This window comes from Pseudophryne corroboree, unplaced genomic scaffold (genome assembly GCF_028390025.1).
Source record: "Pseudophryne corroboree isolate aPseCor3 unplaced genomic scaffold, aPseCor3.hap2 scaffold_1593, whole genome shotgun sequence".
NCBI classification, from domain to species: domain Eukaryota; kingdom Metazoa; phylum Chordata; class Amphibia; order Anura; family Myobatrachidae; genus Pseudophryne; species Pseudophryne corroboree.
Window position 1 is genome coordinate 9,799 of NW_026968226.1, and position 72,089 is coordinate 81,887.

At 46.1% G+C, this 72,089-nt stretch overlaps 1 protein-coding gene across 1 annotated transcript; it reads left to right on the forward strand.

Moving 5' to 3' along the window:
- The first annotated feature begins 2,717 nt into the window (after window positions 1-2,717).
- LOC135000994 (gastrula zinc finger protein XlCGF26.1-like) lies at window positions 2,718-31,249 on the forward strand. The gene is made up of 4 exons (XM_063951546.1): window positions 2,718-2,881; window positions 3,000-3,097; window positions 21,162-21,366; window positions 22,770-31,249. Exons 1-4 carry the CDS (start codon window positions 2,719-2,721, stop codon window positions 24,254-24,256), a joined length of 1,953 nt encoding a protein of 650 aa, XP_063807616.1. The 5' UTR covers window position 2,718; the 3' UTR covers window positions 24,257-31,249.
- Window positions 31,250-72,089: the final 40,840 nt, after the last annotated feature.

Sequence of the window (72,089 nt, forward strand, 5' to 3'; positions counted from 1 at the left end):
CAGTAATGGCGGCGCCGGCCACCGGAGACAGGAGACGCCAGGCTGACAGGTGCACATCCAACCACGCGGACACAGCGGAGGCCGCGGCTGACGTAATCGCCACTCAGACACTCTGCATGCAGAAGCTCAGGGACGGCGGCGGAGGCCGCGGGAGACCCCATGCCAGATGTAATATGGCGTTTACTGTGACAGTGTCTCAGAGTGACAGGAGAGGATACTGGAATGTAAACATCAGGATAACAGATGGGATCCGGTCCTGGAGCGCTGAGCCAGCCTTAGGAGACATCTGATGGGTAAGAAATGGCGTCCAGATACCCGGATCGTGACAGGTAACAAGTCGTGGGGAATTCCTCAGATAGACCTGATTGCCTCCCGCCTCAACAAAAAGCTTCGGAGGTACTGTTCCAGGTCGAGAGACCCACAAGCAGTGGCGGTGGATGCCTTGGTAACTCGTGTATGTGTTCCCTCCACTTCCACTTATTCCAAATGTTCTCAAACTAATAAAGAGAACAAGAGTTTAGGCAATCCTCATTGCTCTGAACTGGCGAAGACGGGCTTGGTATGTGGATCTCCTGGAATTACTGCTGGAGGATCCGAGGCCTCTTCCTCTTTGCGAGGACCTTCTCCTACAGGGGCCGTTCGCCTATTGAGACTTAACACGGCTACGTTTGATGGCATGGAGGTTGAACGCCTGATTTTAGCTCGGAAGGGTATTCCGAAGAAGGTCATCCCTACCCTGATCCAGGCTAGGAAGGGAGTAACGTCTAAACATTACCATTGGATTTTGAAGAAGTATGTGTCTTGGTGTGAATCCAAGAGGTTTCCTATGGTGGAGTTTCAACGGGACGGTTTCACCTCTTTCTGCAAGCGGGTGTGGATGTAGGCCTACGCTTGGGCTCCATTAAGGTCCAGATTTCGGTCTTATCCATTTTCTTCCAGAAACAATTGGGTGCTCTCCCTGAGGTTCAGACTAGGGGTTCTGCACATCCAGCCACCCTTTGTGCCTCCTACGGCATCTGGGATCTTAATGTGGTGTCGCAGTTCTTACAGTTGGATTGGTATTTGCCTTTGCAGTAGGTGGAAGTCAAGTTTCTTACTTGGAAGGTGGTCACACTGTCGGCTCTAGCATCTGCTAGACGTGTGTCGGAATTGGGGGCTTTGTCCTGCAAGAGCCCCTACTTGATTTTTCATGATGATAGAGCTGAGCTCAGAACGCGTCAGCAGTTTCTTAAGGTTGTATCAATTTTTCATATCAACCAACCTATTGTGGTGCCAGTGGCTACTGACTCCTCAATTTCCTCCAAGTCCTTGGATGTTGTGAGGGCTTTGAAGATTTATGTGAAGAGGACTTCTCGTCACAGGAAATCGGACTCTCTCTTTGATCCCAACAAAGTTGGGTGTCCTGCTTCTAAGCAGACGATTTCTCGCTGGATCAGGTTCACTATCCAGCATGCTATTTCTACGGCAGGCTTGCCATGTCCAAAATCTGTCAAGGCCCACTCTACTCATAAGGTGGGTTCCTCCTGGGCGGCTGCCCGGGGTGTCTCGGCTTACAGCTTGGCCGAGCAGCTATTTGGTCAGGGTCGAACATGTTTGCTAAGTTCTACAAGTTTGATACTTTGGCCTCTGAGGACCTCATGTTAGTCAGTCTGTTCTGCAGGAGTCTCAGCACTCTCCCTCCCATACTTGGAGCTTTGGTACATCCCCTTGGTATTAAAATGGACCCCAACATCCTCTAGGATGTAAGAGAAAATAGGATTTTAATTACCTACCGGTAAATCATTTTCTCGTAGTCCGTAGAGGATGCTGGGCGCCCGCCCAGTGCTTCGAAAATGCACAGCAGCGATCAGATCTGCATTGGGCCCAATGTGTCTGGCCTCTTTACTCGTTAAGTAGGACCTTCTTGGGCAGCCTACCATGGCGCCTCAGCTGATCAAATTTGTAAGGCAGCTACATGGTCATCCATTAAAACATCCATTAACACATTCATTAGACATTATGCCTTTGACACATTTGCCTCTCAGGATGCTGCATTTGAGGCGAAGGATTCTCCTTTGCAATCAGGAGAATTCCCTCCACTAGTAGCTACTTTGGGACGTCCCAAGGTAGATCCTGTGGATCACTGTGGACCCTGATAGAGAAAGCAGAGGTTATGGTAGACTTACCTAGACAACCCTCTTTCTCTGAAGTCCACAGAGAATCCCACCCAGAGGCACCTGATTTGAAAATCTGTTAGCTTACTAACCTCTTCCTGTCCTTTGGTATAGAAGTGTGTGTATGTTCTTATCACCTGAATAGGTCTTCTCTTGAACTGCTCCTGCCTTGAGCTTTGGAATAAACTGAATTGCCTGAATCGGGAGGCAGGGATATAGGGGGCTGGCCCATTGCATCCTGGGAGTCTGAAAAGCTTAACTGTTTGGTGCCCGTTCCGCTGTCGCTACTATATATCCCAAGGTAGTACCTGTGGACTTCAGAGAAAGGGTGATATAGGTAAGTCTACCATAACCTCTGCGTTTGTTATTTTATGGGCTGTTTTGTGAGGAGTTCTATTATTTTAATATTTTTTAATAAAAGCTTGTGTTTTATATATGAGAAGTGACCGGCGCCCATTCAGCTGCAGATTTCTGCTCTTTGTGTATACACTGTGGTAGTAGGTAGCATCTCCTTAAATTCACATTGACTAACATAACACTAAGAATGTCAGGATAACCTGTGACGATGTTCATTTTCTATAGTGTGTATCATTGGGTGTGTCAGGTGCCTATAAGGTGTCAGGATGTCACTGTCCATCTCTCCATGCAGGAGGGGGAATATATAGAGGAACACAGGGGTCTGTACAAGGACGTGATGATGGAGAATCACCGGCCCCTCACATCACTGGGTAAGAGGAGACTGTCATGTATTGTACAGGGGAGAGCAGGTATGGGGGGCCCTATATACACACATCATCTGATAATCACATATATACACTGTACTCAGTCACTGTGTGTCTCCTACAGATGGGCCCAGTAACAGAGCTACCCCAGAGAGATGTCCCCATCCTCTGTATTCCCAGGACTGTACAAAGGAGAATCACAGGATCCCACAGGAGGATAAGGTAGGTGGGATTTAGGGTCTCACCAATAAACCAAAGTGACTATCTGTGACCGGACACCTGCGACAGCACTCACCACCTCGCGTCCCAATGTCACAGAATGGAGTCCAGGTCACACGGGACCTGTCCATTTATGGGATTCCCGCTTACCGCCAGTAACCGCGTGTTACTGACTCCACCCACTGCGCAGTGGGCGGGTACTATGCTGCCACCACCAGACTTCTTCCTGTGGCGTCTGTGATATCGTTGCTGTCTAGGTAGCCTGTGGATCCCTTCAAGTATCATGTCACCTCTGGATATCAGGTCATAATGTATTGCTGAGAGAACTCAATAAGACACACAGCCGTATGTCTCATAAGTAATCTGTTTACTGTGTTGTCTTCAGAGCATATATAAGGCACATTGTACATATTAGTCATGGTGGTCAGCTCACATTACTGTCCCCGAAGGTGGGGACACACTCAATATAACATATGTTCTTTCCATCTTTGGTAATCAGCAAATGTGCAGTGTACAGTTCATTTTACAGCATTGGTTACATCATACACTTTCTATAGATGTTTCTCCCTACCAACAGAGTATATTCTTAACTCTGTACTTATACTGCTGTCTCCAGCTGTCCTTTACTTCATATAGATAAATATAGTACAGATAAGTTTGCTGACTGTCTCTAAGCTCAATACAGTTCATTAAATCTGCTTCATATAGTGAGGCTTATAACATATTCAGCCCTTACTTGGAACTCACTTCTTTATTTAACACAAAAACCTCCTATATGTGTATTTATCCATTTGATTATTATAACACAATATAGTAATAAAACATTAAGCTAACATTTCCCTCCTTTTTATAATAAATCAAAGATTACAGGTTTATCTAGCACATTCCTAACAAGTCTATGCAATAACAGTCTACTCTAATGATACTGATGGCTACCTATCTCCCTACAGGTAGGAAGCTACACCCTATTTGTCACAGAATTGGTGTCTTTGTCTTGGCTTTGGTTGGTAGACCTTTGATTCATATCCATTAGGGCAGACTGTTGTTGGACCTGCTTCGCTAGACGCTTCTGTATTGACTTATATTTGAAGGTGTCCAAAGCATCCTTTACTCGTTTCTGGCAAACTGAAAAAAAAACAAAGCAGCATCTTAAAACACAAATCTAATAAAATTGCAATTCCAACTGCTTTCAACAAAAACATTAGGATTCCTACAATCCATCCTTTAATTCCACTGAACCATGGCCCTCATTCCGAGTTGTTCGCTCGCAAGGCGATTATAGCAGAGTTACACACGCTAAGCCGCCGCCTACTGGGAGTGAATCTAAACATCTTAAATGTGCGACCGATGTATTCGCAATATTGCGATCAAAACCGAGTTAGCAGTTTCTGAGTAACTCCAGACTTACTCTGCCTGTGCGATCAATTCAGTGCTTTTCGGTCCCGGCTGACGTCATAAACACACCCAGCGTTCGCCCAAGCACTCCCACCGTTTCTCCAGACACGCCTGCGTTTTTTCCGGAAACGGTAGCGTTTCCTGCCACACGCCCCTAAAACGCCGTACATCCGCCCAGTAACACCCATTTCCTGTCAATCACAATGCGTTCTCCGGAGCGACGAAAAAGCCGTGAGTAAAATTACTTTCTTCTTAGTAAAGTTACTTGACGCATGCGCAGTGCGAACATTACGCATGCGCACTAAGAGAATTCTCACTGCGATGCGATGAAAAATACCGAGCGAACAACTCGGAATGAGGGCCCATGTAACTGGATTCAGCCATGACAGCCAACCCCATTCACCCTCTAGAGTGTCAGGGATGTTATGTTTGTTGGCATAGGTCAGCTTTGCATCTTCTATCTCTTGTACATGTTTTTCCACTATTTCTTGAGCATTATCTGTTTCATTGGTAATAAATGTACAACACAACTTTCCTGTCTGTGTATACAAGGTCATGCAATAACCTCCTGTCTGAGCTGTTAAATAATCCAACAAAAGCCTGTGTTGTAACTGTTCTTTCTCTATCGTCCTAGTGGATGCTGGGGTTCCTGAAAGGACCATGGGGAATAGCGGCTCCGCAGGAGACAGGGCACAAAAGTTAAGCTTTAGGATCAGGTGGTGTGCACTGGCTCCTCCCCCTATGACCCTCCTCCAAGCCCCAGTTAGGTTTTTGTGCCCGGCCGAGAAGGGTGTAATCTAGGTGGCTCTCCTAAAGAGCTGCTTAGAAAAGTTTAGTTTTAGGTTTTTTATTTTACAGTGAGTCCTGCTGGCAACAGGATCACTGCATCGAGGGACTTAGGGGAGAAGAAGTGAACTCACCTGCGTGCAGGATGGATTGGCTTCTTAGGCTACTGGACATTAGCTCCAGAGGGACGATCACAGGTACAGCCTGGATGGGTCACCGGAGCCGCGCCGCCGGCCCCCTTGCAGATGCCGAAAAGAGAAGAGGTCCAGAAATCGGCGGCAGAAGACTCTTCAGTCTTCTTAAGGTAGCGCACAGCACTGCAGCTGTGCGCCATTGCTCTCAGCACACTTCACACGGCAGTCACTGAGGGTGCAGGGCGCTGGGGGGGGGCGCCCTGGGCAGCAATGGAAACCTGTTATTTGGCAAAAAATGCCTCACATATAGCCTCCGGGGGCTATATGGAGATATTTAACCCCTGCCAGAATCCGTTGAAGAGCGGGAGACGAGCCCGCCGAAATAGGGGGCGGGGCCTATCTCCTCAGCACACAGCGCCATTTTCCCTCACAGAAAGGCTGGAGGGAAGGCTCCCAGGCTCTCCCCTGCACTGCACTACAGAAACAGGGTTAAAACAGAGAGGGGGGGCACTAATTTGGCGTTAGAAATATATATAAAGATGCTATAAGGGAAAACACTTATATAAGGTTGTCCCTATATAATTATTGCGTTTTTGGTGTGTGCTGGCAAACTCTCCCTCTGTCTCTCCAAAGGGCTAGTGGGTCCTGTCCTCTATCAGAGCATTCCCTGTGTGTGTGCTGGTGTGTCGGTACGTGTGTGTCGACATGTATGAGGACGATGTTGGTGAGGAGGCGGAGCAATTGCCTGTAATGGTGATGTCACTCTCTAGGGAGTCGACACCGGAATGGATGGCTTATTTAGGGAATTACGTGATAATGTCAACACGCTGCAAGGTCGGTTGACGACATGAGACGGCCGACAAACAATTAGTACCGGTCCAGACGTCTCAAAAACACCGTCAGGGGTTTAAAACGACCGTTTAAGGCCTTAGTCGGTCGACACGGACACTGAATCCAGTGTCGACGGTGAATAAACAAACGTATTCCTCATTAGGGCCACACGTTAAGGGCAATGAAGGAGGTGTTACATATTTCTGATACTACAAGTACCACAAAGATGGGTATTATGTGGGAGTGAAAAAACTACTGTAGTTTTTCCTGAATCAGATAAAATAAAATGAAGTGTGTGATGAGGCGTGGGTTTACCCCGATATCAAATATTGGCGTTATACCTTTTCCCGCCAGAAGTTAGGGCGCGTTGGGAAACACCCCTTAGGGTGGATAAGGCGCTCACGCGCTTATCATGTGGCGTTACCGTCTCCAGATACAGCCGCCCTCAAGGAGCCAGCTGATATGAAGCTGGAGTAATATCCTAAAAAGTATATACACACATACGGTGGTTATACTGCGACCAGCGATCGCCTCAGCCTGGAAATGCAGTGCTGGGTTGGCTTGGTCGGATTCCCTGACTGAAAATATTTTAGTGATATAGAGCATTTAATAGGATGCAGTCTATATATATATATATATATATATGCGAGATGCACAGAGGGATATTTGCACTCTGGCATCAAGATAAGTGCGTTGTCCATATCTGCCAGAAGATGTTATGGACACGACAGTGGTCAGGTGATGCAGATCCCATACGGCACATGAAAGTATGGTCGTATAAAGGAGAGGAGGTACTTGGGGTCGGTCCATCGGACCTGGGGGCCACGGCAACAGCTGGGAAATCCAACCTTTTTACCCCAAGTCACATCTCAGCAGAAAAAGACACTGTCTTTTCAGCCTCAATCCTTCCGTTCCCATAAGGGCATGCGGGCAAAAGGCCAGTCATATCTGCCCAGACATAGAGGAAAGGGAAGTAGACTGCAGAAGGCAGCCCCTTTCCAGGAACAGAAGCCCTCCACCGAGTCTGCCAAGTCCTCAGCAGGACGCTGGGGCCGTGCAAGCTGACTCAGGTGAGGTGGGGGGTCGTCTCAAGAGTCTCAGCGTGCAGTGGGATCACTCGCAAGTTGACCCCTAGATCGTACAAAGTATTATCCCAGGGGTACAGTTTGGAGATTCGAGACATCTTTTCCTCGCAGGTTCCTGAAGTCTGCTTTACCAAAGGCTCCCTCCGACAGGGAGGCAGTATTGAAAAAAATTCACAAGCTGTATTTCCAGCAGGTGATAATCAAAGTACCCCTCCTACAGTCAAGGAAAAGGGTATTAGTCTTCCACACTATATTGTGTTACTGAAGCCAGACGGCTTGGTGAGACATATTCTAAATCTGAAATCTTTGAACACTTACATACAAAGGTTCAAATCAAGATGGAGTCACTCAGAACAGTGATAGCGAACCGGAAAAAAGGGGACTATATGGTGTCCCTGGACATCAAGGATTACCTCCATGTCCAAATTTGCCCTTCTCAACAAGGGTACCTATGGTTCGTGGTACAGAACTGTCAATATCAGTTTCTGACGCTGCCGTTGAATTATCCACGGCACCTCGGGCCTTTACCAAGGTAATGGCCGAAAAGATGATTATCTTCAAAGAAAAGGGCATCTTAATTATCCCTTACTTGGACGATATCCTGAAAAGGGAAAGGTCCAGAGAACAGTTGGAGGTCGGAATAGCACTATCTAAAGTAGTTCTACGACAGCACGAGTGGATTCTAAATATTCCAAAAGTCGCAGCGTTTTTCCGACGATACGTCTGCTGTTCCTAGGAATGATTCTGGGCATAGTCCAGAAAAAGGTGTTTCTCCTGGAGGAGAAAGCCAGGGAGCTATCCGAACTAGTTTGAAACCTCCTAAAACCAGGCCAAGTATCAGTGCATCAATGCACAGGAGTCCTGGGAAAAATGGTGGCTTCTTACGAAGCAATTCCATTCGGCAGATCTCACGCAAAAAATTTTCAGGGGGATTTGCTGGACGAATGGTCCGGATCGCATCTTCAGATGCATCAGCAGATAATCCTGTCTCCAAGGACAAGGGTGTCTCTTCTGTGGGGGCTGCAGAGTGCTCATCTTCTAGAGGACAGCACATTCAGCATTCAGGACTGTGTTCTGGTGACCACGGATGCCAGCCTGAGAGGCTGGGAAGCAGTCACACAGGGAAGAAATTTCCAAGGAGTGTGGTCAAGTCTGGAGACTTTTCTCCACATGAATATACTGGAGCTAAGAGAAATTTACAATACTCTGAGCCTAGGAAGACCTCTGCTTCAAAGTCAGTCGGTGCTGATCTGGTCGGACATCATCATGGCAGTCGCCCACGTAAACAGACGGGGCGGCACAAGAAGCAGGAGGGCAATGACAGCAAGAACTTTTCGCTGAGCGAAAAATCATGTGATAACACTGTCAGCAGTGTTCATTCCGGGAGTGGAAAACTGAATTTCCTCAGCAGGAATGAATTCCACTCGGAAAAGTGGGAACTTCATCTGGAAGTTTCCACATGATTGTAAACCGTTGGGAAAGACCAAAGGTGGTCATAAGATGGCGTCCCACCTGAAGCACCAGGTCAAGAGACCCTCAGGCAATAGCTGGGTCGCTCTGGTGACACCGTGGGTGTACCAGTTGGGTATGTGTTCCCTCCTCTGCCTCTCATACCCAGGGTATTGAGAATTATAGGAAGGAGAGGAGTAAGAATTATACTCGTGGCTCCGGTTTGGCCAAGAAGGACTTGGTAACCGGAACTTCAAGAGATAAGAAGGGTCTTGATTCAGCAAGAATCATGTCTGTTCCAAGACTTACCGCAGCTGCGTTGACGCAGGGGCGGGTGAACGCCGGATCCTAAGGGAAAAAGGCATTCCGGAAGAGGTCATCCCTACCCTGGTCAGAGCCAGGAAGGAGGTGACCGCACAACATTATCACAGTTTAGGTGAAAATATGTTCCATGGTGTGAGGCCAGGAAGGCTTCACGGAAGAATTTCAACTAGGTTAATTCCTATATTTCCTGCAAACAGGAGTGTCTATGGGCCTCAAATTGGGGTCCATTAAGGTTCAAATTTCGGCCTGTCGATTTTCTTCCAGAAAGAATTGGCTTCAGTTCCTGAAGTCCAGAAGTTTGTCAAGGGAGTACTGCATATACAACCCCTTTTGATGTCTCCAGTGGCACTGGGGGATCTCAACGTAGTTTTGGGGATTCCAAAAATCACATTGGTTTAAACCACTCAAATCTGTGGATTTGATATATCTCACATGGAAAGTGAACATGCGGTTGGTCCTGGCCTCGGCCAGGCGAGTGTCAAAATTGGCGGTTTTGTCTCACAAAGCCATATCTGATTGTCCATTCGGACAGAGCAAAGCTGCGGACTCGTCCCCAGTTTATCCCTAAGGTGGTGTCAGCGTTTCACCTGAACCAGCTTATTGTGGTACCTGCGGCTACTAGGGACTTGGAGGACTCCAAGTTGCTGGATGTTGTCAGGGCCCTGAAAATATAGTTTTCCAGGTCGGCTGGAGTCAGGAAATCTGACTTGCTGTTTTATCCTGTATGCACCCAACAAGCTGGGTGCCCCTGCTTCTAAGCAGACTATTGCTCGTTGGATTTGTAGTACAATTCAGCTTGCACATTCTGTGGCAGGCTTGCCACAGCCAAAAATCTGTAAATGCCCATTCCACAAGGAAGGTGGGCTCATCTTGGGCAGTTGCCCGAGGGGTCTCGGCTTTACAACTTTGCCGAGCGGCTACGTGGTTGGGGGAGAACACGTTTGTAAAATCCTACAAATTTGATACCCTGGCTAAGGAGGACCTGGAGTTCTCTCATTCGGTGCTGCAGAGTCATCCGCACTCTCCCGCCCGTTTGGGAGCTTTGGTATAATCCCCATGGTCCTTTCAGGAACCCCAGCATCCACTAGGACGATAGAGAAAATAAGAATTTACTTACCGATAATTCTATTTCTCGGAGTCCGTAGTGGATGCTGGGAGCCCATCCCAAGTGCGGATTATCTGCAATACTTGTACATAGTTATTGTTAACTAAATCGGGTTATTGTTGTAGTGAGCCATCTTTCAGAGGCTCCTCTGTTCTCATACTGTTAACTGGGTTCAGATCACAGGTTGTACAGTGTGATTGGTGTGGCTGGTATGAGTCTTACCCGGGATTCAAAATCCTTCCTTATTGTGTGCTCGTCCGGGCACAGTATCCTAACTGAGGCTTGGAGGAGGGTCATAGGGGGAGGAGCCAGTGCACACCACCTGATCCTAAAGCTTAACTTTTGTGCCCTGTCTCCTGCGGAGCCGCTATTCCCCATGGTCCTTTCAGGAACCCCAGCATCCACTACGGACTCCGAGAAATAGAATTATCGGTAAGTAAATTCTTATTTTTTTTATTTCTTGAATTTCTTTACCTACATATCTGAAGGTACTATCATAAATTTCAGTAATGTCATCCAAGAGTCCTGCAGGAGATTCAACTCTATAATATGAGTTTGACCCAAAGAGATCCAAAAATCACATTCTCTCATGCCAGGGTGCATAGATTAGTTTCTTTGCATTTCTCCCTGCTTGCTTTACCTCTCCTACCTCTGTGCATAGGGCTATACTTGTTCACTTGCCCTTTTTGGTTTTTAATCATTTCTTTCAGCTCCTCATGATCTATTGCTCTTGCTAATGGTACTATGCATCCTAAGGTGCAATTCCCATAATCACCATAGTTGAGCCACTTATAGGCATATTTTCCACATAGAAAATACAGATCTCTTGGAAGCTAAGGGGCTATATAGTCCCACATTCTTTTTATGTTCTCTAGTCCTACTCTGGTATCTCCATGTACCATTAACTGAGAAGGGGTGCTTCCCGTCTCATTCATCCAGTTAGGGAAATCTGGTCCTGGCCATACTCCAATGTTGATCATTGATCTCCCTTCAAGTGGTGTCCCTCTATAGGTTGTTAGGGTTATGGGGTATGGAGCTTCTCCTGGCTTTGTCTCCCCCTTTACACCACCTACTCTGAATGGGGCTATAGTACAAGGGTAAAATGTTCCTAAGTAGACATTTGATGAATACTGTTGAACCTGTCTGTGGTCAACCGCACTTTCCCTTTCTTCAAATTCAATGCAAAAGAATACCTCTGGGGTAACTAGATGTGCTAGCAACTTAGGTGGTTTCTGGTTAAAATATCTATCTGATCTTGCCTTAAATAATACTTCATCAGTGTAGTCTTCTTGAAATTCCTCCCATTCCTCAAATGTGATGGGAAGGAATGTCCACTCTCCCCCTCCTGCTGAAGTGGGACCATGAGAGCAGACCCAACAATTTGTTGTATCAAGGGCATTCCCTACTAACTGTAGCAACATGTTTTGGTCTGATCCACTAGGGGCCTTACACCATTCTGTACATGACTCCTCTGGTGGATGTCCACAGTGCTCACAAATACATTTTGGGGTGAGTGACAGATTTCTGCATTCATGGATAGGGTTTTTTACTTCCCTTTCCTGGCGTGTGACGTTCACTTCACTGCCTCCTCCTTTCTCCAAAATGTCATGTAACTCTCTTTTGTGTTGCCTTATTTCATCACTTATGTTTTTCTTGTATGTGTGGTTTTGACCTGTCAGTTTCTTGTTACACATACAATCTTTTTCCCCAACTACAACGTATATGGCAAGAATAGTGCCTACTGTTACCAGTGGGACACCCAATATTATTCCCCAAAGTGCTTTATCTGGCCTGGGGCCTAGTAATTTGTACATTTTTTTTGTTTCTTCTTATCCAAACTTAACTTTCAAAAGTTTGCAGTGTGATGCATGCACCCAAGCCTCTCTGTCCTTCAATTTCACAGATGTTGGTGTAGTTAGTAACACCTGGAATGGGCCATCATATCTGGGCTCCAGAGATTTCCTCACGTGTCTCTTCAGGTACACCCAATCTCCTGGCTGGAGATGATGTGGATTCTGATCTGCAGTAGAATCTGGAAGGGAATCATGTGCTACAACATGAAGATGGGTTAGTCTCTCAGTTAGACTTTTCACATAAGCAGTTAAATCACCATGTTTATGCTGCAATTCCTGTGGATAATAAAATCCTATCTTAGGTATACAGGTTGAGTGAGAGTGAGATCGTGAAACCTTTGTTTTTTGATGGCTTAATGTGCACAAACTTTGTTTAATACACAAAGTTATTAATAATATTGTATTACATGACCTTTAGGCTGTGTGTATAAGGTGTATATGAAACATAAATGAATTGTGTGAATGTTCACACACTTTGTTTAATGCACAATGTTATAAAAAATATTGGCTAAAATTACCTTCAAGCTGTGTGTATAAGGTGTATATGTAACATAAATGCATTCTGTGCTTAGATTTAGGTCCCATAACCATGGTATCTCATTATGGTATGCAATTATTCCAAAATACGGAAAAATCCCATATCCAAAATACCTCTGGTCCCAAGCATTTTGGATAAGGGAGACTCAACCTGTACTACCAAACAAGATTTTATATGGTGAATAACCTAACTTTTTGTTAGGTGCAGTTCTAAGACTAAATAGTGCCAAAGGCAAACAGTCAACCCATCCCTTCCCTGTGTCTTGCATAGCCTTCATGAGCTTTGCCTTGATGCTATAGTTCGTTCTCTCCACTAATCCACTTGCCTGTGGACGGTAGGCCGTGTGGAAGGCCTGTCGTATGCCCATGTCCTCCATGATATGAGTCATGACTGCTCCTGTGAAGTGACTTCCTCTATCTGATTCAATCACTTCTGGTACTCCGTACCTGCATACTATTTCAGTCAATATTTTCTTTGCTGTATTCTTTGCTGTGGCTTTGGCTACTGGGAAGACCTCTACCCATTTGGAGAAGGTATCGACACAAACCAGTACAAACTGGAACGGGCCTTGAGTTGGCATCTGAATATAGTCTATCTGTAGTCTCTGAAATGGCATATTGGCTTTTGGAATGGCTCCTGCTGGAGTCTTGGTTCTACTTCCTGGATTTGAAATTCCACATATCCAACATGCTTGTGTGTGCTTTTCTGCTGCACCTTGGAATCCTAGGGCTATCCATTTTTGGTTGACTTGTCTCGTCATTTGATCTTTTCCTGCATGGGTAATTCCATGGCTTACTTGGCACATAGCTGAATATAGCACTCTTGGCAAACATGTCTTATCTTCTGTTTTCCAGAGTCCTGTATCTTGGTCTTGTATGGCTCCCTTCTTTTGCCATGTGGCTTTTTCTAAGGGACCTGCTTGATTCTGGAAAATGATGAGTTGCTGTAGATCAGCCATGTGTGCTGGGTTCTGAGTTTCATCTTCAGCTAGCATTATTTGTACTTCTGATTTGTCAGAGCTTTTGGCTGCTCTCTTTGCTTCGGCATCCGCCAAGTTATTTCCTCTTGTTTCTTTAGTTTGGTTCTTGGTGTGTGCTTGGATTTTTATGATGGCTACTTTGGTTGGCTTGTCCAGAGCTTCAAATAGTTTCTTTATCAGATCTGCATGCTGTATCTGTTTTCCTGTAACTTTCTTGAAGTCTCTGCTTTTCCAAATCTGGCCATAATCTTGCATAATTCCCCAAGCATATCTGGAGTCTGTGTATATATTAGCTGTTGTGTTTTCTGCATACTCCAGAGCTTTAGTGAGAGCTATTTGCTCTGCAGCTTGTGCTGATAACTGTGCTGGTAAACTTCCTGATTCAATGATATCAGTCTCTGTTGTAACAGCATACCCTGTATATGGGGTTCCATTATCATAGTATCTTGATCCATCCACATAGAGGTTGTGCTGGGCATCAGGAAGGGCTGTGTCTGTGACATGAGGTAACAGTTGAGTCTCTTGTTCCATCAGAGCCATGCAGTCATGGGAAAAATTTGTATTGTGTATATTTTTATCACTTTCTGTATTCCCATAGTTCATGTGGTCCACATCATCCTGGTTATTCTGGGTACCATTGCTAGAGATATTATATGTCTCTCTTCTCCCTCCTTTTGAATCTAGAGATTCATACTCTGCTCCTTTTTCCTGCAATAGGGCCGGTAGTAGAGTTGCTGGGTTGAGGGTGGTGCATCTTTTAATGGTGACATTTGTGGCACTTAGTAGAGCTACTTCATACTTGGTGAGTCTTGCAGCTGATAAGTGCTTGGTTCTGGCTTGCTGTAGTATTTCAGTCACCGCATGTGGTACCTGAATGATCAGTTCATGATTAAGCACAATGTCTATGCATTTCTGTTTGAGAACTGCTGTTGCTGCAACTGCTCTGATGCAGGTGGGTGCTCCTTGGATAATGTTGTCCAGTTTGCTTGAAAGATAAGCCACTGGGCATTGCTTGCTTCCATGCGTCTGTGTAATGACTCCAAGTGCATGACCTCTTTCCTCATGGCAATAAAGAGTAAATGGCTTGGTGTAGTCTGGCAGACCCAAAGCCGGTGAAGATGCTATGGCAGCCTTAAGGTTCTGAACTGCTTCTTCAACTTGTTCTGTGGTGTAGATTGGAGCATCTTTCTTTGTGCTGTCATACAAAACTGGCATGTAGATAGAAGCATGTGGTATCCATTCTCTGCAGTACCCAACAAGACCTAGGAATGATCTGGTCTGTTTAATAGTCTTTGGTACTTTGGTTTGTAGAATAAGCCGTTTCCTTTCTTCTGTAAGGTGTCTGGCTCCTTGTGAGATACAGTGACCAAGGAAGATGACCTTCTTCTGGCATAGTTGAAGCTTTGCTTTGGAAGCTCTGCAGTTTTGTTCTTCCAAAAATTTCAACAGTGATACAGTCTCTTGTTTACATTGGTCTTCTGTGCTTGTGGATAGCAGTAGATCATCTACATACTGTATGAGCTGGGTGTTTTCTGGAAACACTGGTCTCCAAGCTTGTAAGATGAGTGACATTGCTTCGGTGTAGTCTGATGGACTGGTTGCTCCTCCTTGTGGAAGTCTGGTCCAACAGTACTGTCTTCCATCATGGGTGAAGGCTAGCATTGCCTGTGATTCTTCAGTGATCGGTACAGAAAAATATGCGTTGGCCAAATCAATTACCGTAAACCAGGCCCCTGAAGGTGGGATCTGGTTCAGCAAGGTATGAGGATTTGGCACAATAGGAGAATTGATCACCAGTCTCTTGTTGACTTCTCTTAGATCATGAACAAGTCTATATTGTACTTCTTGTGCTTCATTTTGACCTTGACCTTGACTTTGACCACCTTTCTTTTTTACAGGAAACAATGGAGTATTCCATGGGGATCTACACTGGACAATGATCCCATTTTCTTGAAAGGCTTGGATTTGCTTTGTAATAGCTTCAGTTTGTGCTGGGGTGAGAGGATACTGCCTGATTGAGACAGGTATGGTTCCAGGCTTGAGCTGTAGGTGGACAGGTTGAACTCGTAGTAGTCCAGTATCCATCTTTCCTTTTGACCATAGTCTGTCTGGAACTTGAGAAGTAACCCATTCTGGGAGGGTTAGTTCTGAGCTGGACTTGGCAGTTTCTTGCAGTAGGTAAACTTCAATTGCTGCTTCAATGTTAGGCTTCATGATAGCTGGAATATTGCTGGTGTACTTGATTCCTTGTGGAGTATACTGAATAGTAGCTTGCATGACGTTAAGGATATCAGCTCCCAACAAATTCACTGGGCATGTAGGTGAAGTCAGAAATTCAATGGGTACAGGTGTAAGTTCGTCATTTATAAGGAGAGAAGTTGGCTTACTTCTTTGAAGAGGGAGGGGCTGTCCTCCCAGTCCTGTCCCATTAACATAGTGATTGGTTAAAAGTTCTTTTGGGACATCAGTTTTCTTAAGTACAGTGACTGCTGTTCCAGTGTCCAAAAGGCATTCCAGGGTGTTTCTTGTAGGTAGAGTAAGCATAACAGTAACTTTAATGGGGTCAGTGTAGGTGTTGCTTGAGCAGGTGGATCCCGGAGCAGGAATCTGTAATTCCCGTTCTACCGTGAAAGCTGGAACACCATCCTTAGACTTCAGCCACGCAAGGTATTTTCTGCATTCCTTCTTTTGATGACCTGTAACCTTGCACCAAAAACATTTACCAGTCATGTCTTCACCTTGTGCATCCCTTGTAGTGTAGGGTCTGGAGTTATTAACACCTCTACCTTGGTTTTGGACCTTTTGTGTCTTGGTGTTAGACTGGGCAGCCTGTACCACATGTATAGTAACAGCTGGTGCTTTGGATGTTTTTTTATTCTGTTTTCCCTGTTCATGATCCTCAATTCCTTCTAGGACTTCTACTAATGAGGTAATGTTCATCAAATTTGCTTCTGGTCTGACAGCATACAACTGCTGCCTGTATTCATGTCTAAGTCCATTAAGGAATGTAGTCTTTAACAGTCTGGCATTATTAGGCTGTGCAATGGGAAAACCTTCATTTTCTTGTTTGATAGACAGTCTGTCATAATATTCCCTTATGCTGAGGTTTTCTGTATCAGATCAGGCTCAGCTGGTGCAGTGTCTCTGATTTGCTGACATCTGACTTGTACTCTATACAACAGTTGTGAGCCTGAAGCCATAGTATAGCGGTTGGCTTCAAGGGGAGCATTCTCAATTTTCCCTCTATCACCATCTGCCTCCTGAGCAGCTATGGCAAGAAGCATATTATATTCACCTATTCCTATAGAAGCTCTAAGAATCTGTTCTAAATCAACCCAACACGGTCTATACACAAGATACACTTGTTTAATCTTTTTTTCAAACTCTGCTGGGCTTTTTCTGATATTTGGTAACTCATTTACAATTCGCATAATGTCTGAGGGGAACCATGGTATGTACTGTTCCTGTTCCACATATTCTGCAATGTAACCATTATCACTAGGTAACAAATTAGTTGTATGTCTGGGATTAGCATGACTACTAACTCTAACAGGCATTACATTGTAATTTTTACGAGATATTCCTCTTGGATCTCTGTTAGGACTACTAGCAAAGTTCCACAACCTCCTAAATATCCCATGAGTTTTTGGTTTAACATTTCCCCCGTCATTAACATTTTGTGATTCACATGGTCCTGAATTTGGCTCTACCCAGTTACCACAAAAAAAACATTTTTCACTTCCCTCCGGAACACATCTCCCACAATAAAGACACTTTCTTTAAGGGTAGTGGATAACATCCCTAAGAACCAGTGTACCTTCTGGATTTTTTTTTTTCATAACTTATCGTTTTTCAGGTGTCATTTGTTCTGCATATGTTGCTGAAGGAGTTAAAACTCCTGCTTTATTATGTGTCCTTGATTCTGCATGCATTGATATCAGTGAGGGATATAAGCTCCCTGTAACAGCTGGTGACTTTAGCTCTGTGTGCATTGATACTGCTGAGGGGGCTGACCCCCCTTCCACATTCCCATCATTATAAATAGCATTACATGTTATTGGAACATAGGGTGGTGGTATTACATTAGACATACAATCATCCTGCCTAATTCTTCTCTCATCTTCCAGTTCTTGTGAGACAATAAGCCATATATTTACAGTGTCCAAATAACCTTTCTTTTGTAACCAGTGACCATCTGTGGCCTGGAACCTTTTCCAAGCCTGAGTATCTAATATTCCTTCCTTTGGAAAATTAGCTCTTTTAAGGATAGCGTTAATACGCTTAATTCGTCTCCTTCCCTCTCGCTGTGCTACAATGTCTATAGGTAAGCGCTTTTTCATTCTACTCCCTTTCCCTCCCATTGGGGTAATTAAGCCCTCTGGGTGTGGCCGAATCCACCTGCGGTGAAGAGGGATATGTCCTTGAACGAGAAGTATCTGTATATCACTGGCTATAAGTTTTGTTTGGACACAAACCTTTCTTAGCCTATTTTTGTTTCTACTGAAAATTAACTTAACTTGTCTGGCTTTAACCTACCACATCTATAATGCATGTAATTTAAAACACCATATTCACCATTTACTAATGTCTGAGAACTTGCTGTGCACACTGCCAGTCTGCTACAATGATCATATGATCATCATAGTCAATCATTTAACTATAAAGAATTCATTTCTATGCACTGACAATAATTGAGCATTCAAATGATATCCCACTATTCTAGCAAATTCTGTTAAAACGCCTTTCCTATTTTGATTTGCTATCTATGTTGCAAAAAACACTGGGTAAATACTGCAAAATAATTAACCTTGGTACGCCTTTGTACCGCACACAATTGCAAACTTGGTACGCCTTTGTACACAATTTCAATTGTTCTGTGGGCGCATGCGCTAATAGGACATAAACAAAGATTCAGTCATTCAGCCACTTTAGACTTTGTACAACATGTAACAATGTTTTTATCAATGGTGTAGGCAAGGCAAGGTTTGTGTCTCATATGACCACCCAGGTGCTTCCATTGACAGGTGACAGGACAAGCCTACAGTTGCGCGTGCCAAGGGCTGTCTTTGATGACCTTATGGACCAACCTCCTTTATACACTTTACACCGTTTCTTGTTATCTTAAAACAGACACTTTACATGACACAGACAAGACAGTAAGCTGTTCATTATGGCATCAACTGTTGGTCAGCATACCACAAATTCTAGCTAGCATTCAGGTCCCGCAAATGGCTGACCCAACTCTCATACAAACATATGACAACAACTGCAATATGCCTTATGCCTTATCTTTATACTGTAGCTGCAACAAGCAATGCACCTTAGCTTAAGCAATATACCTGTATATGCCTTAGATTACAACAAGCAGTAAACTTTAGCTGCGCAAGCAATACACCTGTATCTGCCTTAGATTACAACAAGCAATACTTTAGCTGCGCAATACAACATAATTTAAGTAATCTAGGCTGTGTGACAAGATACTTGGGTTTCTTTATAATGACCGTTCAAGGAAAAACATAAATGCCTATTGTCTCTATAATGTACTAAAAATTACACTCAGGGAGTCTGATTTTGAGTAAAATATGACTGTATTAGAATCGTTTTACTCACCCAATATGAAATCAGAGTCCGTGAGAACAATTTTGCTTCCAACACAGAAACTTCTCATTAGATGCTTTTCCTTGTGTTAGTCATCCCGTCAAGAGCCCTCATTTAATGATATCGTTGCTGTCTAGGTAGCCTGTGGATCCCTTCAAGTATCATGTCACCTCTGGATATCAGGTCATAATGTATTGCTGAGAGAACTCAATAAGACACACAGCCGTATGTCTCATAAGTAATCTGTTTACTGTGTTGTCTTCAGAGCATATATAAGGCACATTGTACATATTAGTCATGGTGGTCAGCTCACATTACTGTCCCCGAAGGTGGGGGCACACTCAATATAACATATGTTCTTTCCATCTTTGGTAATCAGCAAATGTGCAGTGTACAGTTCATTTTACAGCATTGGTTACATCATACACTTTCTATAGATGTTTCTCCCTACCAACAGAGTATATTCTTAACTCTGTACTTATATTGCTGTCTCCAGCTGTCCTTTACTTCATATAGATAAATATAGTACAGATACGTTTGCTGACTGTCTCTAAGCTCAATACAGTTCATTAAATCTGTTTCATATAGTGAGGCTTATAACATATTCAGCCCTTACTTGGAACTCACTTCTTTATTTAACACAAAAACCTCCTATATGTGTATTTATCCATTTGATTATTATAACACAATATAGTAATAAAACATTAAGCTAACATCTGGAACCACGGTTCTGCTGTGTATGCGTCGACACGCTGTCTTACCACACCTGTGTGGTGTTGACTGATCCCCAGTAATCGCTTGCCCAAGCACGGAATGGTAGCTGGCAGAAGGCGGAGCTTAGAGATGCTGGGTGCACCCAAAACAGCCAAATAACGGGGCTATGTTTGACATAACCCTGCAGGTCAGAGGATGAAGCGGTCGTCTTTAGGCAAAAGATGTTTATTCGCTCAAATAGTTTTAAAAAGAACTGTTCTCTAATTTTAGGGGCAACAGCAATACAGCTGATCACTGCAGACAGAAGATTCTATATACCCCATAAAGCTCGCAGGACCATTTTTATACAGTAAAACCACACTGAATCTCATGGGGTAGTCCCACCTGAGTCTTTTCCATCCAATCAGGATATCTTACAAAATATAAATAAATTACATTTTAAAAGGATATAACTGCATAAAGCAATTTCCTCCTTCCTGTCACACAGACAAAGTTTGATGCCGTTTAAACTGCTTCCTTTACCACCTGGTAATTTACAATTCTCCTTTGATCACACAGATTCTTTAGTTTCTACAGTAGTGTCTGTATTTGTAACATATGGTACAGGAAAACAACTTATACAAAGTATAGAAATTGTTTCCCCCTGCCATTCACGTATCTGGAGTGAATATTCAGGAAATCATTGAAAACAAACTGATTTCTCCAATAGCATAGACACACCAAAAGAACACCTAGGGGTCATTTCACAGGAAGTGATGTAACCAAAGCATTGGTCATTTCACTCTTACACCTTCTCACAGGAACTGCAGAACCCAAGCACATTACCTGCGGTGCCCTGACCAACACATCAAAAGATCTGATCACACTAGGAGGTTACTGAGCATATGACTTCCTATGTGAGAGTGTACCATGACTTATCCTATAGTTACTTAGAGCATCTTGGATACAAATACATTCTAAAACGTGCAGTTTATAACTCTCCAACTACGCACAGCGCAGTGATATAACATAGACACATTTTTAAACACTCCGCTCCCGGCGCTGTTAGTACATTTGAATGGAGTGCCTAGCGCCCATTGTCTGTAAAATGGGGCCGTACATGGAGGAATAACCCCTTCAGTGCCGCTGACGCCATTGTCCCTGTGGCTGACGGGGTCTCCGACCACACTCTCCCTATATGATCTGTAGAGAAGCTGTGTGTCTTATACAGTGATATTCTGTTGTCCAGTCTTAAAGTAATCAGACATTACTAAAGTGTTATTTTGTTGTTATTCAGGGTGAGCACCTTTCTGATATGACGGCCGAAGATATAGAGGGAGAAGAAGAGACGTATGTGACTGATATGAAGGCAGAAGATATAGAGGGAGAAGAGACGTATGTGACTGTTATGAAGGCAGAAGATATAGAGGGAGAAAAAGAGACGTATGTGTGGAGAGATCAGAAGTGTAAGGAAGAGGAAATCCCTACAGGTATCAGCACAGGTAATAATCCTTATTACAGAAAAGAGTCGCATATCCTTGCTGCATCACTACAGAAGTCTCTTCCCCTACAACCTCCTCTGTCAGTACAGACTAATGAGGAAAATGTATCTGCTCAATGTGGGAGTCGGGTAACAACAGCCCCTATTATATTCCTGCTCTCTCCCTCACATCATGTAATTGTCTTACCAGCCCAGAGATCTGGCCAGTCTCCTCCCCACACTCTCTGGTGTATCTCATACATCAGGAGCCATCATCCCCTATTGTACTCCTGCTCTCCCCCTCACATCATGTCACTGTGTGTTACCAGCCCAGAGATCTGATCAGTCTCCTCCCCACACTCTCTGGTGTATCTCATACATCAGGAGCCATCAGCACCTATTATAGTCCAGCTCTCCCCCTCACATCATGTCACTGTGTGTTACCAGCCCAGAGATCTGACCAGTCTCCTCCTCACACTCTCTGGTGTATCTCATACATCAGGAGCCATCAGCCCCTATTATACTCCTGCTCTCTCCCTCACATTATGTCACTGTGTGTAACCTGCCCAGAGACCTGATCAGTCTCCTCCCCACACTCTCTGGTGTATCTCATACAACAGTAATTAGGTCGTCACTATAATGATTGACTTATTGGCTTAATTTACTAGCATAAGTCTGGTGGGACTATTCTACCTGGGGATGACCAGATTACCATATAGAGGCTGCTGTTGCAACATACGTATCCACCTGGAGCACTTTGTGTAGTGTGAAAGCAGATGTTGGTAGTTCAGCCCACAAGTGTCTGGTATGTATGTGTAGGGGCAGTCTGGATAGATATTGTGGTTTAGCAATGTCACTAGCTGAAGAGACTTTCCTGTTCTGTAATGCTGGCCTGTGTACATTACATAACAGAGTCTGCATTATGTGGGGGAGAGATAATCATTGTTGATGTGCCATTTGCATGTCCCTGTGGCTGGGGCTATGACAGATGTGATTTTGGGAGCAGAAGACAATATGTAATCTGTTCTCCAAGAGTCTTACTTGATGTTGGTACACTTATAATTGTAATGATGTGGTCATAGTTTATAAGCTGAAATTTACCAACTAAACATTATTCATAATAGTGACACGGTGATGTAGTGGTGAGCAGTGTTGTCTCGCAGCATTAGTGATGAGTTCAGTTCCCAACCAATGTTTTAACTGTGTGGAGTTTGTATGTGTTTCCTGCAGCTCTGCAAAAATCATACTGGTAGGTTAATTAGCTTCTGACATATATGAACCCTAGTGTGTCATGTGGAATGTAGATTGTTAGCTCCACTGGGGCAGCGAATAATGTGATTTTCTAGTTATTCTCTGTAGATCGGAGTAATATGTGTGCACTGTATATAGAACTGTGCATTATACTAGTTATATTATTTCCAGCAGATGGAGGCACAAGCAGGAATTCCTTGGAGGGAGATCTCATCTTGTCTGCAGATAGTAAAATAGAAGATAACACCACACAGGATTCTCCAGGAGACATCCCCATTTCTCTAACTATACATCCAGTACCTGATACTTCATCTGATCCCTCTAATCGCGATGACTATTCATCCAATACCTCAGATTTTGTTACACATCATGCAGCTCATACATGTGATAAAATATTTCCATGCTCTGAGTGTGGGAAAAGTTTTGCACACAAATCAAAACTTGTTATACATCAGAGAAGTCATACAGGTGAGCGACCATTTCCATGTTCTGAGTGTAGGAAATGTTTTCTGTGTAAATCAGATCTTGTGAGACATTACAGAAATCACACAGGTGAGAAACCATTTCCATGCTCTGAGTGTGGGAAAAGTTTTGCACTCAAGGGACAGCTTGTTAAACATCAGAAAATTCACACAGGTGAGAAACCATTTCCATGCTCTGAGTGTGGGAAATGTTTTCTGTATAAATCAGAACTTGTTATACATCAGAGATGTCACACAGGCGAGAAACCGTTTCCATGCTCTGAGTGTGGGAATAGTTTTGCATTCAAAGCACATCTTGTTAGACATCAGAAAATTCACACAGGTGAGAAACCATATCCATGCTCTGAGTGTGGGAAATGTTTTATGTATAAATCAGAACTTTTTTTACATCAGAGATGTCACACAGGTGAGAAATCATTTCCATGCTCTGAGTGTGGGAAATGTTTTCTGTGTAAATCAGAACTTGTTAGACATCACAGAACTCACACAGGTGAGAAACCATTTCCATGCTCTGAGTGTGGGAAAAGTTTTGCATTCAAATCACAGCTTGTTAGACATCAGAGAAGTCACACAGGTGAGAATACATTTCCATGCTCTGAGTGTGGGAAATGTTTTCTGTGTAAATCAGAACTTGTTAGACATCACAGAACTCACACAGGTGAGAAACCATTTCCATGCTCTGAGTGTGGGAAAAGTTTTGCATTCAAATCACATCTTGTTGTACATCAGAAAAGTCACACAGGTCAGAAACCGTTTCCATGCTCTGAGTGTGGGAAAAGTTTTGCATTCAAAGCACATCTTGTTAGACATCATAGATGTCACACAGGTGAGAAACCATTTCCATGCTCTGAGTGTGGGAAAAGTTTTGCATTCAAATCACATCTTGTTATACATCAGAGAAGTCACACAGGTGAGAAACCATTTCCATGCTCTGAGTGTGGGAAAAGTTTTGCAAGCAAATCACAGCTTGTTAGACATCATAGATGTCACACAGGTGAGAAACCATTTCCATGCTCTGAGTGTGGGAAATGTTTTCTGTATAAATCAGAATTTGTTATACATCAGAGATGTCACACAGGCGAGAAATCATTTCCATGCTCTGAGTGTGGGAAAAGTTATTCAGGCAAATCACAGCTTGTTAAACATCAGATATCACACAGAAGTAAAGCATTACTATGAGCTGATACATAACAGGGTTGAAGCAACACTCCAGTGACACTTTAAGTTACCCATCTACATATAATTGGAAGGTGTGTCATTAATATAAGACTGGAAAATATCAGTCAGATAAAACTTACTAATTCTATATACTCGCGTATTTCTCATACGTCCTAGAGCAGTGATTTTCAACCTTTCTCGACTCGAGGCACGCCGAACAAGACTTCAAAATTCCCAAGGCACACTATCGGTTACCCACGAGGGAAAAAAACAAAAACATTGGCCCCCACAGATATAAAATAAGCACATTGGTCCCCACAGTAATTAAACACATTGGCCCTAACAGTTATGAAGCACATTTCCCCCACAGGTATAAATCAAACACACTGGCCCCTACAGTAATTGCACACACACTGCCCCCCCCCATCCCCTTGTAATGGCACTCACAGCCCTCACAGAAATGGCACACACTGCTTACCCCTGTAATAGTAATAACAGCCCCCACAGAAATGGCATACACTGCTTACCCCTGTAATAGTAATAACAGCCCCCACAGAAATGGCACACACTGCTTACCCCTGTAATAGTAATAACAGCCCCCACAGTAATGGTACACACACACACTGCCCTCCCCCTCCCCCCATGTAATAGTACTCACAGCCCCCTCTTTAATGTCAGCCTGAAGTACTGCATATCCGAGCTGGAGTAGTATGAGCTGTGCAGGGCAGTCCGTAGCACACATCAGCACCAAGCGCGGGCGGAAATGCGCACGTCACCATAGGTCACGGACCGGGCAGCAGGAGAGCTGACTGTGCTGCCGTGCATGACTGCTGGAGGACCCAGGTATCTCTGGTGTGCGGCGGAGGAGCACTGTCGGCGGGCGGCGGAGCACTGTGCAGGGCAATTCTGGTGTCCGGTGACCGGCAGGCTGCGGCACACCTGACAACTGCTGGCGGCACACTAGTGTGCCGCGGCACAGGGGTTGAAAAACGCTGTCCTAGAGGATGCTGGGGTCCACTTCATGACCATGGGGTATAGATGGTTCCGCAGGAGCCATGGGCACTTTAAGAATTATCAAATGGTGTGAACTGGCTCCTCCCTGTATGCCCCTCCTCCAGACCTCATTTTTAGAAATGTGCCCCGACAGACACTGGATGCACACCAGGGAAGCTCTACGGAGTTTCTCTGAAAAGACTTGTTAGGTTTTTTATTTTCAGGGATTACTGCTGGCAACAGTCTCCCTGCTTCGTGGGACTGAGGGGGCAGAAGTATGAATCAACTTCCTAAAGAGTTTCATGGCTCTGCTTCTGGTGACAGGACACCATTAGCGCCTGAAGAGTACTGAACGCTAGCCGTGTCTAGATGCTCACTCCCACAGCACGCCATCACCCCCCTCACAGAGCCAGAAGACAGGTGAGTGTAAGAAGATAGATCTTCAATCAACATAACACACAGGGTGCTGGGCGCACGGGGGGGTGGGCACCCTGGGCAGCAAAATACCTTACAAACTGGATAAAAGTGGGCATAAGATGCCCAGGCACAGCCCTACCCCTGCCAGTATAAATATTATATGAACATTTTTGAGGTGAAATTGCACCATTGCGGGGGCGGAGCTTCCTCTTCAGTCAGCCAGCACACTGCTCAGCGCCATTTTCACTCAGGCTGCAGAGACAACGCTGGTCCTCCTCCACTTCTGACTACAAGTATCAGGGTGCAAAGTGGAGGGGGGGGGCACAGCGATTTTGGTACTTTACAGGTGTATTTACATTGTAAAACAGCACGGCATGTCAGTGTGCATTTTGTGTTCACAGACATTATATACTGGCGCTGGGGATGTAAACTGGCTGCTCCTAAACTGTGTCCGTCTGGCAGATTTTAATGTGGGTCTGTCCCCTACAAGTCCCAGAGTGTCTGTGTGTGTGTAATACTCGAGTGTGACATGTCTGAGGCAGGGAGTTCTTCCCCGGAGGAAACCATTTTAGGGACACACAGTTGTAATGTGGTGGCGCTGCCGGCACACCAAGAGCCTGCATGGGTGAAAGAAATACGTGATAGTATGCATCATATCAATAGGAGGTTAGATATGTCTGAATCTCATGCAGAATGCTGGAGAAAGTCTGTGGAAGATGTGATTTTTCAGGGTTCTGTTCTTCCACCCGCAGGCGACTCCTCTGGGTCACATAAGAGACCGTTTGCAAATATTGTAAATACTGATACCGACACGGACACTGATTCCTGTGTCGACGATAGTGACTCCAGGGAAATAGATCATAAATTGGTGAAAAATATACAATATATGATTGTGGCTATAAGAGAAGTTCTGGAGGTTACAGAAACCACTCCTGTACCTAAGGAGAAGGCCTATTTCTATAAAGAAAAGAAATCTAAGGTTACTTTCCCTCCTTCCCACGAGCGAAATACTCTCTTTGAAGGGGTGTGGGTGAATCCAGAAAATAAATTTCGTATTCCAAAGAGGATTCAGATGGCTTATCCTTTCCCTGCTGATGACAGGAAAAAGTGGGACTGTGTTAGACAGTGCACTGTCCAGGTTGACAAATAAAGTGATTCTCCCTGCACCTGGGACGGCTTCACTAAAGGAGCCGGCAGACCGCAAAATGGAGACTACATTAAAATCCATTTATGTTGCCAATGGTACGCTGCTCAGGCCCACAATTGCTTGAGTCGCGCGATTGAAAAATGATCAGAAAGCTTGTCATCAGATATTGACTCGATTGATAAAGATGAGATACTCAAGTTAGGGAATATCAAAGACGCTGACACATACATGCTAGAAGCCATGAAAGATATTGGACTCTTGGGTTCAACAGCCGCTACCATGGCAGTATCGGCTAGGCGGGCGTTGTGGATTCGCCAGTGGAACGCGGATGCAGATTCCAAAAATAATATGGAGGCTCTCCCGTATAAAGGTGAGGCCTTATTTGGTGATGGACTGGATGCGTTAGTCTCGGCGGCTACCGCAGGTAAGTCGACCTTTTTGCCTTCTGCTCCAGCAGCGGCAAAAAAGCCATCACTCTCACATGCAGTCCTTTCGGCCCAATAAATACAAAAAGGCCAAAGGTTCCCTCATCTTTGCAGGTAGGGGAAGGGGAAAAGGAAAGAAGTCCACAGCGGCTTCAGGATCCCAGGAGCAGAAGTCAACACCTACTTCTGCCAAATCTACAGCATGACGCTGGGGCTCCCTTGTGGGAGGCCGCTCGGGTGGGGGCACATCTAAAACTGTTCAGTCAAGGTTGGATTCAATCTGGCCTGGATCCCTGGGTTTTACAAATAGTGTCCCAGGGGTACAAGCTGGAGTTTAAAGACGTTCCCCCATGCCGATTTTTCAAATCGACCTTGCCAGTTTCTCTACCGGAAAAAGAAGCAGTAACAGCGGCAATTCAAAAATGATGTCAGGATCAGACAAACCCCTCACAACAAGGGGAGGGGTTTTATTCAAGCATCTTTTTAGTTCCGAAGCCGGACGGCTCGGTCAGACCGATCCTAAACCTAAAAAATCTGAATCTACTTGAAACGGTTCAAGTTCAAAATGGAATCACTGAGGGCAGTGAGTTCCAGTCTGGAGGAGGGGGACTACATGGTGTCAGTAGACATAAAGGATGCTTACCTGCATGTTCCCATTTATCCGCCCCACCAGGCTTATCTGAGGTTCGCGGTTCAGGATTGCCATTACCAATTCCAGACGTTGCCTTTCGTTCTCTCCACGGTGCTGAGGGTATTCACCAAGGTGATGGCTGAGATGATGGTCCTCCTTCGTCAAAAAGGAGTCAGTATTATTTGTTATTTGGACGATCTCCTGATAAAGGCGAGATCCAGGGAGCAGTTGCTACAGAACATCACAGACTCCCTGTCTATACTCCAACAACACGGTTGGATCATAAATTTTCCAAAGTCACAGTTGGAACCAACGAAAAGATTGTCTTTCCTCGGAATGATTCTGGACACAGAGGTTCAGAGAGTTTTTCTTCTGGTGGAAAAGGCTCTGGAAATCCAGAAAATTGTGAAACATATATTAAAGCCAACAAGTGTGTCGATCCATCAGTGCATTCGATTGTTCGGAAAGATGGTGGCGGCCTATGAGGCCATACAGTTTGGCAGGTTCCATGCCAGAGTATTCCAGTGGGACCTGTTGGACAAGTGGTCGGGTTCCCACCTACACATGCACCGGAAGATGGTCCTGTCGTCAAAAGCCAGGATTTCGCTCCTGTGGTGGCTACACAGTTCTCACTTACTAGAGGGATGCAGGTTCGGGATTCAGGACTGGTTCCTGGTAACCATGGATGCAAGTCTCCGAGGCTGTGGAGCTGTCACTTAGGGGGAAAGCATCCAAGGAAAATGGTCAAGTCAGGAAACCTGCCTTCATATAAACGTGCTGGAATTGAGAGCCATTTACAACGGCCTTCAACAAGCGGTACATCTTCTGCAAGATCACCCGTGCAGATCCAGTCGGACAATGTAACAGCAGTCGCGCACATAAGCAGGCAGGGCGGAACGAAAAGCAAAGCGTCAATGGCAGAGGCGAAAAAAATCCTCCGCTTGGCAGAAAAACAACTACGAGCTCTGTCGGCAATATTAATTCCGGGAGTAGACAACTGAGAAGCAGACTTCCTCAGCAGACACGATCTCCATCCAGGAGAGTGGGGCCTCCACCAAGAAGTTTTCACAGAGGTGACAAGTCTTTGGGGAGTTCCTCAAGTAGACATGATGGCATCTTGCCTCAACAAGAAGCTTCAGAGATATTGTTCCAGGTCGAGAGACCCTCAAGCAATAGCAGTTAATGCGCTGGTGGCCCAGTGGGTGTTCAGGTCGGTATATGTCTTCCCTACACTTCCGCTGATCCTAAAAGTTCTCAAAATAATAAGAACAAGAGTTTGTGCAGTCTTCATTGCCCCAGCCTGGCCAAGGAGGGCTTGGTACCTAGATCTTCAGGGGTTGCTCATAGAAGACCCTCGGCCTCTTCCTCCTCGAGAGGACCTGCTACAGCAGTGGCCGTGCATATGTATCAATACTTACCTCGGCTACGTTTGACAGCATGGCTGTTGAGCGCCAGATCCTAGCTTGAAAGGGTATTCCCAAGGAAGTCATTCCCACTCTTATTCAGGCCAGGAAAGGAGTAACGTCTAAATATTACCACCGTATTTGGAGAAAATGTGTCTTGGTGTGAATCCAAGAAATCTCCTGCCGAAGAGTTTCATTTGGGACGTTTTCTCCATTTTCTACAGGCTGGTGTAGATGTGGGCCTTCGTTTGGGGTTGATCAAGGTCCAGATTTCGGCCTTGTCAGCTTTTTTTTTAAAGACAATTGACCTCTCTTCCAGAAATTCAGACCTTCGTGAAAGGGGTTCTGCACATCCAGCCTCCATTTGTGCCTCCAGTGGACCTTAATGTGGTGTTGCAGTTCCTTCAATCGGATTGGTTTGAACCTCTACAAGAGATAGAGTTGAAGTTTCTCACTTGGAAAGTGGTGATGCTTTTGGCTTTGGCATCCGCAAGGCGGGTGTCTGAATTGGGGCCTTTGTCTCACAAGAGCCCTTACCTGATCTTCCATGAAGATAGGGCAGAGGTTCGAACTCGTCAACATTTTCTTCCTAAGGTGGTTTCATCTTTCCACATAAACCAACCTATTGTGATGCCAGTGGTTACTGACACGTTCTCTGACTCAGTCTCTAGATGTCGTTAAGGTTTTGAAGATTTATGTCGCTAGAACAGCTAGGATACGGAAAACAGAGGCTCTGTTTGTCCTGTATGCTCCCAACAAAATTGGGTGTCCTGCTTCCAAGCAGACTATTGCAGCTGGATCAGAGGAACGATTCAGCATGCTCATTCTACGGCTGGATTGCCGTTGCCTACGTCGGTGAAGGCCCATTCTACTAGGAAGAGGGGCTCATCCTGGGCGTCTCGGCATTACAACTTTGCCGAGCAGCTACTTGGTCAGGGTCAAACACATTTGCAAAGTTCTACAAGTTTGACACCTTGGCCGATGGGGACCTCAAGTTCAGTCAATCTGTGCTGTAGGGTCATCCGCACTCTCCCGCCCCTAATGGAGCTTTGTTATAAACCCCATGGTCATGAAGTGGACCCCAGCATCCTCTAGGACGTATGAGAAAATATGATTTTGATACCTACCGGTAAATCCTTTTCTCCTAGTCCGTAGAGGATGCTGGGCGCCCGTCCCAGTGCGTACTCTACCTGCAGTTTGGTTTATTAGAGTTACACATGTTGTGTTATATTGGTTTCAGCATGTTGCTGTACTTGGTCCTGTTGGCGTGTGTTATGTTGAATGCCATGTTGTGCGGCATGGTTGAGGTGTGAGCTGGTATGTATCTCACCATTAGTATTAAAGTAAATCCTTTCCTCGAAATGTCCTTCTCCCTGGGCACAGTACCTATAACTGAGGTCTGGAGGAGGGGCATAGAGGGAGGAGCCAGTTCACACCCTTTGAAAAGTCTTAAGAGTGCCCATGGCTCCTGCAGAACCGTCTATACCCCATGGTCATGAAGTGGACCCCAGCATCCTCTGAACTAGGAGAAAAGGATTTACCGGTAGGTATCAAAATCCTATTTTTGCAGTTATACAGGTATACCTATCGTATAATATACCTTACATGGAAAATGAGCATATTCCATAAACACATTATTTCAATTATAAGATACAGTACATGTTCTTTTAACAGACTTTGTACAAATACTTCTTATTTCTGGGAAGCAGGTCCAATGTGTGTAATAGAATTGGAATTAGCCAAAAATAAGGCTAACCAGCTTCTAGCTTGTTACCAAGGACAGTAGGTCCTAATATGAACATAGAACTTAGAGAGATTCTTCAAGAATGTATGAGATTAGTGGGTGTGGTAAAAGGATTGGGTGTAACCAAGTATTATAAAATAAGTGCACCATCAAATTTCAAGTTATCTTCCTGTAACCTTGAGAGAAACCAATGCTGTCTCTCAGTCTGTACAAAGGTGTGGTCTTTGGAATAAATAATTCTTTATTAAACTGAATCCAATTCAATCTGTTACTTCATACAACATGGAAATAAACTATTCAACAGACATAGAGAAGCTAGCATGAGGACATGGAGTTGCAGGTAAACGGGAAACTTTAGGAGGAAGGTTACTAAACACATAGTGTCTGGACTGTAGGTATAAGAAAAATAGGGAATGTGGGAGATTGTACTTTGTACACATTTGTTGCTAGGAATAAATAGTGCCCCAAGATTTCCTGAAATGCTGGAATACCTTTATCTTTCCATGTCTGATAGTGAGCTATTGTGAGAGAGTAAGAGGTCAGGGTTGCCTGAAAATGGAACATATCTGGAACAATGCAGATCTGTATGTAAACATGTATTAATAGTCACCCAAGTCTTATAAGTGTCTGTAAATAAAATATGTGACAGTATACCTCTAGGACGTTATGTACGGGGCAGATACAGAAGGGCGGCAGGAGAGAATGGTGAAAATAGCTCTTCCTCTAATGGTAAACTAGTGAAACGAGACAATCGTGAACATTGGGAAATATAAGAAAATGCTTATTTAGAAAACGTCTGAATATCTGGTAGATGAAGGCCTCCTCTAGACTTTGGTTGAATCATCTTGAGTTTGGAAATTCTAGGTTTTTTTGCCTTTCCATATACATTTAGAAAAGGCTTTTGTCCACCGAAGGTCATTAATTTTGAAAGCTAGATCACCAAAAATCTGTGCTCAAAGGGTTAATGTTTTCTTAACCAGAACTCCACATTACTAGTGCCTAATAGAAGCAGCTCCCAGCTGACATAGCCAGTCACAGATAGCTTTAACAAGAGAATGAGTGATGCAAGTTACTCTGGTAGAGAGCGCTTATACATTTATTAGAACTTAGTAGAATTTGTCCATTCAGGACACACAATTAGGTAAAATTACTATAAAAGTAGCAATGATGTATCAAAATGTTAATACAACTCTCCTCCTCAGCAATGGATATAAACAGTGACAGATAGCTTTACCTATCACAGGCAGTAAGAACGCAGTGTTCAGTTAGTGAATGGTCAGCCAGCGGTATGCTGCTACCTCACGCTCACATTAGTTATTCTCACCAGCTGTATCTATAGCCGTCCTGGATATAAAGTCTCCTATGCTCCATTGAGCTGCTCGGCTGTAGTGGAGTGTAGCAAGTGCTTTGTGATATGCAGCGGGAGGGAGGCTGCGGCTCACGTACTCCTGTCTGTCTCCGTGCTGTATGGTGGCAATTGGCAAAAGGAGCGCAGTAGGTGTGGGAGGGTGCTGCCCGTACTTAACGCGTTTCGCCACTGTCCGTTCTGGCAGCTTGTTCAGAAGGAACGGTAATAGTGTGCACTCCATGTAGTCACCTTTTTAAAGGCATCAGTGTCCAATCCAATGTCTCAGTTCATTATTAAGGTGATGCTCACACCTGGAGAATGTATTCAAAAGCAACTGCCCCATGTGAAGTTTGATAAAGTATATCTTATCATTATAGAAATAGTATTATAAACATGGCCTCATTGAGAAATTGCTAGTTTAATAAGCAACATATATAAAAAGCATACATATATATATATATATATATATATATATATATATATATATCTTCATTGTTGATTCATATACATATATTCAAAATGTAATCTTTAACATTCAGTTCCAGCAACAAGAGTCCTCTATGTGCTAAATAGCCTAGTGGGTTAAAGCGCTGGTATACCGACCATAGAGGTCCGCAGTTGATCCCCCTGTTGGGCTTTGGTAAATTATTTTTTCTTTCATCAAATTATATATTCTTTATATCCTCCATTATATAAATAGCTTATCTGGTCAAGTCTCATAACTTATCCAAATCATTGGTGCATCACATACAAATGTAATCTCTCATGAACACATTACAGCTATCTTGTTTTACTTTTTCTTTTTCTCTATCGTCCTAGTGGATGCTGGGGTTCCTGAAAGGACCATGGGGAATAGCGGCTCCGCAGGAGACAGGGCACAAAAAGTAAAGCTTTACGATCAGGTGGTGTGTACTGGCTCCTTCCCCTATGACCCTCCTCCAAGCCTCAGTTAGATTTTTGTGCCCGGCCGAGAAGGGTGCAATCTAGGTGGCTCTCCTAAAGAGCTGCTTAGAAAAAAGTTTAGCTTAGGTTTTTTATTTTACAGTGAGTCCTGCTGGCAACAGGATCACTGCAACGAGGGACTTAGGGGAGAAGAAGTGAACTCACCTGCGTGCAGGATGGATTGGCTTCTTGGCTACTGGACATTAGCTCCAGAGGGACGATCACAGGTACAGCCTGGATGGTCACCGGAGCCTCGCCGCCGGCCCCCTTGCAGATGCTGAAACGAGAAGAGGTCCAGAATCGGCGGCAGAAGACTCCTCAGTCTTCTTAAGGTAGCGCACAGCACTGCAGCTGTGCGCCATTTTCCTCTCAGCACACTTCACACGGCAGTCACTGAGGGTGCAGGGCGCTGGGAGGGGGGCGCCCTGGGAGGCAAATGAAAACCTTTTTTGGCTAAAAATACCTCACATATAGCCTCCGGGGGCTATATGGAGATATTTAACCCCTGCCAGAATCCACTAAAGAGCGGGAGACGAGCCCGCCGAAAAAGGGGCGGGGCCTATCTCCTCAGCACACAGCGCCATTTTCCTCACACAGCTCCGCTGGTCAGGAAGGCTCCCAGGCTCTCCCCTGCACTGCACTACAGAAACAGGGTAAAACAAGAGAGGGGGGGCAAAATTGTGGCAAAACTATATTATTAAAGCAGCTATACAGGGAGCACTTATTATAAGGCTATCCCTGTCATATATAGCGCTTTTGGTGTGTGCTGGCAAACTCTCCCTCTGTCTCCCCAAAGGGCTAGTGGGGTCCTGTCTTCGTTAAGAGCATTCCCTGTGTGTCTGCTGTGTGTCGGTACGTGTGTGTCGACATGTATGAGGACGATATTGGTGTGGAGGCGGAGCAATTGCCAAATATGGGGATGTCACCTCCTAGGGGGTCGACACCAGAATGGATGCCTTTATTTATGGAATTACGGGATAGTGTCAACACGCTAAAGCAGTCGTTTGACGACATGAGACGGCCGGACAATTAATTAGTGCCTGTCCAGGCGCCTCAAACACCGTCAGGGGCTGTAAAACGCCCTTTGCCTCAGTCGGTCGACACAGGCCCAGACACAGGCACTGATTCCAGTGACGAAGGTGACGAATCAACCGTATTTTCCAGTAGGGCCACACGTTATATGATTTTGGCAATGAAGGAGGCGTTACATATTGCTGATACTACAGGTACCACAAAACAGGGTATCATGTCGGGTGTGAAAAAACTACCTATAGTTTTTCCTGAATCAGATGAATTAAATGAGGTGTGTGATGAAGCGTGGGTTGCCCCCGATAAAAAAATGCTAATTTCAAAGAAGTTATTGGCTTTATACCCTTTCCCGCCAGAGGTTAGGGCGCGCTGGGAAACACCTCCTAGGGTGGACAAGGCGCTCACACGCTTATCAAAACAAGTGGCGTTACCCTCTCCTGAGACGGCCGCACTTAAAGATCCAGCAGATAGGAGGATGGAAAATATCCAAAAAAGTATATACACACATACAGGTGTTATACTACGACCAGCTATAGCGACAGCCTGGATGTGCAATGCTGGGGTAGCTTGGTCAGAGTCCCTGATTGAAAATATTGATACCCTGGATAGGGACAATGTTTTACTGTCTTTAGAGCAAATAAAGGATGCATTTCTTTATATGCGTGATGCACAGAGGGATATCTGCACACTGGCATCACGGGTAAGTGCTATGTCCATTTCGGCCAGAAGAAGTTTATGGACGCGACAGTGGTCAGGCGATGCGGACTCAAAACGGCATATGGAAGTTTTGCCGTATAAAGGGGAGGAGTTATTTGGTGTCGGTCTATCGGATTTGGTGGCCACGGCTACAGCCGGGAAATCCACCTTTTTACCTCAAGTCACTCCCCAACAGAAAAAGACACCGACTTTTCAACCGCAGCCCTTTCGTTCCTTTAAAAACAAGAGAGCAAAGGGATATTCATATCTGCCACGAGGCAGAGGAAGAGGGAAGAGACAGCAACAGGCAGCTCCTTCCCAGGAACAGAAGCCCTCCCCCGCTTCTACAAAAGCCTCAGCATGACGCTGGGGCTTCTCAAGCGGACTCGGGGGCGGTGGGGGGTCGTCTCAAGAATTTCAGCGCGCAGTGGGCTCACTCGCAGGTAGATCCCTGGATCCTGCAGATAATATCTCAGGGGTACAGGTTGGAACTAGAGACGGATCCACCTCGCCGTTTCCTGAAGTCTTCTTTACCAACGTCCCCCTCCGACAGGGTGACGGTCTTGGAAGCCATTCACAAGCTGTACTCTCAGCAGGTGATAGTCAAGGTACCCCTTTTACAACAAGGAAAGGGGTATTATTCCACTCTATTTGTGGTACCGAAGCCGGATGGCTCGGTAAGACCTATTCTAAATCTGAAATCCTTGAACCTGTACATAAAAAAGTTCAAGTTCAAGATGGAGTCACTCAGAGCAGTGATAGCGAACCTGGAAGAAGGGGACTTTATGGTATCCTTGGACATCAAGGATGCGTATCTCCACGTTCCAATTTACCCCTCACACCAGGGGTACCTCAGGTTCGTCGTACAGAACTGTCACTATCAGTTTCAGACGCTGCCGTTCGGATTGTCCACGGCACCTCGGGTCTTTACCAAGGTAATGGCCGAGATGATGATTCTTCTTCGAAGAAAAGGCGTATTAATTATCCCATACTTGGACGATCTCCTAATAAGGGCAAGGTCCAGAGAACAGCTAGAGATGGGATTAGCACTGTCTCAAGAAGTGCTAAAACAGCACGGGTGGATTCTGAATATTCCAAAATCCCAGTTAATTCCGACAACACGTCTGCTGTTCCTAGGGATGATTCTGGACACGGTTCAGAAAAAGGTTTTTCTCCCGGAGGAAAAAGCCAAGGAGTTATCCGAGCTTGTCAGGAACCTCCTAAAACCAGGAAAGGTGTCTGTACATCAATGCACAAGAGTCCTGGGAAAAATGGTGGCTTCTTACGAAGCAATTCCATTCGGCAGATTCCACGCAAGAATTTTCCAGAGGGATCTGTTGGACAAATGGTCAGGGTCGCATCTTCAGATGCACCAGCGAATAACCCTGTCTCCAAGGACAAGGGTATCTCTTCTGTGGTGGTTGCAGAGTGCTCATCTATGGGAGGGCCGCAGATTCGGCATACAGGATTGGATCCTGGTGACCACGGACGCCAGCCTGAGAGGCTGGGGAGCAGTCACACAAGGAAGAAACTTCCAGGGCGTGTGGTCGAGCCTGGAAACGTCTCTTCACATAAACATTCTGGAACTAAGAGCAATCTACAATGCTCTAAGCCAGGCAGAACCTCTGCTTCAAGGAAAACCGGTGTTGATCCAGTCGGACAACATCACGGCAGTCGCCCATGTGAACAGACAAGGCGGCACAAGAAGCAGGAGTGCAATGGCAGAAGCTGCAAGGATTCTTCGCTGGGCAGAGAATCATGTGATAGCACTGTCAGCAGTGTTCATCCCGGGAGTGGACAACTGGGAAGCAGACTTCCTCCGCAGACACGACCTTCACCCGGGAGAGTGGGGACTTCATCCAGAAGTTTTCCACATGCTGGTAACCCGTTGGGAAAGACCAATGGTGGACATGATGGCGTCTCGCCTCAACAAAAAACTGGACAGATATTGCGCCAGGTCAAGAGATCCGCAGGCAATAGCTGTGGACGCGCTGGTAACGCCTTGGGTGTACCAGTCGGTGTATGTGTTTCCTCCTCTGCCTCTCATACCAAAAGTATTGAGAATTATACGGCAAAGAGGCGTAAGAACGATACTAGTGGTTCCGGATTGGCCAAGAAGGACTTGGTACCCGGAACTTCAAGAGATGATCACGGAAGATCCGTGGCCTCTACCTCTGAGAAGGGACTTGCTTCAGCAGGGTCCCTGTCTGTTTCAAGACTTACCGCGGCTGCGTTTGACGGCATGGCGGTTGAACTCCGGATCCTAAAGGAAAAAGGCATGCCGGAAGAAGTCATTCCTACTTTGATTAAAGCAAGGAAGGAAGTAACCGCGCAACATTATCACCGCATTTGGCGAAAATATGTTGCGTGGTGCGAGGATCGGAGTGCTCCGACGGAGGAATTTCAACTGGGTCGATTCCTACATTTCCTGCAATCAGGATTGTCTATGGGTCTCAAATTGGGATCTATTAAGGTTCAAATTTCGGCCCTGTCGATTTTCTTCCAAAAAGAATTGGCTTCAGTTCCTGAAGTCCAGACTTTTGTTAAGGGAGTGCTGCATATACAGCCCCCTGTGGTGCCTCCAGTGGCACCGTGGGATCTCAATGTTGTTTTGAACTTTCTCAAATCTCATTGGTTTGAACCACTAAAAACTGTGGATTTGAAATATCTCACATGGAAAGTGACCATGCTACTAGCCCTGGCTTCGGCCAGGAGAGTGTCAGAACTGGCAGCTTTATCCTACAAAAGCCCATATCTGATTTTCCATTCGGACAGGGCAGAACTGCGGACTCGTCCGCATTTTCTCCCTAAGGTGGTGTCAGCATTTCATCTGAACCAACCTATTGTAGTGCCTGCGGCTACAAGCGACTTGGAGGACTCCAAGTTGTTGGACGTTGTCAGTGCTTTAAAAATATACATTTCAAGGACAGCTGGAGTCAGGAAATCTGACTCGCTGTTTATACTATATGCTCCCAACAAGTTGGGCGCTCCTGCGTCTAAGCAGACAATTGCTCGCTGGATTTGTAGTACGATTCAGCTTGCACATTCTGTGACCGGCCGGCCACAGCCAAAATCGGTAAAAGCCCACTCCACAAGGAAGGTGGGTTCTTCTTGGGCGGCTGCCCGAGGGGTCTCGGCATTACAACTCTGCCGAGCGGCTACGTGGTCGGGGGAGAACACGTTTGTAAAATTCTACAAATTTGATACCCTGGCTAAGGAGGACCTGGAGTTCTCTCATTCGGTGCTGCAGAGTCATCCGCACTCTCCCGCCCGTTTGGGAGCTTTGGTATAATCCCCATGGTCCTTTCAGGAACCCCAGCATCCACTAGGACGATAGAGAAAATAAGAATTTACTTACCGATAATTCTATTTCTCGGAGTCCGTAGTGGATGCTGGGCGCCCATCCCAAGTGCGGATTATCTGCATTACTTGTACATAGTTACAAAAATCGGGTTATTATTGTTGTGAGCCATCTTTCAGAGGCTCCGCTGTTATCATACTGTTAACTGGGTTTAGATCACAGGTTGTACGGTGTGATTGGTGTGGCTGGTATGAGTCTTACCCGGGATTCAAGATCCTTCCTTATTGTGTACGCTCGTCCGGGCACAGTATCTAACTGAGGCTTGGAGGAGGGTCATAGGGGGAGGAGCCAGTACACACCACCTGATCGTAAAGCTTTACTTTTTGTGCCATGTCTCCTGCGGAGCCGCTATTCCCCATGGTCCTTTCAGGAACCCCAGCATCCACTACGGACTCCGAGAAATAGAATTATCGGTAAGTAAATTCTTATTTTAAACTTTAACATTAAATTCCAAGATCATAATTTTTCAATGGGCTAAATAGCCTAGCGGACTAAAGCGCTATTACACTGCGCAGTAAGACCCGGGTACAATCATCCAGCAATACTCCAACTTTTCTTCAGAAAATAAAATTACTCAATCTTCAGGTTAAACAATACTCCTTAGTCATCTATTATTCATATTAACTTCCACCACTATAAGAGCAAATACACACACACACACACATATATATATGATAATAAAAATAAATAAAGGGAACACTTAAACAACACAATGTAACTCCAAGTCAATTACACTTCTGTGAAATCAAACTGTCCACTTAGGAAGCAAGGAATAGGGATGTATCTGCACACACACAATTAATTAGATAAGAATTGGGAACAAAAGTTCCTTGAGAAACCCCTATAAATTATTGGTAATTACCATTTATTATGGGGGTGCTACCAACTACAGCTAGAGTGAATGCCAGAAAAAGAAGAAGAAAGGGCTGTACTATCGGTGCACACAAAGAGAGGTGATGTGGTTATCACTTCTCCATAAAATGTAACCTTTATTATTATTCTCATAAAAATAGTATAGAATGTCTTCATTTAGACTGCAAGTTAAGGCGAAACATAGATGTTAAAATCATTGACATAGACAAAACATGTCGAAATGCAATAGAAGTTATTGAATGTGAATAAAGATTAAAAATGTGTGTCCGTGTTCTTCATTCTAATGTCCAAAAAAAAATGTAATATTTGTCCCACACTACGCCAGTAATCAATTATTCTTTAATTTGTCCACATTATATATATATGGATATTAATCTCACTGTATACTCAATGTAAGGTTTCTATGACATAGAGGTATGTGGGAGAGTGCAGGTCCTGTTTAGTGTTGTAATAATAGAGGATGTATACCTTCATTGATTAACTATGTGATAGTTATGATAACCTGGTGCACACACAATTATTGGCCTTAGAGGGGAAGCACCCTCATTATTTGGGACTGGTGCCACCCTCTCAACTAATCACATTTAAATCCGTACATATAAAGATGATAGATGTATTTCAACTTATGTATGGTAATACCTCATTATGAGGTGTATCACTAGACCAATAAATCATGCACACCTTTTAAATATCCAAGGTATACTATTATAGGAAAGATTTTATTTATTCAGCATATTCATAGAGAACATTAATTCAGATATTGATTTTATTATTGCTCAATAATCGCACACCACAACTGCGTGCTCAACTAGTAGTTGTAAATGTTGGTATTAAAACATTTATTGTGCTTGTCTGCTGGATTCTATCCCAGATGTCACACAGCCTGCAAAAATTTATCCTATGTATATACAGTGTCTCAAAACTAGGCTGACATTGTTACCATCTGTTAGCAATTATGGGGTCGGGTGTCGTGCGGAATGCCGGCGCTCGGGCTCCCGGCGACCAGCATACCGGCGCCGGGAGCCCGACCGCCGGCATACCGACAGCGTGGCGAGCTCGCCAGCTGCGGGCACGGTGGCGCAACACTATTTTATTCTCCCTCCAGGGGGGTCATGGACCCCCACGAGGGAGAATAGTTGTCGGGATTCCGGCGCCGGTATACTGTGTGCTGGGATCCCGACATTCGTCATACATAAGACCACTCATTCACTTAGATAGTATTGGAGGTTAGAATTGAAACATTTGTTGCATCCTTATAAGGACAGTTATACCACGGATGTTTCACAATAATCATATACTACTCACATTAGTATAGAATGCTTCTATTATTTCTCTAATGTCCTAAGTGGATGCTGGGGACTCCGTAAGGACCATGGGGAATAGACGGGCTCCGCAGGAGGCTGTGCACTCTAAAGAAAGATTAGGTACTACATCTGGTGTGCATTGGCTCCTCCCTCTATGCCCCTCCTCCAGACCTCAGTTAGAATCTGTGCCCGGCCAGAGCTGGAGGCTCCTAGTGGGCTCTCCTGAGCCTGCTAGAAAAATAAAGTATTTGTTAGGTTTTTTATTTTCAGTGAGATCTGCTGGCAACAGACTCACTGCTACGAGGGACTGAGGGGAGAGAAGCAAACCTACCTGCTTGCAGCCAGCTTGAGCTTCTAGGCTACTGGACACCATTAGCTCCAGAGGGATCGAACACAGGCACCAGTCCTCGATCGTCCGGAGCCGCGCTGCCGCCCCCCTCACAGAGCCAGAAGCACTGAAGTCCGGAGAAGACACAAAGACGTAGAAATCGGCGGCATGAAATCTCCTGTCTTCATTAAGGTAGCGCACAGCACAGCTGCGGTGCTGTGCTCTCACAGCACACTTACATACTCCGGTCCCTGTAGGGTGCAGGGCGCTGAGAGGGGGGGGGGGGCCCTGGGCAGCAATTTAATACCTTTGGCACAAAATACCCACATATACAGTCCTAGACTGTATATGGGGAAAACCCCCGCCATTTTTTACACAGATCAGAGCGGGACAGAAGCCAGCTGCTGAGGGGGCGGGGCCTTCTTCCTCGGCACACCAGCGCCATTATCACTTCACAGCTCCGCTGGAAGCAGCTCCCTGGGCTCTCCCCTGCAGTATCCAGGTACTCCAAGGGCAAAGGAGAAGGGGGGAGGGGGCACATAAATGTAGGCGCAAAAACAGTGTATACTGTATCAGCAGCTACTGGGTTCACACTTGTTTTAGTGTCATTCTTGGGTCATATAGCGCTGGGGTGTGTGCTGGCATACTCCTCTGTCTCCCCAAAAGCCTTAGTGCGGTCCTGTACTCAGTCAGAGCATTCCCTGTGTGTGTGCGGTGTGTCGGTACGTCAGTGTCGACATGTTTGATGAGGAAGGGTATGTGGAGGCGGAGCAAGTGAATATGGATGTGGTGTCGATGCCGACACCGGATTGGATGGATATGTGGAAGGTGTTAAATGATAAGGTAAGCTCCTTGCATAAAAGGTTGGATAAAGCTGAAGCCTTGGGACAGTCAAGGTCTCAACCAGTGCCTGATCCCACAGCTCAGAGGCCGTCAGGGTCTCATAAGCATCCACTATCCCAGTTAGTCGACACAGATGTCGACACGGAGTCTGACTCCAGTGTCGATGATGAGGCTAAATTGCAGCCTAAAATTACTAAAGCCATCCAATACATGATTATAGCAATGAATACAGAGGAGGATGCCGAGTCTCTTCAGAACGACTTAGTTAAAATTAGAAGCATGGGCAGCCAAATGGAGAATGCGCTTCAACACAGACAAGTGTAAGGTAATGCACTGTGGTAACAAGAACAAACATTACACCTACCTACTAAATTGGGTAAAATTAGGGGATTCTGTACTGGAAAAGGACTTAGGTGTCCTCATAGATAGCAAGCTAAGCAGTAGTACCCAAAGTAGGACTGCAGCAAAGAAGGCTAATAAGATATTAGCATGCATAAAACGGGGTATTGATGCTAGGGACAAGAGTATTATACTCCCATTATATAAATCACTAGTGAGTCCACACCTTGAATACTGTGTACAATTCTGGGCACCGTACTACAAAAAGGATATCCTGGAGCTTGAAAAGGTACAGAGGAAGGCGACCAAACTAATTAAGGGCATGGAGACGATGGAATACAAGGAAAGGCTTGAAAGACTAGGCATGTTTACATTGGAAAAGCGGAGACTAAGAGGGGATATGATCAACATCTACAAATATATAAGGGGACAATACACAGAGCTTGCGCTGGACCTGTTTTTGGTTAGATCAACACAGAGGACTCGTGGACACTCGCTCAGGTTAGAGGAGAGGAGATTCCGCACAATACGGCGTAAAGGCTTTTTCACGGTAAGGACAATACGTGTTTGGAATTCCCTGCCCGAGGGAGTTGTAATGGCTGAATCTGTCAACACCTTTAAGAATGGGTTAGATAAATTCCTATTGGATAAGGATATTCAGGGGTATGGTGCAAAGTCATGCATTATAGTTACTATAAATAGGGATAAAATGCAATGGCTGACAGCAGCATCAGTCAGAAATTTTAGTCAAATCATCATGCATAGAACACCACAAATAGGTTGAACTCGATGGACAATTGTCTTTTTTCAACCTCAGATACTATGTTACTATGTAAAGATGTATTACACATTGCTGAGGAAATACCTGTCCCTGACAAGAGGATTCATATGTTTGGGGAGAAAAAACAAGTGACTTTCCCCCCTTCACATGAATTATGTGAAAAACCCTGGGAATCCCCTGAAAGGAAGGTAATAATTCCCAAAAGGTTGCTTATGGCGTATCCTTTCCCGCCAACGGACAGGTTACGCTGGGAATCCCCTCCCAGGGTAGACAAGGCGTTAACGCGCTTATCAAAAAAGGTGGCCCTGCCGTCTCAGGATACGGCTGCCCTAAAGGATCCTGCAGATATAAAGCAGGAAGCTATCCTCAAGGCTGTGTATACACATTCTGGTACTCTCCTGAGACCAGCCATAGTTTCGGCATGGATGTGCAGCGCAGTAGCAGCATGGACAGATACACTGTCGGATGAGTTAGATACCCTGGACAGGGATACTATTTTGCTGACCCTGGGACATATTAAAGACGCTGTCCTATATATGCGGGATGCCCAGAGAGACATTTGCTCACGGTTGGTTCTATATCGGAGGGGCTGAAGGGACCTTGTGACGTATTGAGGGGAGGAGCTACGTCACCAGGGGAGGAGCTACGGGTGAACAGGGTACCCGAAAAGTGGGCTCGCTTCGCTCGCCACGCTTCGGGCACGGTGGCTCGCTCCGCTTCGCTCACCACCTAATTACTAAAGGTAATAGTTGGTGGCGTGGATAGTAGAGGAACTATCCCGCTGGCCTAGCTCCTCCCCCTTGTGTCGTAACTCCTCCCCCTTACGGAAAAGGTCCCTTAGCCCACTTGATTCTAGCATCTACCATTTGCTCACTGAGCTCTAGGCTAAGCGCAATGTCCATTTCTGCCAGAAGGGACTTATGGACTCGGCAATGGAAAGGGGATGCTGATTCTAAAAGACATATGGAAGTTTTACCATATAAGGGTGAGGAATTGTTTGGGGACGGTCTCTCGGACCTGGTTTCCACAGCTACAGATGGGAAGTCAAAATTCTTGCCATATGTTTCCTCACAACCGAAGAAAGCACCGTATTATCAAATGCAGTCCTTTCGTCCCCAAAAGAACAAAAAGGTCAGAGGTGCATCTTTCCTTGCCAGAGGTAAGGGAAAAGGAAAAAAGCTGCATCACGCAGCCAGTTCCCAGGAGCAAAAGTCCTCCCCGGCCTCCTCTAAGTCTACCGCATGACGCTGGGGCTCCACAGGCGGAGCCAGGAGCGGTGGGGGCGCGTCTCAAGAATTTCCGCCACCAGTGGGTATGTTCACGGGTGGATCCCTGGGCGATACAAATTGTGTCTCAGGGATACAAGCTGGAATTCGAAGACGCCCCCTCCACGTTTCCTGAATTCTGCCTTGCCGGTTTCCCCCATGGAGAGGGAAGTAGTGCTGGCGGCAATTCACAAACTATATCTCCAGCAGGTGGTGGTAAAGGTTTTTCTACTTCAGCAGGGAAAGGGTTACTATTCCACCATGTTTGTGGTACCGAAACCGGACGGTTCGGTCAGGCCCATTTTGAATTTAAAGTCCCTGAACATTTACATGAAAAAATTCAAGTTCAAAATGGAATCGTTCAGAGCGGTCATTGCAAGCCTGGAAGAGGGGGATTTCATGGTGTCGCTGGACATCAAGGATGCTTACTTGCATGTCCCCATTTATCCACCTCATCAGGAGTACCTCAGGTTTGTGGTACAGGACTGTCATTACCAATTCCAGACGTTGCCGTTTGGCCTGTCCACGGCACGAGAATATTTACTAAGGTGATGGCGGAGATGATGGTACTCCTTCGAAAGCAAGGAGTTACAGTTAGGTTGCTGATAAATGTAGCACACTCTCAGGACGTGTTGCGACAGCACGGCTGGATCCTGAATATTCCAAGGTCGCAGCTGATTCCTACAACACGTCTGCCCTTCCTGGGCATCATTCTGGACATGGACCAGAAGAAGGTGTTTCTCCCAGAGGAGAAGGCACAGGAGCTCGTGACTCTGGTCAGAGGTCTCCTAAAACCGAAACAGGTATCTGTGCATCACTGCAGACGAGTCCTGGGAAAGATGGTGGCGTCATACGAAGCCATTCCCTTTGGCAGGTTCCATGCCTGGATTTTTCAGTGCGATCTGCTGGACAAGTGGTCCGGATCGCATCTTCAGATGTATCGGCTGATCACCCTGTCCCCCAGGGCCAGGGTGTCTCTTCTGTGGTGGCTGCAGAGTGCTCATCTACTCGAGGGTCGCAGGTTCGGCATACAGGACTTGGTCCTGGTGACCATGGATGCAAGCCTCCGAGGGTGGGGGGCAGTCACTCAGGGAAGAAACTTCCAAGGACTGTGGTCAAGTCAGGAGACTGTCTGCACATAAATATCCTGGAACTAAGGGCAATATACAATGCCCTGAGTCAAGCGGAGCCTCTGCTGATCCAGTCAGACAACATCACTGCGGTCGCCCATGTAAACCACCAGGGCGGCACAAGAAGCAGGGTGGTAATGGCGGAAGCCACCAGGATTCTTCATTGGGCGGAGAGTCACGTACAAGCACTATCAGCAGTGTTCATTCCGGGAGTGGACAATAGGGAAGCAGACTTCCTCAGCAGACACGACCTATACCCGGGAGAGTGGGGACTTCATCAAGCAGATTGTAAGTCGTTGGGAACTGCCACAGGTGGACATGATGGCGTCCCGTCTCAACAAAAAGCTAAAAAGGTATTGCGCCAGGTCAAGGGACCCTCAGGCGATAGCTGTGGACGCTCTGGTAACGCCGTGGGTGTTTCAGTCAGTCTATGTGTTTCCTCCTCTACCTCTCATACCCAAGGTGTTGAGAATCATAAGAAAAAGAGGAGTGAGAACAATACTCATTGTTCCGGATTGGCCAAGAAGGTCTTGGTACCCGGAACTGCAAGAAATGCTCACAGAGGACCCATGGCCTCTGCTCTCAGACAGGACCTGTTACAACAGGGGCCCTGTCTGTTCCAAGACTTACCGCGGCTGCATTTGACGGCATGGCGGTTGAACGCCGGATCCTAGCAGAAAAGGGCATTCCGGATGAAGTTATTCCTACGCTGATTAAGGCTAGGAAGGATGTGACAGCAAAGCATTATCACCGAATATGGTGAAAATATGTTGACTGGTGCGAGGCCAGGAGGGCCCCACCTGAGGAATTCCAGCTTGGGCGATTCCTACACTTCCTACAGTCAGGAGTGACTATAGGCCTGAAATTAGGTTTCATAAAGGTCCAGATATCGGCTCTATCCATTTTCTTTCAAAGAGAACTGGCTTCACTGCCTGAGGTTCAGACATTTGTTAAAGGTGTGCTGCATATTCAGCCCCCTTTTGTGCCACCAGTGGCACCGTGGGATCTTAATGTAGTTTTAGATTTCTTGAAATCCCACTGGTTCGAGCCACTTAAGACAGTGGAGCTCAAATATCTCACTTGGAAAGTGGTCATGTTGTTGGCCTTGGCTTCAGCGAGGCGTGTGTCAGAATTGGCGGCTTTATCATGTAAAAGCCCCTATCTGATTTTCCATGTAGACAGGGCAGAACTGCGGACCCGTCCACAATTTCTGCCAAAGGTGGTGTCATCTTTTCATTTGAACCAACCTATTGTGGTGCCTGCGGCTACTCGGGACTTGGATGTAGTCCGGGCTTTGAAGATTTATGTTTCCAGAACGGCTGGAGTCAGAAAAACTGATTCGCTGTTTATACTGTATGCACCCAACAAGTTGGGCGTGTCGGCTTCAAAGCAAACTATTGCTCGCTGGATCTGTAACACGATTCAGCAAGCTCATTCAGGATTGCCGCATCCATGATCAGTAAAAGCCCATTCCACAAGGAAGGTGGGCTCTTCTTGGGCTGCTGCCTGTGGGGTCTCGGCATTACAGCTTTGCTGAGCTGCTACTTGGTCGGGTTCAAACACTTTTGCTAAGTTCTACAAGTTTGATACCCTGGCTAAAGAGGACCTTGAGTTTGCTCATTCGGTGCTGCAGAGTCATCCGCACTCTCCCGTCCGTTTGGGAGCTTTGGTATAATCCCCATGGTCCTTACGGAGTCCCCAGCATCCACTTAGGACGTTAGAGAAAATAAGAATTTACTCACCGGTAATTCTATTTCTTGTAGTCTGTAGTGGATGCTGGGAGCCCGTCCCAAGTGCGGACATTCTGCAATACATGTATATAGTTATTGGGTAATACAGGGGTTTTGTTATGAGCCATCTGTTCAGTGAGGCTCAGTTTATGTTCATACTGTTAACTGGGTAAGTTTATCACAGGTTGTACGGTGGGATTGGTGTGGCTGGTATGAGTCTTACCCTGGGTTCCAAATCCTTTCATGGAAATGTCAGCTCTTCCGGGCACAGTTTCCTTAACTGAGGTCTGGAGGAGGGGCATAGAGGGAGGAGCCAGTGCACACCAGATGTAGTACCTAATCTTTCTTTAGAGTGCCCAGCCTCCTGCGGAGCCCGTCTATTCTCCATGGTCCTTACGGAGTCCCCAGCATCCACTACGGACTACGAGAAATAGAATTACCGGTGAGTAAATTCTTTTTTTTTGTTGTCATCTATTCGCCACTTATTATCCAAGCACTTGGCAATCTATATAATACTAAACAGTCCTCATATTACTGTGATCTAATTCTCTGCCTGCACTTCACAACAATACCTAGGTTCAATTATATTTACTGAATTGTTAACTGGCTAATCATTATTTCAATGCTTAGGTTTGGACATAGGAAGACTCTGAACACACGCTGCCCACACGCGTGTTCCGCCGTTACTCTGACAGCTTCGTCAGGAAGCAACACTGATTGACAATCAATTTCACATGCTGTTGTGCAAATGGAGTAGACAACAGGTGGAAATTATAGGCAATTAGCAAGACACCCCCAATAAAGGAGTTGTTCTGCAGGTGGTGACCACAGACCACTTCTCAGCTCCTATGCTTTCTGGCTGATGTTTTGGTCACTTTTGAAAGCTGACGGTGCTTTCACTCTAGCGGTAGCATGAGACTGAGTCTACAACCCACACAAGTGGCTCAGGTAATGCAGCTCATCCAGGATGGCACATCAATGCGAGCTGTGGCAAGAAGGTTTGCTGTGTCTGTCAGCGTAGTGTCCAGAGCATGGAGGCGCTACAAGGAGATAGGCCAGTACATCAGGAGACGTGGAGTAGGCTGTAGGAGGGCAACAACCCAGCAGCAGGACCGCTACCTCAGCCTTTGTGCAAGGAGGAACAGGAGGAGCACTGTCAGAGTCCTGCAAAATGACCTTCAGCAAGCCACAAATGTGCATGTGTCTACTCAAACGATCAGAAACAGACTCCATGAGGGTGGTATGAGGGCCTGACGTCCACAGGTGGGGGTTGTGTTTACAGCCCAACACCGTGCAGGACGTTTGGCATTTGCCAAAGAACACAAAGATTGTCAAATTTGACACTGGTGCTCTTAACAGATGAAAGCAGGCTCTCACAGAGCACATGTGACAGTGTCTGGAGACAAAACGTTCTGCTGCCTGCAACATCCTCCAGCATGACCGGTTTGGCAGTGGGTCAGTAATGGTGTGGGGTGGCATTTCTTTGGGGGGCCGCACAGCCCTCCATGTGCTCGCCAGAGGTAGCCTGACTGCCATTAGGTACCGAGATGATATCCTCAGACCCCTCGTGAGACCATAGCCTGGTGCTGTTGGCCCTGGGTTCCTCCTAATGCAAGACAATGCTAGACCTCATGTGGCTGGAGTGTGTCAGCAGTTCCTGCAAGAAGAAGGCATTGATACTATGGACTGGCCCGCCCATTCCCCAGACCTGAATCCAATTGAGCACATCTGGGACATCATGTCTCGCTCCATCCACCAATGCCACGTTGCACCACAGACTGTCCAGGAGTTGACGGATGCTTTAGTCCAGGTCTGGGAGGAGATCTCGCAGGAGACCATCCGCCACCTCATCCGGAGCATGCCCAGGCGTTGTAGGGAGGTCATACAGGCACGTGGAGGCCACACACACTACTGACCCTCATTTTGACTTGTTTTAAGGACATTACATCAAAGTTGGATCAGCCTGTAGTGTGTTTTTCCACTTTAATTTTGAGTGTGGCTCCAAATCCAGACCTCCATGGGTTAATACATTTGATTTCCATTGATAATTTTCGTGTGATTTAGTTGTCAGCACATTCAACTATGTAAAGAACAAAGTATTTAATAAGAATATTTCATTCATTCAGATCTAGGATGTGTTATTTTAGTGTTCCCTTTATTTTTTTGAGCAGTGTATGTATATATATATATATATATATATATATATACAACTCATGTCAGTCTGGCACTCCTTTTAACGAGAAAATATCACCTGCACCGGTGCCTTCATAAACGTGAAGATACAAACTTGGAGATGCGGCACTCTGGTTCACTTAAGCAGCAACAAACGGGTGTGGAGTCCCATGTTTAGGTCTCAATATTTTATTTATATTGTTATCAGGATACAAGTATACATAAAAACAAACATACCTTTATACAAGTCCATCACCACGTGAATGCCGGCATCGGAGCGGGACTGCACCCCCGCCCCTTTGCTGCGCTGAAAACAGACGTCATAGACATGAGTCCATTGAGTCATCGTGTTATTACCATGACAACCAAACACAGTATAGAGACCTAAACATGGGACTCCACACCCGTTTGTTGCTGCTTAAGTGAACCAGAGTGTCGCATTTCCAAGTTTGTATATGTATATATATATATATATATATATATATATGTGAGAACCAATGCTCCTGATGAAGCTGGCATCCATCAGACCAGCGAAACGCGTTGAGCCCTAGCCTGTAGGACCACAAGCATCAGCACCCTTATCCACTTCCTGGCAAAATTTGGACCCATTGGAATCCACTAGGATAAAATTCCGACACAAGTTCCTCCTTTGATCTGGACTCATCCCTACTGCTATTTGGTTCTAACTGCAAGAAAGACCTAAGGGAATTTATCTGGAATCCAGTCTGGTAATATCACCTCTTACCTAATTGAACTTGTGGGCAAATGTGGAACAGCGTCCTAGCCAGGAACTGTGGACTTTTCATTTCAAAGGGTTAATACTGTGGGATCCTACAAAGCGTATTTTATTCAGCAAATTGTTTGTGTTTTACCTTTGAGGGGTAGGATAACCTCTCTTTGATAAATGTCTATTAAATGCCATTCTTTTAATTTTATGCATTGAGTCGTTCATCTCTTATTGAATTTCAGCCAGCGCCAGTACATTTCTTTTTCATTTTTACCCCAATATCCAGGGAATTGACCTTCCCAGTACAGGCTGCTGTTGCTAGCGCACTTCTCTGTGTGTTTTTTATATAGCTTTACGTCTCTAAAAGAGCCTACGGATAAATGTGTGGAGGGTTGTCTGAAAGCGATTTACACCCTCACGGGTGCTGCACAAAGGCCCACTATTGCAGTGACATGGGCAGAGGCTATTGAAGCATAGTACAAGTACCTCTTGCTCAGAGGGGTCGGGTGTGCTATTCTCCGCTGTTTCTAGTCCCGAAACTGAATGGGTCCTCTTAGCCCATTCTCAATCTCAAGGCATTGAACAGGTTTGTGAAAGTTTCCAAGTTCCGTATGGAAACCCTTCGCTCTATAGTTCTGGCCCTAGAACCTGGGGATTATATGGTCTCCCCGGCCATACAGGATGCTTACCTGCATATTCCTATAGCAGTCCACATCAGAAATACCTGAGGTTTGCGATTGGCAACCTCCATTACCAGGTTCGGGCGTTACCTTTTGGTTTAACTACGGCTCCGCGAGTCTTCACCAAAGTTATGGCGGTGGTGACGGTGGTACTCCTCCGTCAAGGGGTCAGGATCCTGCCGTATCTGGATGACTTGTTAATCCTGGCAAATTCCCCAGAACTTCTCCTATGTCATCTGGATATGACTGTCCGGTTTCTACAAGCCCACGGGTGGCTCATCAACTGGAAGAAATCCTCTCTGGTCCCTGCTCAGAGCATGGTGCACCTGGGAGCGCTATTGGACACTCACAACCAGCGGTTGTTCTTGTCCCAGGAGAAAGTCCTGAAGCTTCAGGACAGGATTCATTGCTTCCTTTCTCATCCGCAAGTGTCGATACATTAGGCGATGCAGGTGCTGGGCCTCATGGTGTCAGCATTCGACATGGTGGAGTATGCTCAAGACCATTCTCGCCCTCTCCAGAGGCTGATTCTAGCCAAGTGGTTCGGCCTGCCTCACCGGATCAGGTCTCACATGATCTCATTGACTCCGGAGGTCCGTCTGTCGCTGCACTGGTGGCTCCAGGACCAACGATTGTTCAGAGGCCGTCCCTTCTGGATATCCGACTGGGTCCTGTTGACGACAGATGCCAGTCTAAGAGGTTGGGGCGCGGTGCTGGAGCAATACTCCAGGGCCGGTGGATCTCCTCTCGATCAACATTCTTGAATTGCGGGCGGTCTTCAATTCGTTGAACCTGGCCCAGCATTTAATTCAGAACCGTCCTGTTCAAGTACAGTCGGACAACGCCACCACAGTGGTTTACATAAATCATCAAGGCGGCACTCAAAGCCGTTTGGCAATGAAGGAAGTCTCACGGATTCTGCAATTGGCGGAACACCATCTACCGGCAATATTTATTCCTGGAAGCGGACTTTCTCAGTCATCAGGACGTACATGCCAGAGAGTGAGGCTTCCGTCCAGCAGTGTTTCAACTCCTAGTGGAAAAGTGGGGCTTTCCAGACGTAGATCTGATGGCGTCTCGACACAATCACAAGGCTCCGGTCTTCGGAGCAAGGACAAGGGATCCTCAAGCAGCATTCGTGGATGCGCTGGCGGTACCGTGGAGGTTTCGGCTGCCGTACGTGTTCCCTCCGGTGTCTCTCCTGCCCAGGGTAATTTGGAAGTTCAAGCAAGAAAGAGGAATTCTGCTTCTCATAGCTCCAGCGTGGCCCAGACGCCACTGGTTCTCAGGCCTGCGAGGCCTATTGTCAGAGTGTCCAGTTCTACTTCCACAATGCAGAGACCTCCTCGTTCAGGGCCCCTGTGTCTACCAGGACCTAGCCCGGCTGTCTTTGATGGCGTGGCTCTTGAAGCTTCTGACTTGAGGGCTAAAGGGTTTTTTGAGGCGGTCATTCAAACTATGTTGCGGGCCCGAAAACCGGCTTCTGCTAGGATTTACCATAGGGTCTGGTATTCTTACTTTGTTTAGGGGGCATCTAACAATTATGACGCTTCCAAGTTTAGTACAGCCAAGTTGTTGGCCTTTCTTCAGCAGGGCCTGGACTTAGGCCTGCGTCTGGCCTCCCTCACGTTCCAAATATCTTCCTTGTCGGTGTGGTTTCAGAGAAAGATTGCGACCTTACCTGATGTGCATACCTTTACTCAGGTTGTGTGGTGTATCCAACCTCCCTATGTCCCATCTGTGGCTCCTTGGGATTTGTCGTGGTTTTGGAGGCGTTACAAGAGTCTCTGTTTGAACCTCTTGGTTCAGCTGATCTTAAGTGGCTTTCCCTTAAGGTGGTGTTTCTGCTGGCTATTGCTTCAGCTAGAAGAGTGTCGGATTTGGGTGCCTTGTCTTGTAGTTCCCCATATTTGATATTTCACCATGACCGGGCGGTTCTTAGGTTCTTATTTGCCTAAGGTGGTTTCTTCATTCCACCTTAATCAGGAGATTGTGGTATCTGCCTTTATCTCTCCTGATCTGTCTCCCAAAGAGCGGTCTTTGGATGTGGTACGGGTTCTCCGTATCTATGTGAAGAGAACTGCTTTTGTTAGGAAATCTGATTATCTCTTTATTCTGTTTGGGTTTCACAAACGGGGCTGGCCTGCTCACAAGCAGACTTTGGCCAGATGGATTAGAATGGTGATTGCACATGCTTATGTGAGGGCTGGTCTGTCGGCTCCTGCTCACATTACGGCCCATTCTACTCGGTCTGTTGGACCTTCTTGGGCGGCCCGCCGTGGTGCGACCCTTGAACTATTGTGCAAGGCGGCGACGTGGTCCTCTGTGAACACGTTTATAAGGTTCTATGCCTTCGATACTGCCGCTTCCCAGGATGCTTCCTTTGGACGCCTGGTTCTTGTGCCTGCTACAGTGCGTCCACTCCCATAAGGAACTGCTTTAGGACATTCCCAATGTCTATCCTTGTGGAGCCCAGTGTACCCCGCAGCAGAAAACGAGTTTTATGGTAAGAAATAACCTTTGTTAAAACTCTTTCTGCGAGGTACACTGGGCTCCACAAGGCGCCCACCCTGACGCACTTAGCTTCTTTGGGTTGGTGTGGCTATAGCCGCTGACACTTTCTCCTGTCGTGAGAGTGTGGTGTTTGTGGCAACTTGCAGTTGTCGTCTCTTTTACCTGCTACTGCATTGGGCTGGTTAACAAAACTGAGTTCTTGTGCACGGAGGTGGGGTGATATAGGAGGCGGCGCTATGCATCTTGAGAAAAAGGTCAAAGCTTTTGAGCCTGTTGGTAACATAGTATCTGAGGTTGAAAAAAGACAATTGTCCATCGAGTTCAACCTATTTGTGGTGTCCTATGCATGATGATTTGACTAAAATTGCTGACTGATGCTGCTGTCAGCCGTTGCATTTTATCCCTATTTATAGTAACTATAATGCATGGCTATGCACCATACCCCTGGATATCCTTATCCAACAGGAATTTATCTAACCCATCTTGATGGTGCTTCGGATCAAGATCCTACTCTACACCCAATGTCTAGTGGAGCCCAGTGTACCTCGCAGAAAGAGTTTTAACAAAGGTAAGTTCTTACCATGAAACTCGTTTTATATATATATATAACAATATATATAACAACTGTAATGTTCCACAATACACATTTATTTTTATTTAGCTAGCTATTGATACCTTATATTCCATACTCGGAGCGATGGATGTTATGGTTTCGAAACAAATTCTGTGAAAGAGAAAGAAAGGGGGAGGGAAAGGAGGTTTTGATATCTGGATGTCACACAAATTAGATGTTGTTCATCTCCGTTGTGTCATTGAGACCTACAGGGGACATGGTATGTACAGAAAATATCCAGAGAGCTTCCCTTTTACATAGCTGATTGAATCTGTTTCCTCCTCTGTCTGTTCTATACCCTGCACTGATAAAACATTAACACCCCCTTTATGCTTAAAGTTTACATGACGTGATAAGCTATGTGTCATTTCCACATGTAGAACATTACGTCTGTGTTATAGGAACCTCAGATTCAGTGTGCGGGTTGTTCTTCCTATATACTGTGCCCCGCACACACAAGTGATAAAATAAACAACTAACGAACTCTGACATTTGATGAAGTATTTGATCTTAAGACTATGTCCAAGTGACCTAGAATCAAATCCAGCGCTTCTGTTCAAATTGTGACTACACGTAATACATTTGGTCTTACCACAGTTATAACATCCTGTAATGATAGTACGAGAACTTATCCAGCTATCCATAGTAGCAGGAGCTTTTAAAGAAGTTGATCCTTTAATGTGACTTGGAGCCAGTACATTCTTAAGATTACTTGTTTTCTCTTACATCCTAGAGGATGCTGGAGTCCACATTAGTACCATGGGGTACAGATGGGTCCACCAGGAGCCATTGGCACTTTAAGAGTTTTACAGTGTGGGCTGGCTCCTCGCTCTATGCCCCTTCCACCAAACTCAGTTTAGAAAATGTGCCCGGAGGAGCCAGTCACAGCTAGGGGAGCTCTACAGAGCTTTTCTAGTTAGTTATTTTAGAGTTTGTTTTTTACAGGAGAATGTTGGCAACAGCCTGCCTGCAGCGAGGGACTAAGGGGGGGGGGGGCAGTGTCCGCCCTGCGATCTCTGAGCCACTGACTCTGCTGACTGTACACTGAGCTCCAGAGGCAGGGGCGGAACTGCCGGAGACAACGGAGTCAGCTGCCACCGGGCTCCAGCCCATTGTCCCCCGTTCTGTGCCCTTCTCAGAATGCAATAATAGAGTAGCCGCCGAGCGTGCGCTCCTCCTCCGTGACCTGGTGACTTTTTCCCGCTGTGCTGGCTGTGCCCTGGTCGTGGATGGAAGTTGCGTCGGACCACAACCTAGAGCCTACTGAGCAGCCGGCTGGGAGACAGTGTGAGAGGAGAGAGGGAGGCTGACGCGGCTGTCAGTCTGTGCAGAGCCTGAGAGACAGATTAAGGGGGGGGGGCAGGGGGTGAGTACAGTTGCCTTCATGAGACATCAGTGATGGCTTGTGAATGATGCAGCTGTGCAGCTTGCCTCAGATGCTGCGTGCCGCCATTGGCTCCGCCCCCTTCTCTGGGTTAGCTGTATGTAGTGTGACAACAAGTGTCACTGAAAGTCTGTGAAGCAACAGGAAGCCAGGCAGCAACGGCCTCTTCCATGCTTTGCCAGCCAGTCTGTAAAGCTCCGCCCCCTGCCTCCTTTACAAGGGAGTTGGACACAGACTGGAGCCTCTGGCAGGCAGACAGTTGTGACAATACAGGGAGCTGCCACTAACCACTGCTACTGTAGTCCTGGATCAACTACAATAAAAGTAAGCAGCTATACAGAAAATGTTTATTAAAAGTAATATTAAAATGTAGTCAAAAAAAAAAGTACTTTTCTTATAGTATATACATTCCTGTCCCAGCAAGGTACTGTCAGTCTTGAGTGTGGGTGGGTGTCAGTTTGGTAAAAACTGGAACGCCGTACCAGACGACCTGTGCAGCGATCTTAGTTATTTTGGAGATTGTACTGCGCACATGTCTATCCCGGTCCGGGGGGTGTATGTGTCAGCAGTCACCGGGGAGACAGGGAGAGAGCGATTACAGCCTCCCCGTATGATCCGGACTGTTCCAGTTTTTTTTACCACTTTCCTGGATCATACAGAAAGGCTGTAATCTCTCCCTCCATGGTGGCTGCTGTCAGATACACCCCCAGGAGCGAGACACACCCCTTCCTGTCCGCGGCATGAGTTCCCACCGACGGCACTCCCACTCTTGTGTTTAAAGACTGTGTATCCATTTGTCAATGTTTCAAGATATTTCATCTTTATAGCAAAAAACATTTAAAGCATATTGTATACCCCCTGCCCCCCAAGGCTTAATCCGGCCATATATCTGCGGCAGGGAGAACAGGAGCAGCAGAATTGGTACTGTATGATGAACCACTAAAGTATAGCATTCTATTACGTGCAAGCTATAATGTGAGGAGGGGGACAATCCAGATTTCTGTGTGTGTGTGAAATTATTATTGAAATTATTGAAATTATTTGCAAATCATAACCTGTATGTCATTCTTAAGTATTTCCAGATTAAAATACATTTAATTTAGCGTATTTTCTGTGTTCTTATTGAACTTGCACCTGTGAGGCACAATGCTACGTATCTATGTGTAATTAAGTGTGAAATATTACTATTTGTGCATACAACATAACGACTCCCTTAAGATCTTTGGTTGTGACAGTGAAATTGTGTCTTTATCCTGAGTGACCAAAGTGCGCAACCATCATTACCCAGCTGTCTTAGATTGCGATATCTGAGGGCAGGCTGGAATCGTGACACCAGGCATATATTATATCATCAGCGTATCATACAGGTAATAACATAGTGTATTGCTGCAACAGATCAGCGATGATCGGTTTTTCATCCAGCATGTCCAATAAATCATTGGTCGGCCACATTTGGGAAGTGTATGGACTGCCATTCACAATGGAGGAACGGGGAAATATCTCCACCCCAGGGAAGGAATGCAGGTATTCGGTGGGATGTAATGCCGTCTGAGTCCGGAGTCCATGCCAGCTGAACTCTGACTTTTTTTAAATTGACAATCCATTACAAGGAGAAACCATGCCTTGTGATTGCCCCTTTAAAAAACGTCTGAGTACAGCCGGCCCACCGTACGAGTCACCAGACTCGGGCAGGATTACATCCCGCTGATTGTGTGACCATACACTGAGAATTCACAGTATATGGCCACAGTATCTGCTGGTTTTCAGGATGTCAGATAAAATATCTCTTGGTCTGACAGACATGTTATTTGACAGTGTTTGCCCAACATTACTCAGTGGAGTAAGTACAGCAGAGGAGGATGCACAGTACAGTGGAAGGTCCGAAAAAGATCTTGAAGTTGTTCAGCAAAGGATTATTATTATCTCCTAAAACACAACCAAAAGCATCATGAGGAGAAAGAAGCTGGAGGCAATAGCAACCACAAGGGCAGTCTAACAGCAGACACTTGACTTAAAATATTGACAACTTCAGACCAATCCCCATCTAGCAGAAGCCATATGTCCCCACATTCTCCAGCAAGACGGGCATCCCAACGTACCAAAATGGGTGTGACTAATACCCTAGCTAAAAGATTGGCAGATCGTACAATAGAGAATGAAAAGGATTCTCATCATCTAGAGGTGGCACAATAAGCAAGCACCATTGGCCGTGGTACCAGGAGAACCTTTGCCAGCTGCTGTGCCCAGATCAGGACCCATCTATTTTTCCAAATATGAGGACAGTGTGGGGATTTTGATGGGCATTTGCAGGCTTTTGAAAGTAGTTACAACCCAGGCATGTCTTGCCCTGGCAGGAGTGGGCCTAGTACCCAATCTGCAAAGACAGGCACTGGAGGCTTATTAAGGACTGGCCAATGAGGACTCTGGAGGCTATACCAAAGTTGTAAGTGCCCTCCTAAAGCAGTCTTCAATTACTGCCAATACCTGATACCCTCACAGCGCCCATGAGCAGTTCAGCAAACAGCTGAAGCAGTACACGCTTCATCATTATCTACAACAATACTTACAGATCAGGGAATTACTAAACTTAAGTGTATGCTTGCAAATGGAAGAAGCACAACAAGTAAAATGGGGTAATTAGAAATGATTGCACTTAATGACCAATATGACATAATAGGCATTACAGAGACATGGCGTGACGATTCTCGCAACTGGGCAGCAAACATGGAGGGGTACTCTCTCTCCAGGAGAGATAGGACTAATAAGAAAGGAGGGGGTGTTTGACTTTTTGTTTTGTCATTCTTAAAATCATATTTAAAGGAGGTCATTTACGAGGGGACTGGAGATAATGTGGAGTAATTATGGATTGAGATTTCGAGTGGGTGTAAAGATACAGAAAAGCATTTAATAGGGACATGCTACAAACCACCAGATATTAGTGTGTCTGAGGAATTACAATTCTTGCAGCAAATCGAAAAAGCTGCAGGAATGGGGGAGGTCATTATCATTGGGGACTTTAATTACCCAGACATAAATTGGAACACCGAAACAGTATATACAGCTAGGGGTAACAGGTTCTTAAACATGCTAAAAGATCATTACTTGTCCCAGGTAAACGAGGAACCAACTAGAATTAGGACTATACTGGACCTAGTACTAACTAGTAATGTGGAGATAATATCAAATACTAAAGTAGGGGAGACCTTGGGAAATAATGATCTTAATATGATCACATTCGATATCAGCTTCCAAAAACACTATAATGGTCTAACTAAGACTTTTAACTTTAGAAAAGATAATTTCAACTTGCTGAAACAATGAAGGACATCTATTGGGAAATTGTATCTCATGGTAAGAATACGGCTGCAATGTGGGATGTTTTTACAACTGCTCAATAAGTACACTCATTTGCTCATTCCCAAGGTCAACAAAAACAGGAGTAGTAACTTCTAACTGATAAAAAGAGGCGAGCTTTTCAAAGCATTTAAGTCTGGCGGGAAAGTGGAATTATTCCAGTTCTACAAGGAATGTAACAAAAAATGCAAAAAAGAAATCAGAGCAGCTAAAACAACAAACATGGCAAAGGAGAGTAAAACAAACCCCAAAAAGTTCTTTAAGTATATAAAATGGTAAAAGGTTAAAAAAGGAGAATATTGGACCTTTAAAGGGCGAGTTGGATATCTTGATTAATGAAGATAGGGAAAAAGCAGATTTATTGAATAAATTCTTTTCATCAGTATTCACGAGAGAGGACAGGTTGACGAAAGTAGTGCAAAACATAAGCTATAATAACGACCCGTTGCTAAGTACTTGATTAAACGAGGAAGTAGTCTGAGAGTAAAATTAAGATAAATAAATCTCCTGGGCCGGATGGACTTCACCCCAGGGCTCCTATGGAACTTAACTCACAGCTATCGAGGCCCTATATTTGATTTTCAGTGAGTCAATTACATCAGGAATGATACCGAAGGACTGGCTTTATAGCAGAGGTAGTCCCAATATTTATAAAGGGAATTAAAACTCATCTCGGTAACTATAGACCAGTAAGTTTGACATCTGTAGTGGGGAAAATACTGGAAGGTATAATAAGGGATAGCATACTAGAGTACTTCGATTTCTCCAAGGTTATTAATAGAAATCAGCATGGTTTTGTGAAGGACAGGTCATGTCAAACTAATTTAATTAGCTTCTACGAGAAAGCGAGCGTTAATATTGATCAGGGTAAAGCAGTGGATGTGGTCTTTTTGGACTTTGCTAAGGCCTTTGACAAAGTCCCTCATCAGAGACTAATTTTCAAAATATGAGAGCTTGGGGTAGGAAATACTATTTGTATTTGGGTGAGTAATTGGCTGTTCAATAGGAACAGCGAGTGGTGATTAATGGGATGTTCTCTGAATGGGCCTCGGTGCTTAGTGGAATACCGCAGGGTTCAGTACTCGGGCCATTGCTGTATAACATACTCATTAATGACCTAGGAGTGGGCCTGGAAAGCACAGTGTCAATTTTCACAGACGATACTAAACTGTGTAGAGTCATTAATACAGACAAGGATGTTGAGTCTCTGCGGAATGATTTATCTAGACTGGAGGTTTGGGTAGACAGATGGAGAATGAGGTTCAATATAGAAAAATGTACAGTTATGCACTTTGGGACTAAGAACAATCGGGCAGCTTATAATTTAAATGCGGAAAATGTAGGGATAACGGTAGTTGAAAAGGATTTGGGGGTGCTCATCGATAGTAGACTTTATAGCAGTACGCAATGTCACAATGCAGCAACAAAAGCTAATAAGGTGTTAGCATGCATAAAACAGGGAATGGAGACATGGGATGAGAGTGTAATCCTGCCACTGTATAAATCATTGGTACGGCCACACTTGGATAATTGTGTACAGTTCTGGGCACTGCACTATAAAAAATAAGAATTTACTTACCGATAATTCTATTTCTCGTAGTCCGTAGTGGATGCTGGGACTCCGTAAGGACCATGGGGATTAGCGGCTCCGCAGGAGACAGGGCACAAAAAGTAAAAGCTTTAGGACTAGCTGGTGTGCACTGGCTCCTCCCCCCATGACCCTCCTCCAAGCCTCAGTTAGGATACTGTGCCCGGACGAGCGTACACAATAAGGAAGGATTTTGAATCCCGGGTAAGACTCATACCAGCCACACCAATCACACTGTACAACCTGTGATCTGAACCCAGTTAACAGCATGATAACAGAGGAGCCTCTGCAAAGATGGCTTTCAACAATAAAAACCTGATTTTTGTAACAATAACTATGTACAAGTATTACAGACAATCCGCACTTGGGATGGGCGCCCAGCATCCACTACGGACTACGAGAAATAGAATTATCGGTAAGTAAATTCTTATTTTCTCTGACGTCCTAAGTGGATGCTGGGACTCCGTAAGGACCATGGGGATTATACCAAAGCTCCCAAACGGGCGGGAGAGTGCGGATGACTCTGCAGCACCGAATGAGAGAACTCCAGGTCCTCCTCAGCCAGGGTATCAAATTTGTAGAATTTTGCAAACGTGTTTGCCCCTGACCAAGTAGCTGCTCGGCAAAGTTGTAAAGCCGAGACCCCTCGGGCAGCCGCCCAAGATGAGCCCACTTTCTTTGTGGAGTGGGCATTTACAGATTTTGGCTGTGGCAGGCCTGCCACAGAATGTGCAAGCTGAATTGTACTACAAATCCAACGAGCAATCGTCTGCTTAGAAGCAGGAGCACCAAGTTTGTTGGGTGCATACAGTATAAACAGCGAGTCAGACTCTCTGACTCCAGCCGTCCTTGAAATATATATTTTCAGGGCTCTGACAACGTCTAGCAACTTGGAGTCCTCCAAGTACCTAGTAGCCGCAGGCACCACAATAGGTTGGTTCAGGTGAAACGCTGACACCACCTTAGGGAGAAACTGGGGACGGGTCCGCAGTTCTGCCCTGTCCGAATGGAAAATCAGATATGGGCTTTTGCAAGATAAAGCCGCCAATTCTGACACTCGCCTGGCCGAGGCCAGGGCCAGCAGCATGGTCACTTTCCATGTGAGATATTTCAAATCCACCGATTTGAGCGGTTCAAACCAATGTGATTTGAGGACTCCCAAAACTACATTGAGATCCCACGGTGCCACTGGAGGCACAAAATGGGGCTGTATATGCAGTACTCCCTTAACAAACGTCTGGACTTCAGGAACTGAAGCCAATTCTTTCTGGAAGAAAATCGACAGGGCCGAAATTTGCACCTTAATGGACCCCAATTTGAGGCCCATAGACACTCCTGTCTGCAGGAAATGCAGGAATCGACCCAGTTGAAATTCCTCCATCGGGGCCCTCCTGGCCTCACACCACGCAAAATATTTTCGCCAAATACGGTGATAATGTTGTGCGGTCACCTCCTTCCTGGCTTTGATCAGGGTAGGGATGACTTCCTCCGGAATGCCTTTTTCCTTCAGGATCCGGCGTTCAACCGCCATGCCGTCAAACGCAGCCGCGGTAAGTCTTGGAACAGACAGGGTCCTTGCTGAAGCAGGTCCCTTCTTAGCGGCAGAGGCCACGGGTCCTCTGTGAGCATCTCTTGAAGTTCCAGGTACCAAGTCCTTCTTGGCCAATCCGGAGCCACGAGTATAGTTCTTACTCCTCTCCGTCTTATAATTCTCAGTACCTTGGGTATGAGAGGCAGAGGAGGGAACACATACACTGACTGGAACACCCAAGGTGTTACCAGAGCGTCCACAGCTATTGCCTGAGGGTCCCTTGACCTGGCGCAATACCTGTCTAGTTTTTTGTTGAGGCGGGACGCCATCATGTCCACCTTTGGTTTTTCCCAACGGTTTACAATCATGTGGAAGACTTCCGGATGAAGTCCCCACTCTCCCGGGTGGAGGTCGTGCCTGCTGAGGAAGTCTGCTTCCCAGTTGTCCACTCCCAGAATGAACACTGCTGACAGTGCTATCACATGATTTTCCGCCCAGCGAAAAATCCTTGCAGCTTCCGCCATTGCCCTCCTGCTTCTTGTGCCGCCCTGCCTGTTTATGTGGGCGACTGCTGTGATGTTGTCCGACTGGATCAACACCGGCTGCCCTTGAAGCAGAGGTCTTGCTAGGCTTAGAGCATTGTAAATTGCCCTTAGCTCCAGCATATTTATGTGAAGTGAAGTCTCCAGGCTTGACCATACTCCCTGGAAATTTCTTCCCTGTGTGACTGCTCCCCAGCCTCGAAGGCTGGCATCCGTGGTCACCAGGACCCAGTCCTGAATGCCGAATCTGCGGCCCTCTAGAAGATGAGCACTCTGCAACCACCACAGAAGAGACACCCTTGTCCTCAGAGACAGGGTTATCCGCTGATGCATCTGAAGATGCGATCCGGACCATTTGTCCAGCAGATCCCACTGGAAAGTTCTTGCGTGGAATCTGCCGAATGGAATCGCTTCGTAAGAAGCCACCATTTTCCCCAGGACCCTTGTGCATTGATGCACTGACACTTGGCCTGGTTTTAGGAGGTTCCTGACTAGCTCGGATAACTCCCTGGCTTTCTCCTCCGGGAGAAACACTTTTTTCTGGACTGTGTCCAGAATCATCCCTAGGAACAGCAGACGTGTCGTCGGATTCAGCTGCGATTTTGGAATATTTAGAATCCATCCGTGCTGTCGTAGTACTACTTGAGATAGTGCTACTCCGACCTCTAACTGTTCTCTGGACCTTGCCCTTATCAGGAGATCGTCCAAGTAAGGGATAATTAATACGCCTTTTCTTCGAAGAAGAATCATCATTTCGGCCATTACCTTGGTAAAGACCCGGGGTGCCGTGGACAATCCAAACGGCAGCGTTTGAAACTGATAGTGACAGTTCTGTACCACGAACCTGAGGTACCCTTGGTGAGAAGGGCAAATTGGGACATGGAGGTAAGCATCCTTGATGTCCAGAGACACCATATAGTCCCCTTCTTCCAGGTTCGCTATCACTGCTCTGAGTGACTCCATTTTGAATTTGAACCTTTTGTATGTAAGTGTTCAAGGACTTCAGATTTAGAATAGGTCTCACCGAGCCGTCCGGCTTCGGTACCACAAACAGTGTGGAATAATACCCCTTTCCCTGTTGTAGGAGGGGTACTTTTATTATCACCTGCTGGGAATACAGCTTGTGAATGGCTTCCAATACCGCCTCCCTGTCGGAGGGAGACGTTGGTAAAGCAGACTTCAGGAACCGGCGAGGGGGAGACGTCTCGAATTCCAATCTGTACCCCTGAGATACTACCTGCAGGATCCAGGGGTCCACTTGCGAGTGAGCCCACTGCGCGCTGAAACTCTTGAGACGACCCCCCACCGTACCCGAGTCCGCTTGTAAGGCCCCAGCGTCATGCTGAGGACTTGGCAGAAGCGGGGGAAGGCTTCTGTTCCTGGGAAGGGGCTGCCTGCTGCAGTCTTTTCCCCTTTCCTCTACCCCGGGGCAGATATGAGTGGCCTTTTGCCCGCTTGCCCTTATGGGGACGAAAGGACTGAGGCTGAAAAGATGGTGTCTTTTTCTGCTGAGAGGTGACTTGGGGTAGAAAGGTGGATTTTCCAGCTGTTGCCGTGGCTACCAGGTCCGCTAGACCAACCCCAAATAACTCCTACCCTTTATACGGCAATACTTCCATGTGCCGTTTGGAATCCGCATCACCTGACCACTGTCGTGTCCATAAACTTCTTCTGGCAGAAATGGACAGCGCACTTACTCTTGATGCCAGAGTGCAAATATCCCTCTGTGCATCTCGCATATATAGAAATGCATCTTTTAAATGCTCTATAGTCAATAATATATTGTCCCTGTCCAGGGTATCAATATTTTCAGTCAGGGACTCCGACCAAGCCACCCCAGCACTGCACATCCAGGCTGAGGCGATTGCTGGTCGTAGTATAACACCAGTATGTGTGTATATACTTTTTAGGATATTTTCCAGCTTCCTATCAGCTGGCTCCTTGAGGGCGGCCGTATCAGGAGACGGTAACGCCACTTGTTTTGATAAGCGTGTGAGCGCCTTATCTACCCTAGGGGGTGTTTCCCAACGCGCCCTAACCTCTGGCGGGAAAGTGTACAATGCCAATAATTTTTTAGAAATTTGCAGTTTTTTATCGGGGGAAACCCACGCATCATCACACACTTCATTTAATTCATCTGATTCAGGAAAAACTACGGGTAGTTTTTTCACACCCCACATAATACCCCTTTTTGTGGTACTTGTAGTATCAGAAATGTTCAAAACCTCCTTCATTGCCGTGATCATGTAACGTGTGGCCCTACTGAAAAATACGTTTGTTTCTTCACCGTCGACACTGGAGTCAGTGTCCGTGTCTGTGTCGACCGACTGAGGTAATGGGCGCTTTAGAGCCCCTGACGGTGTTTGAGACGCTTGGACAGGCACTAATTGATTTGCCGGCTGTCTCATGTCGTCAACAGTCTTTTGTAAAGTGCTGACGCTATCACGTAATTCCTTAAATAAGACCATCCAATCAGGTGTCGACTCCCTAGGGGGTGACATCACTAATACAGGCATTTGCTCCGCCTCCACACCATTTTCCTCCTCATACATGTCGACACACACGTACCGACACATAGCACACACACAGGGAATGCTCTGATAGAGGACAGGACCCCACTAGCCCTTTGGGGAGACAGAGGGAGAGTTTGCCAGCACACACCAAAGCGCTATAATATGTATAGGGACAACCTTATAATAAGTGTTTCTCCCTTATAGCTGCTATGTAGTTTTATCTAGCCAAATTAGTGCCCCCCCCCTCTCTTTTTTACCCTGTTTCTGTAGTGCAGGACTGCAGGGGAGAGTCAGGGAGACGTCCTTCCAGCGGAGCTGTGAGGGAAAATGGCGCTTGTGTGCTGAGGAGATAGGCTCCGCCCCCTTCTCGGCGGCCTTTTCTCCCGCTTTTTTAGGAAAAACTGGCAGGAGTTAAATACATCCATATAGCCCAGGAGCTATATGTGATGTATTTTTAGCCAAAAATAGTGTTTATATTGCGTCTCAGGGCGCCCCCCCCAGCGCCCTGCACCCTCAGTGACCGGAGTGTGAAGTGTGCTGAGAGCACTGCAGCTGTGCGCTACCTTTACTTAAGACAGCTGTCTTCTGCCGCCGATTTCCGGACCTCTTCTGTCTTCTGGCTCTGTAAGGGGGCCGGCGGCGCGGCTCCGGGACCCATCCATGGCTGGGCCTGTTATCGTCCCTCTGGAGCTAATGTCCAGTAGCCAAGAAGCCCAATCCACTCTGCACGCAGGTGAGTTCGCTTCTTCTCCCCTTAGTCCCTCGATGCAGTGAGCCTGTTGCCAGCAGGACTCACTGAAAATAAAAAAAAAACCTAAGTCTAAACTTTTACTCTAAGCAGCTCAGGAGAGCCACCTAGATTGCACCCTTCTCGGCTGGGCACAAAAATCTAACTGAGGCTTGGAGGAGGGTCATGTGGGGAGGAGCCAGTGCACACCAGCTAGTCCTAAAGCTTTTACTTTTTGTGCCCTGTCTCCTGCGGAGCCGCTAATCCCCATGGTCCTTACGGAGTCCCAGCATCCACTTAGGACGTCAGAGAAAAAATAAGATTTTACTTACCGATAAATCTATTTCTCGTAGTCCGTAGTGGATGCTGGGGACTCCGTCAGGACCATGGGGAATAGCGGGCTCCGCAGGAGACAGGGCACATCTAAAAAAGCTTTTAGGTCACATGGTGCGTACTGGCTCCTCCCCCTATGACCCTCCTCCAAGCCTCAGTTAGGTACTGTGCCCGGACGAGCGTACACAATAAGGAAGGATCTTGAATCCCGGGTAAGACTCATACCAGCCACACCAATCACACCGTACAACTTGTGATCTGAACCCAGTTAACAGTATGATAACAAAGAAGTAGCCTCCTAAAAGATGGCTCACAACAATAATAACCCGATTTTTGTAACAATAACTATGTACAAGTAATGCAGACAATCCGCACTTGGGATGGGCGCCCAGCATCCACTACGGACTACGAGAAATAGATTTATCGGTAAGTAAAATCTTATTTTCTCTAACGTCCTAGTGGATGCTGGGGACTCCGTCAGGACCATGGGGATTATACCAAAGCTCCCAAACGGGCGGGAGAGTGCGGATGACTCTGCAGCACCGAATGAGAGAACTCCAGGTCCTCTTTAGCCAGAGTATCAAATTTGTAGAATTTTACAAACGTGTTCCTCCCTGACCACGTAGCTGCTCGGCCAAGTTGTAAAGCCGAGACCCCTCGGGCAGCCGCCCAAGATGAGCCCACATTCCTTGTGGAGTGGGCATTTACAGATTTTGACTGTGGCAGGCCTGCCACAGAATGTGCAAGCTGAATTGTACTACAAATCCAACGAGCAATCGTCTGCTTAAAAGCAGGAGCACCCATCTTGTTGGGTGCATACAATATAAACAGCAAATCAGACTTTCTGACTCCAGCCGTCCTAAACTATATATATATATATATATATATTTTTAGGGTCCTGACAACGTCTAGTAACCTGGAGTCCTCCAAGTCCCTAGTAGCCGCAGGCACCATAATAGGTTGTTTCAGGTGAAACGCTGACACCCCCTTAGGAAGAAACTGGAGACGAGTCCCAGTTCTGCCCTGTCCGAATGGAAAATTAAATATGGGCTTTTGTAAGACAAAGCCGCCCATTCTGACAATCGCCTGGCCGAGGCCAGGACCAACAGCATGGTCACTGTCCATGTGAGATATTGGTCAACAGCATGGTCACTTTTCATGTGAGATATTTCAAATCCACAGATTTGAGCGGTTCAAACCAATATGATTTTAAGGAATCCCAACACTATGTTGAGATCCCACGGTGCCACTAGAGGCACAAAAAGGGGTGTATATGCAATACTCCCTTGACAATCTGGACTTCAGGAACTGAAGTCAATTCTTTCTGGAAGAAATTCTACAGGGCCGAAACTTAAAACCTTAAAGAACCCCAATTTGAGGCTCAAAACACTCCTGTTTTCAGGAAGTGTAGAAATCGACCTAGTTGAATTTTCTTCGTGGGGCCTTCCTGGCCTCACCCACGCAACATATTTTCACCACATGTGGTGATGACGTTGTGCGGTCACCTCCTTCCTGGCTTTGACCAGGGTAGGTATGACCTCTTATGGAATGCCTTTTTCCTTCAGGATCCGGCATTCAACCGCCATGCCGTCAAACGCAGCCGCGGTAAGTCTTGGAATAGACATGGTACCTGCTGAAGCAAGTCCCTTCTTAGCTCCCCAGGCCCTTAGTCCTCTGTGAGCATCTCTTGAAGTTCCGGGTACCAAGTCCCTCTTGGCCAATCCGGAGTCACGAGTATAGTTCATACTCCTCTATGTCTTATAATTCTCAATACCTTGGTTATGAGAAGCAGAGGAGGGAACACCTACACCGACTGTTACACCCACGGTGTTACCAGGACATCCACAGCTATCGCCTGAAGGTCTCATGACCTGGCGCAATACCTGTCCCGTTTTTTGTTCGGGCGGGACGCCATCATTTCCACCTTAGGTCTTTGCCAATGGTTCACAAACATGCGGAAAAACTTCCCTATGAAGTTCCCACTCTCCCGGGTGGAGGTCATGCCTGCTGAGGAAGTCTGCTTCCCAGTCGTCCACTCCCGGAGAGAACACTGCTGACAGTGCTATCACATGATTTTCCGCCTAGCGAAAAATCCTTGCAGTTTTGTCACTGCCCTCCAGCTTCTTGTGCCGCCCTTTCTGTTTACGTGGGCGACTGCCGTGATGTTATCCCACTGGATCAATACCGGCTGATCTTGAAGCAGAGGTCTTGCTAAGTTTAGAGCATTATAATTTTGCTCTTAGCTCCATCTATGTGGAGAGAATTCTCCAGACTTGATCACACTTTCCTGGAAATTTTTTCCCTGTGTGACTGCTCCCCAGCCTCTCAGGCTGGCCTCCGTGGTCACCAGCATCCAATCCTGAATGCTGAATCTGTGGCCCTCTAGAAGATGAGCACTCTGTAATCACCACAGGAGAGACACCCTTGTCCTTGGATATAGGGTTATCCGCTGATGCATCTGAAGATGCGATCCGGACCATTTGTCCAGCAGATCCCACTGAAGAGTTCTTGCGTGAAATCTGCCGAATGGAATTGCTTCGTAATAAGCCACCATTTTTACCAGGACTCTTGTGCAATGATGCACTGACACTTTTCCTGGTTTTAGGAGGATCCCGATTAGCTCGGATAACTCCCTGGCTTTCTCCTCTGGGAGAAACACCTTTTTCTGGACTGTGTCCAGAATCATCCCTAGGAACATTAGACGTGTCGTCGGAAAAGCTGCGATTTTGGAATATTTAGAATCCACTCGTGCTGTCGTAGAACTATTAAAGATAGTGCTACTCCGACCTCCAACTGTTCTCTGGACCTTGCCCTTATCAGGAAAGCGTCCAAGTTTCTTTTAAGAAGAATCATCATTTCGGCCATTACCTTGGTAAAGACCCGGGGCGCCGTGGACAATCCAAACGGCAGCGTCTGAACTGATAGTGACAGTTCTGTACCACGAACCTGAGGTACCCTTGGTGAGAAGGGCAAATTTGGACATGTAGGTAAGCGTCCCTGATATCCAGTGACACCATATCGTCCCCTTATTCCTGGTTCGCTATCACTGCTCTGAGTGACTCCATCTTGATTTGAACGCTTGTATGTAAGTGTTCAAATATTTCAAATCTCACCGAGCAGTTTGGCTTCAGTACCACAATATAGTGTGGAATAATACCCCCTCCCTTGTTGTAGGAGGGGTACTTTGATTATCACCTGCTGGGAATACAGCCTGTGAATTGTTTCCAATACTGCCTCCCTGTCGGAGGTAGACGTTGGTAAAACAGACTTCCGGAACTTGTGAGGGGGAGACGTCTCGAATTTCCAATGTACACCTGGGATACTACATGTAGGATCCAGGAGTCCCCTTGCGAGTGAGCCCACTGCGTGCTGAAACTCTTGAGATGACCCCTTACCGCACCTGAGTCCGCTTGTACTGCCCCAGCGTCATGCTGCGGACTTGGCAGAAGCTGTGAAGGGCTTCTGTTCCTGGGAATGGGCTGCTTGCTGCAGTCTTCTTCCCTTTCCTCTACCCCTGGGCAGATATGACTGGCCTTTGGCCGCCTGCTCGTATGGGGACGAAAGGACTGAGACTGAAAAGACTGTGTCCTTTTCTGCTGAGATGTGACTCGGGGTAACAAAAGGTGGATTTTTCAGCTGTTGCCATGGCCACCAGGTCCGATGGACCGCCCCTTTATACGGCAATACTTCCATGTGCCGTCTGGAATCTGCCTCACCTGACCACTGTCGTGTCTTCGTCTGGCAGATATGGACATCACATTTACTCTTGATGCCAGAATGCAAATATCCCTCTGCGCATCACGCATATATAGAAATGCATCCTTAAAATGCTCTATAGACAATAAAATCTTGTCCCTGTCAAGGGTATCAAAATTTTCAGTCAGGAAATCCGACCAAGCCCCCTCAGCGCTGCACATCCAGTCTGAGGCGATTGCTGGTCGTAGTATAACACCAGTATGTGTGTATATACTTCTTAGGATATTTTTCAGCTTCCTATCAGCTGGCTCCTTGAGGGCGGCCGTATCTGGAGACGGTAACGCCACTTGTTTTTATAAGCGTGTGAGCGCCTTATCCACCCTAAGGTGTGTTTCCCAACTCGCCCTTACTTCTGGCGGGAAAGGGTATACCGCCCATAACTTTCTATCGGAGGAACCCCACGTATCATCACACACTTCATTTAATTTATCTGATTCAGGCAAAACTACAAGTAGTTTATTCACACCCTACAAAATACCCTTATTTGTGGTACTTGTAGTATCAGAAATATGTAACACCTCCTTCATGCCCTTAACATGTAACGTGTGGCCCTAAAGGAAAATACGTTTGTTTCTTCACCGTCGACACTGGAGTCAGTGTCCGTGTCTGTGTCTGTCGACCGACTGAGGTAAATGGGCGTTTTTACAAGCCCCTGACGGTGTCTGAGACGCCTGGACAGGTACTAATTTGTTTGCCGGCCCTCTCATGTCGTCAACCGTCTTGCAGCGTGTTGACATGATCACGTACTTCCATAAGTAAGCCATCCATTCCGGTGTCGACTCCCTAGAGAGTGACATCACCATTACAGGCAATTTGCTCCGCCTCCTCACCAACATTTTCCTCATACATGTCGACACACACGTACCGACATACAGCACACACATAGGGAATGCTCTGATAGAGGACAGGACCCACTAGCCCTTTGGGGAGACAGAGGGAGAGTTTGCCAGCACACACCAAAATGCTATAATTATACAGGGACAACCTTTATATAAGTGTTCCTCCCTTATAGCATTTAATATATATTTATATCGCCAAATCAGTGCCCCCCCTCTCTGTTTTAACCCTGTTTCTGTAGTGCAGTGCAGGGGAGAGCATGGGAGCCTTCCCCTCAGCCTTTCTGTGAGGGAAAATGGCGCTGTGTGCTGAGGAGAATAAGCTCCGCCCCTTTCTCGGCTGGCTTTTCTCCCGGTTTTTTAAGAAACTGGCCTGGGTTAAATACATACATATAGCCTTAATGGCTATATGTGATGTATTTATTTGCCACCAAGGTAATTTATATTGCTGCCCAGGGCGCCCCCAGCAGCGCCCTGCACCCTCCGTGACCAAGTCAGTGAGCCGTGTAGCAACAATGGCGCACAGCTGCAGTGCTGTGCGCTACCTTCATGAAGACTGAGGAGTCTTCTGCCGCCTGCTTTCCGGACCTCCGTCTCTGCCGTCTTCAGCGTCTGTAAGGGGGATCGGCGGCGCGGCTCCGGGACGAACCCCAGGCTGACCTGTGTTCCGACTCCCTCTGGAGCTAAGTGTCCAGTAGCCTAAGACTCCAATCCATCCTGCACGCAGGTGAGTTGGAAATCTCTCCCCTAAGTCCCTCGTTGCAGTGATCCTGTTGCCAGCAGGAATCACTGAATTGAAACCTAAAAAAAACTTTTCTAAACAGCTCTTTAAGAGAGCCACCTAGATTGCACCCTCTCGGACGGGCACAAAAACCTAACTGAGGCTTGGAGGAGGGTCATAGGGGGAGGAGCCAGTACGCACCATGTGACCTAAAAGCTTTTTTAGATGTGCCCTGTCTCCTGCGGAGCCCGCTATTCCCCATGGTCCTGACGGAGTCCCCAGCATCCACTAGGACGTTAGAGAAACAGGATTTTAATACCTACGGTAAATCCTTTTCTCCTAGTCTGTAGAGGATGCTGGGGTCCACTTTATGACCATGGGGTATAGATGGTTCCGCAGGGCACTTTAAGACTTTTCAAAGGATGTGAACTGGCTCCTCCCTCTATGCCCATCCTCTAGACCTCAGTTATAGGAACTGTGCCCAGGGAGACGGACATTTCGAGGAAAGGATTTACTTTAATACTAATGGTGAGATTCATACCAGCTCACACCTCAACCATGCCGCACAACATGGCATTCGACAGGACACACGCCAACAGGCATGAACCAATTACAGCAACATACTGAAAACTAATAGAACAGAACTTGTGTAACTCTAATAAACAAAACTGCAGGTAAAGTACACCTTGGGTCGGGCACCCAGCATCCTCTATGGACTAGGAGAAAAGGATTTGCCGGTAGGTATTAAAATCCTGTTTTCTCATACGTCCTAGAGGATGCTGGGGTCCACTTCATGACCATGGTGTTTATACCAAAGCTCCAGTACGGGCGGGAGAGTGCGGATGACCCTGCAGCACCGATTGACCAAACTTTAAGTCCTCATCGGCCAAAGTGTCAAACTTATCAAATTTAGCAAAAGTGTTTGACCCTGACCAAATAGCTGCTCGACAAAGTTGTAAAGCCGAGACCCCCCGGGCAGCCGCCCAGGATGAGCCCACCTTCCTGGTAGAATGGGCCTTCACCGACATTGGTAACGGCAATCCAGCCGTAAAATGAGCATGCTGAATCGTACCTCTGATCCAACACGCAATAGTCTGCTTGGAAGCAGGACACCCAATCTTGTTGGGAGCATAC

Bases quoted from the DNA above. Each gene is read 5' to 3' on its own strand.
- LOC135000994 (XM_063951546.1), top strand. From the start codon at position 2,719: ATGTTCATTTTCTATAGTGTGTATCATTGGGTGTGTCAGGTGCCTATA. The intron at 2,882-2,999 runs GTAAGAGGAGAC...TGTCTCCTACAG, and splicing joins CCGGCCCCTCACATCACTGG to ATGGGCCCAGTAACAGAGCT. The intron at 21,367-22,769 runs GTAATAATCCTT...TATTTCCAGCAG, and splicing joins CCCTACAGGTATCAGCACAG to ATGGAGGCACAAGCAGGAAT.